The sequence below is a fragment of the Magnolia sinica genome, chromosome 2 (genome assembly GCF_029962835.1).
Source record: "Magnolia sinica isolate HGM2019 chromosome 2, MsV1, whole genome shotgun sequence".
Lineage (NCBI taxonomy): Eukaryota > Viridiplantae > Streptophyta > Magnoliopsida > Magnoliales > Magnoliaceae > Magnolia > Magnolia sinica.
Genome location: NC_080574.1, coordinates 126314172 through 126386260, shown reverse-complemented (window position 1 = coordinate 126386260; position 72089 = coordinate 126314172). Strand labels below are relative to the sequence as shown.

Below are 72089 nucleotides of genomic sequence, written 5' to 3'. Positions count from 1 at the left end.
GTTTAGGTTATAAGCAATATGTTTAGGGAATTGAGAATAGGTTAAGGTTTAGGTTTAGGAAATTGGGTTCGGGTTCGGGATCAGGTTTAGGTTTGGGTTTTCAAGTTTAGGTTTAGGTTTAGGTTAGGGAGTTGAGATTAGGATTAGGTGTAGGTTTAGGTTTAGGGATTTGAGAATACATTAAGGTTTAGGTTTAGGAAATCGGGTTCAGGTTCGGGGTCGGGTTTAGGTTTAAGTTTTCAAGTTTAGGTTTAGGTTTAGGTTAGGGAGTTGAGATTAGGATTAGGTGTAGGTTTAGATTTATGGATTTAAGAATACATTTAGGTTTTAGGTTTATGTTTAGGTTATAGGTTATAGGTTTAGGTTTAGGTTTAGGTTAAGGTATAGGTTTAGGTTTCAGTTTAGGTTATAAGCAATAGGTTTAGGGAATTGAGAATAGGTTAAGGTTTAGGTTTAGGAAATCGGGTTTGGGTTTGGGATCGGGTTTAGGTTTTTGTTTTCAAGTTTAGGTTTAGCTTAGGGAGTTGAGATTAGGATTAGGTGTAGGTTTAGGTTTAGGGATTTGAGAATACATTTAGGTTTTATGTTTAGGTTTAGGTTATAGGTTACAGGTTTAGGATTAGGTGTAGGCTTAGGTTTAGGGATTTGAGAATATATTTATGTTTTAGGTTTAGGTTTAGGTTTAGGTTATAGGTTATAGGTTTAGGTTTAGGTTTCGGTTTAGGTTACAAGCTATAGGTTTAGGGAATTGAGAATAGGTTAAGGTTTAGGTTTAGGAAATCGGGTTCAGGTTCGGGATCGAGTTTAGGTTTGGGTTTTCAAGTTTACGTTTAGGTTTAGGTTAGGGAGTTGAGATTAGGATTAGGTGTAGGTTTAGGTTTAGGGATTTAAGAATACATTTAGGTTTTAGGTTTAGGTTATAAGTTATAGGTTATAGGTTTAGGTTTAGGTTTAGGTTTAGGGTTAGGTTTAGGTTATAAGCTATAGGTTTAGGGAATTGAGAATAGGTTAATGTTTAGGTTTAGGAAATCGGGTTCGGGTTTGGGTTCGGGATCGGGTTTAGGTTTGGGTTTTCAAGTTTACATTTAGGTTTAGGTTAGGGAGTTGAGATTAGGATTAGGTGTAGGTTTAGGTTTAGGGATTTGAGAATACATTAGGTTTTAGGTTAGGTTTAGGTTATAGGTTATAGGTTTAGGTTAAGGTTTAGGTTTTGGTTTAGGTTTAGGTTATAAGCTATAGGTTTAGGGAATTGAGAATAGGTTAATGTTTAGGTTTAGGAAATCGGGTTCGGGTTGGGGATCGGGTTTAGGTTTGGGTTTTCAAATTTACGTTTAGTTTTAGGTTAGGGAGTTGAGATTAGGATTAGGTGTAGGTTTAGGTTTAAGGATTTGAGAATACATTAGGTTTTAGGTTTGGGTTTAGGTTATAGGTTATAGGTTTAGGTTTAGGTTTAGGTTACAAGCTATAGGTTTAGGGAATTGAGAATAAGTTAAGGTTTAGATTTAGGAAATCGGGTTCGGGTTCGGGATCGGGTTTAGGTTTGGGTTTTCAAGTTTACGTTTAGGTTTAGGTTAGGGAGTTGAGATTAGGATTAGGTGTAGGTTTAGGTTTAGGGATTTAAGAATACATTTAGGTTTTAGGTTTAGGTTATAGGTTATAGGTTATAGGTTATAGGTTATAGGTTATAGGTTTAGGTTTAGGTTTAGGTTTAGGGTTAGGTTTCGGTTTAGGTTATAAGCTATAGGTTTAGAGCATTGAGAATAGGTTAAGGTTTAGGTTTAGGAAATCGGGTTCGGGATCGGGTTTAGGTTTGGGTTTTCAAGTTTAGGTTTAGGTTTAGGTTAGGGAGTTGAGATTAGGATTTGGTGTAGGTTTAGGTTTAGGGATTTGAGAATACATTTAGGTTTTATGTTTAGGTTTAGGTTATAGGTTTAGGTTTAGGTTAAGGTTTAGGTTTAGGTTTAGGTTATAAGCTATAGGTTTAGGTAATTGAGAATAGGTTAATGTTTAGGTTTAGAAAATCGGGTTCGGGTTCGGGATCGGGTTTAGGTTTTGGTTTTCAAGTTTAGGTTTTGGTTTAGGTTAGGGAGTTGAGATTAGGATTAGGTGTAGGTTAAGGTTTAGGGATTTGAGAGTACATTTAGGTTTTAGGTTTAGGTTTAGGTTATAGGTTATAGGTTTAGGTTTAGGTTTAGGTTTCGGTTTAGGTTATAAGCAATATGTTTAGGGAATTGAGAGTAGGTTAAGGTTTAGGTTTAGGAAATCGGGCTCGGGTTCGGGATCGGGTTTAGGTTTAGGTTAGGTAGTTGAGATTAGGATTAGGTGTAGGTTTAGGTTTAGGGATTTGAGAATACATTAAGGTTTAGGTTTTGGAAATCGGGTTCGGGTTCGGGATCGGGTTTAGGTTTGAGTTTTCAAGTTTAGGTTTAGGTTAGGGAGTTGAGATTAGGATTAGGTGTAGGTTTAGGTTTAGGGATTGGAGAATACATTTAGGTTTTAGGTTTATGTTTAGGTTATAGGTTATAGGTTTAGGTTTAGGTATTTGAGAATACATTTAGGTTTTAGGTTATAGGTTTAGGTTTAGGTTTAGGTTAAGGTATAGGTTTAGGTTTCGGTTTAAGTTATAAGTAATAGGTTTAGGGAATTGAGAATAGGTTAAGGTTTAGGTTTAGGAAATCGGGTTCGGGTTCGGGATCAGGTTTGGACAAGACTATGCATGTCACCAGGAAAACATGAAACCCAATTAAAGTTTCATAATAATCACCAACTGAGTTTTGCCCTGATTAGATCCAAGCTTTCCATCAGGCCAACAACTCTGATTCTCAAATCCCCAAATCTGTAAGCCCTAAAATCCCTAAAATCTGTAAGCCCTAAAATCTACAAATCTATAAGCCCTAAAATCTCCAAATCTGAAAGCCCTAAAATCCCTAAAATCTGTAAGCCCTAAAATTCCCAAATCTGTAAGCCCTAAAATCCCCAAATCTGTAAGACCTACAATCCCCAAATCGAAAGGGGAAGTGAGATAGATGGAGATGAAGGAAGAGAGATCGAGAGAGAGTACCTTCGATTTGACGGTAACTGTTGTTGATGGGGGTTGGGCGGCAATGCATTGGGACTTGATCCACTGCTACCGCCGATGGGGAAGACTATGGACATCGTTGGTGGATGATGGGTTAGGGTTTGGAATAGAAAGAGGAGGGCGAGAGAGAGAGAGAGGAGAGGGGGATGCAGATAAGCTACTGACAGGTTGAGAGCGGGGGACGCCGTGTAAGACCCGTGTCCTAATCCGTACCATTCTGTTAGCTTCCGCGGTCCTTCCGGTCAAATTTCGGCAACCTTCGCACCGAATTCGGTGTTTGCGCACGATCCTAAGCCAGGTCCCGCGCACCGACGTCGGCTCGATCTGAAACTTATGTCTTGACGATCGCGTCGTCGCCGCGGTTCCAACGCCGTGACTTGCGCACCGAACCGATACCCAGGTAAGAAGATGCCGATCAGCGTTTATTCCGAAGAAACACCGCGCGTTGCGGATTTCGAGGGAATCTCTACGCAATAAGTCCCATCAATCATCATTAAATGCAACCTTATCTCAAGTACAACAACCCATACCTCTTTCTTCACAAAGTCAACTCTCTCTCTCTTCACCCATCCCTCCTTTACTCACTTTTCAAACAAACCCATGCCCCATTAATTACACCCATCACTCCATCACCTCATATCACTCCCATCCTCTCATTTTCTCTCTCATTTTCTCATATCTCTCCAAGCAACCCCAAGCCCCAAACGTCCAAGCCTCCTCTCCCTCTCAAGTGTGGTCCACCTTCCATCATCCATCTACACCCTCCCATCTCTCATCCTCACCATCAAGAGTCCATCATCCTCCATCAAAGTTGAAGCTGAGGGGCATTTGAGTCTAAGAGACCAAGAAGAAGGAAGATAAGGTGGGTGCTTTGTCATTATTTTGAATTTCAGGGCCCACTTGTTGGTGGGACCCATTTGGATGTATGTGATCTAATCAAGAGGGCCCATAGTGGCGGGGTTCCTCTATCTCACCGTATATCTCCCTTTATCTCTCTCTTTCTCTCTCTTTGTAATGGTGTGGATCCCACCAATATGTGCTACGTCTACCCCGTCCATCTACACCAGACGGCGTGGCCCACTCTATCACAGGTGATGATCCACACCATCCACTGTTTGGATGGGCCCAATGCACTTTTTTTGTATATATATACCTATATGTTATATTTTATATAATATATATAATATATATAACTTAATATGTATTATATATATAATATGATATATATATTATATGTATATATATATATACATATATATTTGGTGGGCCACGTCCATGTGGGACCCACCACAAGACATGTGTTTATCCACGCCGTCCAGCGTCACTGGACGCTGGACGAGCAACCCCCTTTGTGTTTCAAAAAAAAAAAAAAAGAGAGTAGGGAGAGGTGGGCCACTCATGCAGGCCCCACTTTGATGTATATGTAAGATCCAAACCGTCCATATTGTTCATCAACTCATTTTAGGCGTTGAGCCGAAAAATGAAGTTGATCCCATTTTCTGGCGGGCCGTACCATAGGAAACAGTGTTCCTACCTTCGGTTTACTCCCTAAGGCTCCTGCATATCAAAAATAGCCCGATATTGGACTCTATGGGCTTGTATCAAGCCATAGGGACCCATGGCTGGAGTGGATTTTGCGGATGTGGGCCGTCTATGAAAATCCGTAAAAAAATCAAATTTTCAAAAAAAAAAAAAGAGGAGGCGGTTCCACTAATCAGGCTGACCACGGACGGCGAGCAGGGCCTCACGGCCCCACTGTGGGCCCCACTTTGATGTTTTTTTGTTGATCAACACCGTCCCATTTGATGGGTCCCCTCACCCCCAAAACACTCCAAAAATCAACCATAAACAAAGCTCAAAGCGGGCCATACCATCAAAAATCATGTGAAGACATTCCTAAACATATAAAAACACTTGGTGGGGCCTACCTGAAATTTGGATGAATCTGAAACTTGGTCTGAACGGTCAGTTAGGTGGGACTCACATATTGGATGGGCTGGATTGTGAATCACATCTCGGTGGGCCCCGAAACAAAAAAAAAATTTAAAAAAAAAAAAAAAATTTAAACAGCAGCAGCAGCGCTGCTGCTGCTGCAGTGACGGGCGGCCAAGAGGCAGGGACCCACGGCTCCATCCGTGGGCCCCACCATGATGTATATTTTGTATCCACACCGTCCATTTGGTGGGTCACTATTTGACATGGACCCCTCTCAAAAATCAGGCCAATCCAGCGCTCGGGCGGCCCACATCACAAGAATCAGTGTGAATTGAACTCTACCATTGAAACCCTTTCTGGGTCCACAGAAGTTTCAGATCAAGCTGAAAATTGTTGTTCCCCTCCTCCCTTGCCCGTGTGACCTTATGAATAAGTTGGATTTCAAATGAACATTTCAGTGGGCCTTACCCAAGGTCCAAGTGACCTTATGAACAGGTTGGATTCAAATAAATATTATGGTGGGCCCTAGGCCCATGTGGTGGAGCCATATTGATGTATTTCTGGCCGTTGGGGAGGCCCACCTTGATATATATATAAGGCCCATGAGGTTAGGCCCATTCGACGTATTGGTGGCCCGATGTCGAGGCCCACTCTGATATATATAAGGGCCATGTTACGAGACCCATTGTGATGTTTTCAAAGGCTCATGGGTTATGGCCCATTGCAATGTACATAAGGCCCACTAATGCGGCCCACTTGACTTATATAAGGCCCATATGAGATGGCCCATTTGATGTATCTCTGAGCACTATGGGTCGAGGCCCAATGAGATGTATATTAGTCCATTGCAATGTGTGATTTCCTATGGTTTGTATAATGGTACTTTATGGCGGGCCATGCCTTGGGAACAATGTTGGTTTGACGTCCACATTGTAAGGACAATGTTGGTTAAATGTCCGCATTGTCACACTCCTTAAGGCCACTGATAGGTTCATACTTATACTATGCAGTCCGACTAGGCCCATTTCTGTGATACGCAGAGCCCATCCCTATATGCATGCTTAGTATAGTTCCATGGTTCATGATCATTCGCATCATATGTATGCCTCGACGTGAGGAGTGACCGATCATAGCATATGCCTTTGGGCGGACTGTTTATGGGCTCCACTGATAGGCGGAGTTGCCCCATATAAGTGCATGGTACATACTGACTGATGAATGATAATGTGACTCATGCACTTGCATCGTGTGATTATAGTTACTATATGCCCTAGCGACATCGGGGCCATAGCCTTCACAAGACACATCGTGGATGGCGGGATTGGAGACCGAAAATATTTGATTCTAGCATACGGGCACCATAGATGTCCCCGGTGAAAATCCCTAAACCCGATGGTACCAGGAGGATGACTCCAACGTCGAGACCGAGTGGATATACGAGCGCATGAGGGCCGAATACCAGAGGCCGCGTCTCCCACCGTGTCGTGGTCGGTTGGAAAGGAGTGTGGCCTTACTCGCCCGAGGGTAGGGGGCAATACTAGGTTGAGTTTGACCGGCTCGCGAATGGGTCCGCTATCGACGTCTCCGGATAGGTATTGGTAGACTATTGGTCAGGCGGATAGTGAGGTTTCTTACGCTCATTTGGACTGTGCGGCTAGGAGAGCGACAGTGCCATTTGGAGTGTATTGAACCCCGGTGATTATCCAGAATGAGAACTGTACTGATACACGTTGAGGATTGGCATGCTTGAATTGCATTTCATATCGCATGGCCGTGTTTTGGCCGATGGCATTCATATCTTGCACCGCATAGCCTTGGTACGGCTGATTGCATTCATGTGCTCATTACCATGTTTCCACATCACTCTGACCTTGCATTTTGAGTACGTTTATATTGCGCACACACTTACACCACCCTCTAAGCTTTCCATAAGCTTATGCACGATTGATGCGTGCAGGTGACGTCAGGACGCAGTCGCAGCCATAGTCTCGCTGTAGTTGGAGCGTGCAGCTGAGCTTCTGGAGTTTGCTTCTTTTGTTACATTGTATTTTCCTTTTCTATCGCATTGTACTCAAAAGTTTTTGATCTTAGTGGATTTTGTGGTGGTGTTCTTGTGGTTATTGTTTGTGGGTTATGCTTTTGTTATGCTCATTATAAATCAGACTGATGACTTGAAATCCTCTTTGTAGTATCCCAGGATCGGAACCTGGTGAATGGGTGCCGGGACCTGAAAATGGGGTTCTACGGAGGCTGTCGGCGCCGGATTCGGCGATCGGGAATTTTGTGAGCCCGGTTTCCGAGTTCGGGGCGTGACACGCCGATTAGCTATTAACAGGTTGAGAGAGAGAGAGAGAGGCAGGAAGGGAGAAGAGGAGGGCGAGAGAGAGAGAGGAGAGGGGGACGAGGATTAGCTATCGACGAGAGAGAGAGAGAGAGGGAGAGAGAGGGAGAGAGAGAGCAGATTGCAGAGAGGGAGAGGGAGGGAGGGAGAGATTTAGGGATTTGGGGTCGTGGGCGCGCACGGGACGGATTGGCTACTCCCCCTGAAACTAGCCCCGTGGCCGGTGTTCGGTGGTCTGTGGGCCCCACCATGATGTATGTGTTTCATTCAATCCGTTCATCCATTTTTAAAGATCATTTTAGGCTTTTATCTTAAAAATAAGAAGATATAAATCTTAGGTGGACCACACCATAGGAAAACAATAGTGATTGGATATCCATCATTTAAATCCTCCTAAGGCCCACTGTACTGTTTATCTGACATCCAATCTGTTGATTTGGTCATAAAGGCCTAGATGAAGGGAAAAAACAAAGATCAGCTTGATCCAATACTATTATGGCTCCCAAAAAGTTTTTAATGGTCGACATTCATTCAACACTTTTTCTTATAATGTGGTTCACTCGAGATTGGGATATAACTCATTTTTTTTGTAATATTATAAAATGATCTATAAAAATAGATGGATGGCATGGATGAAACACATACATCATGGTGGGGCCCACAGACCACCGAACACAAAAGTTGAGAGGGGTTACTTTCCATTAAAACATTCATAATTATTTTTTGGGCTCACATAGATGTGGTTCACAAATCTAGCCCATCCATTATGTGTGTGCCACTTGGATGAGGGGTCATACCAAGTTTCAAATGCATCCAAATTTCAGGTGGGGCCCCACCAAGTGTTTTTATATGTTTTAGGCATGTCTTCACATGATTTTAGATGCTATGGCCCACCAGAGTTCTGTATACGGCTGATTTTTGGGATATCCCATAATTTAAAGGGGACCCATCAAATGCACGGTGTTGATTTACGACACAAGTCATGGTGGGGCCCACACAGCTCAACCTCATGGGAAGTTCCGAAGAGCTCGACGTATAGAACCTTTTCCATATATATATATATATAATATTTTAAAAATATAAAAACTTATGATGTATTTGTTATATCAACACCGTCCGTCCATTTTGAGATATCATTTTAAGTCACGAGCCAAAGAATGAGACAGATAAAACTCTGTAGTGGACCCCACCACAGAAAACAATGGGAGGGTGATTCCCACCATTGAAACTATCCTAAGGCCCATCGTAATGTTTATTTGAAATCCAACTGGTTCAAAAGTAATAAAAAAAGAAAAAATGGTCGTGGGGCCATGCATCATGGTGGGGCCCACACAACACCAACCACCAGCCAATGGATGGTGTAGGGAGTAGCCAATCTGTTCCCCTTATTTGTGGTGTGGTCCATTTAATCTTTGAATATGATTCATTTTTTAGATAATTCTGTAAAATGATCTCGAAAAATGGATGAACGGTGTGTGTTGATCCCAAATTTTCGATAAATCCAAAACTCAAGTGGACCATGCCACACAAAATAGTGTGGAATAATGATTTCCACCGTTGATACCTTCCTTGGGCCCACAGTAATGTTTATTTTCCATCCAACATGTTCATAATATTAAAAAGATATGAATGAAGGGAAAACACAAACATCAGCTTGATCCAAAACTTCTATCAAATGCACAGTGTTGATGTTCGATACACATCATGATGGGCCCCACAAAACTTACTAACATTAATTTTTAAAATCTCAGGGTGTCAATAAGTTGGGTCACAATTTTGACTAGAATATTTAACCCATTTTACAAGTCTGGTCCACTCACTCTATTTTACTGATCATTACTCTCAATTTGACTAGTTACTCGCCCCGATCATGCTACATATAAGAAAGATATTGGGCAAACAAGATTAATCAACAATTTGAGTGAATTTTGATTTAAACATCTGAAGTTATTACTCTTCAATCTAGACTGATCAGATTGTCCAAAAATGGTTAAAGGTTGTTCATAATATCAAAAATATATGAATGAATAAAAAACACAAATATCAGCTTGATCCAAAACTTCTATGGCCTCCAAGAAATTTTAAATGGTAGAGGTTCAATCACACTATTTCCTGTGGTTTAGTCCACTTGAGCTTTGGATATGCTTCCTTTTTGTTCTTTAGACCCCAAATTATTTGTTAACATGGATAAATGGAGTGGATAAAATAAATAAATAACAGTGGACCCCATAGAGTTTACTCTGGTAAGAGTAATGAGTAACTCACCTAAATGTAGTAGAGAAGGGTTTCCTTAAAACATTCATAATCATATATTGGGCCTGCCTAAATGTGATTCAAATATCCAACCCACTCATTATATGTGTCCCACTTGGATGAGGAATCAGACCAAGTTTCAATTGTATCCATGTTTATATTAACTTATAAATAGATTGGATCTCAAATAAACATCGCGACGAGCCCTAAGAAGGTTTCAATAATGGGTGTCACTATCCCACTCTTTTATATGGTGGGTCCACTTGAACTTTGGATCTGCCCCGTTAATCAGATGCACCATTCCATGGTGGGCCACGAGCTTAAAAATAAAGTCAATCCATGACTTGGGCCAGACCACATACTATAGTTGAGAGGGTTACCCTCCCATTAAAACATTCATAATCATTTATTGGGCCCACCTAGATGTTGTTCATAGATCCAACCCATTCATTATGTGTGTCCCACTTGGATGAGGAGTCAGACCAAGTTTCATACACATTCAAAACTCATGTGGGCCCCACCAAATGCTTTTATATGTTTTAGGGATGTCTTCACACAGTTTTAGATGCTATGGCCCACCTGAGTTTCGTATACGACTGTTTTTGGACTTAAAGGGGACACATCAAATGCATGGTGTTGATGTTCTACACACATCATGGTGGGGCGCACACAAATTAACCTCATGGGAAGTTCCCATGAGGTGACCTTATAGTACCATTTCACTATTTAGGTAACTCCTTCATGGGTGTTACTCTAACCGTGTAGGGCCCACCTTGATATATTTTATGTATATCGACACTGTCCATATATTTTTCCATCATATTTTAGGATGTGATTTCAAATCACAAGAACTCAATAATCTCAGGTAGGCCATACCAATCAAAATAATGATGAATAACTATTAAAAACCTTTTGAAGGCAACAAAAGTTTTGGATCAATTTGATCTTTGTAGTTTACCTTCATCTAGATCTTCTTTACATTATCAACAAGTTGGATTGCAAATAAACATTAATAAAACCTTACGATGGGCTCTTTATAATTTTTAATGGCGAGGTACTATATTATCATTCTTTCTAATGGTGTGGTCCACTTAAGATTTAAATCTACACAATTTTTTATACCTGGCCCAAAAATGGGTTGGAGAAACATAGGGGCAACAAGGATATACAACACATCATCAACATCTCACTTTTGTTATCTAACTTTTCAATTTTTCTTGTCAAAATAAAAAATCTAGTTTTCTTTTTTAAAATATATATTTTTTTACAATTTGTCAATTTTTTCATAATTTTTTTTAATTTCTTAAATTTTCTTTTTCAAAATATCATTTTTTAATCTCACTTTTGTTATATAACTTTTCAATTTTTCTTATCAAAATGCAAAATCTAGTTTTCTTTTTTAAAAAATATATTTTTTTTTTCAGTTTGTCAATTTTTTCACAATTTCATTTAATTTTTTAAATTTTCTTTTTCAAAATATCATTTTTTATCGAATTTTTTTTTTCAAAATTATCAACATCATTCAAAGTCCTTAATTTTTTTTTTCCAAATCTAGATTTTTATAAAATTACAGTTTTTTTTTTCAAAATTTAAAATTTTCTTAAACATTGTTAATTATTTTTCTAAGCTTCTCAACTATTTTTTTTTTCGAAATTCACAAGTTTTTTGAGCTTGGTAGTGGATCCAAGCACCGTCTCTAATAGAGAGTCTTTAATAGAGACGGTTTAAGACCTTCTCTAATAGAGATGGTCTTTGACGAGGCTATAAGACGGTTAAGGACCGTCTCTAATAGAGACGATCTTTGACAGTCTCAGATTACAACTAAAAGACGGCTAATGACCGTCTCAGATGACTGCATATAAAACGGTCAAGGACCATCTCTAATGCGGACGGCCAATGACCGTCTCAGATGACCGCATATAAGATGGTCAACGACCGTCTTAAATGATTTTTGGACGTTCAAATTTTTAAGACAATATTAAGGACGGTCAGGGGCCGTCTAAAGTTTTAGAGACGGTTTACGGCTGTCTCTAAAGTGTCTTTAAACTAAGAAATTTTAGCGACGGTCCAGAACCGTCTCGAAATCCGTCTTTTTTTTTTCCCATTTTTCACGTAGTGAGCCTGACTGGCCAACTTAGCTCGATTCAGTCAGCAGCTCGAGCTAGTTCGAGCCGAGTTCAAGTCAAGATCGAGCCGAGTTTGCTTGTACGCGCAGCATTTTCACAAACACATGGACTACACCTTCAAAATCTCACTATATGTAAAACAACAACAGTGGTTTTACAAGTATTTCATCAAACACCTTTTAAGCAATATAAAAATCAAGAAAAAAAAAGGGTATTTGTTTCATATACATACCTTCCTTGCCACCGGCCACACTTCATTGAGTCATTTCATCAAACACTTGTTGAGCAACGTCAATATCAAAGTAATTGAGTCACCAAACTGGTTCGATTCGAGTTGGGTTCAATCCGAGTCAAGTTGAGCTCGGGGCAAGCCCGAACTCGGTTCAAAATTTTTTCAAGCTCAGAAAATCAGCTCGACTCGGCTCGAACTCAGTTTTGAACCGAGTCGAATCGAGCTTTTTCGAGTCGAGTTGAGTGAGCTAACCGAGCTAACTCAGTTCATGTATAGCCCTAAATGTGCCATAGTTAAAAGGGTTTTTCCTTCTGGATGGAAACTTTTATGGCTTGTTTGCTAACAAGAGCCAAGTCTTGTAAATCATATTTTGGTTATGCATGTCCTGGTCTGGTTCGGCCTTATCATGCTATTTTGGTTTGTTTAGGGTTGTAAATGGTTGGGTTTAGCCAAAACTAAACTTGCCCGTTTACTAAATGGGTTTGGGTATAAATTTTAGACCTAGACCCTTTTACTAAATGGGTGGGTCTGAGTCAACCCCATCAGATTCATTTATAAATGGGTCTAGGTCTAGTAGAAGGAGATCCTCATAGAGCTATTTATAAATGCGTTGGGTCTAACAGTCTGGTTAAGGGATATCCAGGCCCTGAACGAGACCCACTTGTGAGTGGGTCTAACAGGTCTAGGTCACCTTAATTTTATATCAAAATTAATCATTGGGATGAAGTAAAAACACAAAAAACTTAGCCTAATATAAAACTTCTATGGCCATACAAACGTTTCAATAGTGGTTGTTCAATGCCCATTGTTTCCTCTCGCATGGCCCACTTAAATTTTTGATCCGCCTCATTTTGTCTCATGTCCTAAACTAAATTGGCAAAATGGATGGATGGGGCATATTTCTCACAAACATTTCGGTGGGCCCCACTCAGAATCCCAGCATAGGAACTTGCTGCAAAAGCCTTTCGCATATAATTTGCGTACATCTTAATTCACTAATCCCACTATCTTCAACATGTCGATTCAGATTCCTTAGTGCCTTGTATTTTCAGCTAGACATGGGATGTATTTCTCGTTTTCTCATGTTACTTGTCAATGTATGCAAGTATTGTTACTAGGTTTAAAATTGGGTCTACGGGTCTAGGTTTGGATGGGTCCCTTGCAACATAGACCAGACCCGCCCATTTCCTAAATGGGTTCGGGTCAGGTTGAGTCGGGCCTAATATAAAGGAAACCAAATCCAAACATATTTAACAACTGGGTATGTTCGTGGACCCAAACTTGTACCATTTAACAAACGGGTCGGGTCTAAATGGGTCAAATCTAGGTATTCGATCAGACCAGCTAACCCATTTACAACCCTAGTCCTGTTGTTCTAATGTTGTTTATCAAGGATTAAGGAACGATAAATTTGTCACATCTTGTGCAACTTTGGAGCTTAAAAATGCATAGTGGCATATATAGAGCACACAAGGTGCTTGAAGATGCATAATGGCACATATATAACTTAAGCAATGGAAGTAGCACTGCCCCAATAACTTGAGTGAAGGTTGCAGAAGTGGGGATAGAGATGATGACAATGGCATAAAGAGTCATAGAAGTAGAAACAACATCAGTTTAAGTATCACTATCAAATTCAGTTGCTAAGATAACAGCATCTTTCTCACTCCCACTAAAGGAGTGAAAAAAGCCAAATTGTAATGCCTCAACAATCATGCTCCAAATTGCAATTACATTACTTTCAAATCAGATGTGAAAGTAGCAAAATTACAATGTTATGGTTAGTTAATCATCAGTTATTGCATTGAGTGTTCGCAATCTAATTCACTTGTACATCCAAACGCAACCCAAGTGTATAGTGCATGACTATAGCAGTTCATGTTAACAAGATAGACATGAAGAGAGGAGCTATACCAAAGTTGAACAGGGGATTGATAGGGTGTGGGGCATTAGGGCTAGACTCTTGTGACACATGGCTAGGGGTGTACACGAACCGAGCTAGCTCGGTTAGCTCGCTCGAATCAACTCGAAAAAGATTGATTTGACTCGGTTCAAAGTGAGTTCGAGTCGAGTCGAGCTGATTTTTTGAGCTCAAAAAAGAGTTCGAGCTGGCCCCAGCTCGACTTCACTCGTATCGAACCTAGCTCGGATCGAACCAGTTCGGTGACTTGGTTACTTTGATATTGATGTTGCTCACCAAGTGTTTGATGAAATGACTCAACGAAGTGTGGCTGATGGCAAGGAAGGTATGTATATGAAACCAATACCTTTTTTTTTCTTGATTTTTTTGTTGCTTAGAAGGTGTTTGATAAAATACCTGTAAAACCATTACTGTTGTCTTACATACAGTGAGATTTTGAAGGTGCAGTCTAAGTGTTTGTGAAAATGCTGCACAGGCGAACTTAAATCGATCTTGGCTCGAACTAGCCCGAGTTGCTGACCGAACCGAGCCGAGTTGGCTAGTCAGGCTCGAGGACCAAGCCGAGCCAAGTTCAAGCTGAGGTCAGCTAGTGGCCGAGCCGAGTCGAGCTGAGGCTAGCTCAACTCGGTTCGACTCGATGTACACCCCTACACATAGCATAATTATGTGGCGATTCGAACAACACAATTTCATGACCCAACTATGGATGACACATAATTCAAAAGGTGTGCCGAATATATAATAATGACCATTTGATTTCCTTTGAAATTTGTACCACTTGCTATTTTAATTTAAACCATCCATTTGATATCCATTGATTATTGTTTGTGAGTGTGACTTTCAAGATATGTTTCATCCACAATGCCACCAAAACTATAGTGTGGGAATGCCTCCCCTACCATACGTGTGACATGTACCTTGAATCCTGTTGATGTCAAAATCTGGACCACCCTCCACTCAATGCTGGAAACCTCCAACGAACCCTGGTCCTGCACAAAGGGGTGAGCAAAGGAGACCCTGGCTCAGCTGGGGGACCCTCCGATGCCTAAGTCAGGCTAGGGAATCTGGGTCTAAGTCAAAAGTAGAGAGAGGGTGCGAGATATTGTGTACTTATGGTAATAGGATCCCCCGGTATTTATACTTGTGAGCAGAGAGGATTGCGTCCGTTAATCTCGGCACGATTTACTCAATCACGCGGATATTGTAATCGTGGAGATGTTATTCACAATCTTTGGGTTGTGTGGCGTATCATGTCTTAAGGTCGCGTATCCTTGGGTAAGATCTTCGATTACGTCTGCATTTAGGTTAGTCTCCAGGCTTGGCACACGGAGTGTCCTCACATGGGCTCGGCCTCAACCTTTCGGATCCAAGGTTAAGCACTAATATTCAGAGTGTTAGACTAGGCTTGACTTAGTCTTGTCTAAGCCTGAGATTGAGCAGTCGGAGTTTACTGTCGAAATGCTCGGGGTCAGAATTCATGAGGTGTCGTCCTCGGATGGGGACGAGGACAAGGATGAGACCTCACCTCGGCCTGCTAGCAGTCGTAACTTAGAGGTCGGCTCACACTTGATGTGATATTCTCCTTCCAAGCCTTAATGTGATATTCTTTTTCCAAGGCTTTAATAACTGACTTGGGTAGCTCAAACTAACCCCAATGATCCTTGTTCAGATTTCCCCATAACAAATCCAAACCACAAAAATAATGGGACCCACTTTAGATATATTAAAAGGGAAAGGTTATACTTAAGGTATTGTACTAACTCCTAGTTGGGGAAGTGGTAGATATCTAAGTTATGGTAAATTAAAAGTGGAAAATTATGTAAATTCAATGAACAAATGTATATTAATGGGATGGTGAAATTATGTAATTAGTTTAATTTTGGGATATGTCCCATCTACAATAGATCCTATTATTTGGATTGTCCAGATTTGACATTGTGCCATTCGTTGCAACAATCGGCTCCGATGAGCGGCTCAACGGCAAATTGATGAAAACCTCTACTACACGGTATCTAGGAATGGGTCTACAAGACCAAACATAATCCTTTAGCAAATCAGATACACTTGTGTTGGAAATTTATGCTAAAAACTCAACTTTTCTTTTAAGAAATCAAAAGCAATCAATTCTATTAGAAAATCATGAGATTATGTATTTATGTACTTTTCTTAACACAAAAGAAATTTTAATAAAATCTTAATCATCTATTTCAAAAAAAATGTATATATATATATATATATATATATATATATATATATATATATATATATATATATATATATATATATATATATATATAAACACTACAACATCTTTGAATCCTATCCCAACCATACATGCTTTCAAAAGATAGACCTTAAACAATATCTAATCATGATACAATCTTAGATTTGTTGAAAAGCTAACTCAACAAATTTTAAAAAGGAATTAACTTAACGCTGTTCTCACATCATTTGATGCCCAAAGTTGGATTGCAATATACACGAAGAAGACATCAAGGGTGTGTGTGTGTGTGTGTGTGTGTATTAAGTATGCTCACCTGCGCAAAACTTGTGAAAATTTTTTCGAAACTCATCACACATGATGTGGGCCCAAAATATGAACCATCCATGTGATGCAGCACCCCATGAAACCACCGAAGCCCGACTTTTACTCTGATCCAAAACTTTGGCGAGCCATGGAAAAAGGAAACAATTTCCTCCCTTAATTTCTCTCTCTCTCTCTCTCTCTCTCTCTCTCTCTCTCTCTCCATGGCCCACCAAAGTTTTGGATAAGGGTAAAGGTTGGGCCAAGAAGTTTCATGGGGTGTTGCATCACATGGACGATTCAGATTTTGGGCCCATATCATGTGTGACGAGTTCTGAAAAAGTCGTGCGCAGGTGAGCATTACCCTGTGTATATAGAGAGAGGAGTTCTACATATGTAACATCCTGAATTTTCATTATTTTAGATTTTTTAAAAAAAATCTTGAAAAATTTTGATATGACTAACCTACGTTGTTACTTATTGACCTTGACATTTGTAGTGAACCTATACGTGAGTGATACCAATAAAGAACCGCACAAATTTGATTAATCAACCGTAGGTAGCCGACGAATTCGCCCGATCATTTAAGCATCGGGTTTAGCCTCATGATTTGTTCACATAGGACCCAAATCTAACCAACCTATCACTAACTAATCAAGATGACTACAACTAAAATAAAGATCTGCCCAAAGTTGAGACAACTAGGGGTCAGATCTTAATTAACGAACTAAAGTAACCTAATTATCCTTTTAGCCTAAGAACCAATGGTTTAGAGTGATTATGACCGAATCGTCATTTTTGCTAATTGCGAATAGGCCACACTATGGACTTAGCTAATCTAGACCTTGATTGTTGTGCGCAAGAAATCTTCCTACCCAATTCATTCCAGAAATGCCCCGGTTATTCGAATAAGCTCTAGACAACTCATTAGTGGTCCATTAAACCTGAGGCTATAGAAAGACGTACATCTTAGTGGGCTTGACATTCATCGCGGGAGGCGAATCAAGATAGTGCTTGAAATGTGCAAATACCCTAGGCTGAAGCCTGAAACTTAAATAACATAGACATTCCATTTGTAAAATTATGGCTTTCTGACCGTTAGATCATAACCAAACTCGATATATGAGTTAAGGATATTTCCTTGCTCATATTCGTATAACCGCGGCCTCGATCGATCACCAACGACCGTCTATCGCAAGTGGGGTCCCTAGGATTTATCGAAGCATCTAATTGCCACCAAATTGTGATGTAACATAGATCCCATGGTGGGACACCTACCCTCTGGTGTGGATGAGCCTGTGGGCCTTTGTTGAGGCCCTAAAAGTTAGAAAATAACCCCTTCAAGGCAAGTCTAAGAGAAAATAGGGTCATGGGGCTATTTGGGAAAACCTCTGGCACTATAAAAGGGGTCTATTACTCACCTCCCTCACTCCCATACGAATTTTTATTTCAAGAAAAGGGAGAGAGAGAAGAGAAGAGAAGGGAGAAGGTGTGAGAGAGGAGTTAGTTTAGAGGATCATCCCTGTCGCCACTAGCCGGCGACATCGCCGCACCACGCCGCATTATCAGAATCTCTCTATCGACAATTAGAGGTAATCAATGAACCCTTCTTAAAAATTGGCCTTGAGGGCCAAATGCATGAACTCTTACAAGCCAACCGTCTTGGTATAGGACGTTGGTGAGCCAACCCCGTGGGACCTTAGCATTAGGAGCAAGCTTGAACTCGACATACCGACCCAAGGTGCGGACCATTACCCTTAGGTTGCCAATTATCGAGCCCATGTCGCAATTAATGATTTATGTAGTGAATGGATGATCGCATGCTAACCAGTGTGTACTCGTTCGATTGATTGCCCTTCATAAATTTCGATTTTTATGTAATGTAGCCTATGATTGCATGCTAGAATATGGTGAAATTGCTGAAATTTTATGTTCATGCTTCGTATTATTCTCCTACATATGTGCCTAATTTTGCCTTATCATATGTAAATTGTGATGATTTGGGTAGTATACCCGCATATTTGATAAAATACCAAAATCAAGTAGAATTTTCCTAAATTGGTATTTTGTAGTCTTTTCTATATTTGCGATAATTAATTCATTAAATATATTGAATGATTGTGGCTATTTAGTTAATTGGGTTAAATGACAAACCATAAATTTATGAGGGCAGCCCTATTTGGGTTGGTTGCCCTAGACTAATCCGATTGATTCATCCCGAATGCGGATAACCAACAGTAGTCGAATTATATGGGATGCTTGCACCTAATGCCGGTTATGTCGAGGTTCGCCGAGTCCACCGAACTAGTCTACTAGCTGACCAACCATGTGTCTCCACCATGTATGATCATGTCTACTTGAATTTGGAGCACCCACATACCCTGGAGAGGCCTACTGATAACCATTAATGATATGATCCCCAAGTCTTAGGAGCCGGGCATAGTGGTATGGGACATTGTGTCCATGTTGTCGGCTTACGCTGAGGTAACGAGCCTCCCCATAGTGACTAATGAGCAATCAAGGAGGTTAAGAGCCTAGTATATCAAACTGAAATGATGTCGTGACCGCTCCACAATTACGTTTGGGTGACAACCTTTACATCATTTATGGGCGCCCTTCACCCGTCAATAGGCAGCTTAACCCTGTGCGTCCAGGCTGTGTTATCTAGGTCCTGAGTGATCGGTTGGGCTAGTTGGTCGAGCCAATGTTAGCCTCACATTAATTGGGGAGTTGTTGTCTGGGTGGTAAATCTTAATATGGATCTAGGATCACAGGTATGGGGCTGCTATGGGCACCCTGAGCCTAGTGATCGGGTTAGGGCTATTGATTTAATGGAGGTATTTCAGCTTCTCCAATCTAGGTAGATGACTAGACTTAACTAAGTACTCAACCAACATAATCACTTATTGCATTGCATTAGTATAGGTTATGGCGACTTGGGAGTTGTGGTCACGTGATGAGGGAGTATTGACATTTGCCAATGAGGGAGTGTTGGATTATGAGGACATGCATCATCTCATAACAACATACACGTGTATTAATAAGAGTATTTATGAACTGGATGTTTAAATTGTTTTATCATTAACTGTACTTGTGGAATTGATAACCTGTGTAACTTATTATTAATAGAACCACTGAGTTGATCACTCACTCCCACTTTAGGATGATGTTTTAAAACACCAACTAGACCCTATCATAGATGCAAGTACCATGGAGTCCGACAAACTGAAGGAGGCGTCCGAGAGTGCTCGGCAGGAGGAGCTCTCGTATTTCTAACTGCTGGGCGAGCTATTATAGGTTGCCTTAGGGCCAGTGATGAGATTTTAGAGTCAACACATTTTTGTATTTTTGGAACTGTAAATTTTTCTCAGTTACAGTTATATACTCTAGATAGACATATTTTACTTGTTAACTGATTTACTTACATTAGAATTTACGTTTATTTCAGGGTACATCGCATAGTCTATTTTAATTCTATGAACTACTCAAATGCTAGGTGAAACAAACTGTAGAATCCCGCTTCTGCAAAGCATAAATGGCATCCGGGATATCGGGAGTCGAGTATTTACTCGGCCCACAAAATCCGAGGCATTATAATATATATAAAGAGAAAGAATAGCTTATTGCTGAGTGCACAGGATATCCAACCCATTTAATAGATTGGCCCCATCATGAGGAATGCCTTATGGAAAAAATAGCCCTATCCATTGATCAAGTGGGCCACACTTGCATTTTGCTATTTATTAATGGTTACATACTATTTTCTATGGTGTGTATCACTTGATGGGGCTGATTTTGTAGTAGGTGATCCTCGTAGTAGGGCCAACATATTGAGAGGATTGGATGTCACAAGCACTTCACACGTTTGAAGCAATCCATTGCAAAATCTCTCTCTCTCTCTCTCTATATATATATATATAGAGAGAGAGAGAGAGGCATGTCCACCTGTGCACGTGTGCACCTTTGCACATGTGTCATGGAACCAAAATCTGAACGGTTTATATGATGCTGCACCCCATTAAATCCCCAGGAATCAAATTTCACCATGATCCAAAACTCTGGTGGGCCATACCAAAGAGAGATGCAAATCAAGGGAGGAAACTATTTTCTTTTGCCATGGCCCACCAAAATTTCAAATCAGGGTAAAAGTTGGGCCTAAAGAGTTTCATGGGGTGTTGTATCATGTGGACCATTCATGTTTTGGGCTCACATCACATGTCATGAGTTTTCAAAAAGTTCTCATGAGAACTAGTGCGCAAGTGAGCATGAATCTCTCTCTCTCTCTATATATATATATATATATGTATATATATAGAGAGAGAGAGAGAGACGAATGCTCACCCGCCTACACGTCATTATGTGTGAACCTTGATGTCAGCCATAAGATCGTATGGTCTAAATGATATGCGAGTTTAAAAGTAGATCACGCACACCTCGCGAAGAGACTCTCCCACTCGCACACCTCATAGCGCAAGTTTCCTACGGAAGCCTTTCGCAGGAAGTTACTGCACTTGGATGCTAGGTGGGGCCCACCATGATGTTTGTGAGAAATTCACCTCGTCCATCCAGCCCGATAAGTAGCTTTTTGTGGCCATATGAATGTTTCAATGGTAGTCACTCAATCCCTATAGTTTCTATTTGTGATTCTACTTCATCCCATTAGAATGACCTTATAAACGGGTTGGATGGCATATAAACATCAAGGTAGAGCCCAGGAAGGGTTCAATGGTAGGAAAGACTATCCTTAGTTTTCCATTTTATATGGCCCACTCGAGTTTTGAATCTGCCCCATTTCTAGTCGTACGTCCTAAGATGATCTCGCAAAACAAATGAACGGGGTGGATTTCTCATGAACATCACGGTGGCCTCCAAGTAGCATCCCAGCGCACGTAACGAGCTTCCGCATGAAAACTGATTTAATTTGGAAACGGATTGACTACTCCTCTGCTACTATTTGGTGCTCTATGGACCCCAACACGGTGTATGTGTCTCATCCATGCCATCCATGCATTTTTCCAAATAATTTTATGGTATGAACCCAAAATTGAGGTAGATCAAAATCTCAAGTGGCCCACACAATGTTGATTGAACTCTCACCATTAAAAATTTCTTGGGGCTGCAAAAGTTTTGGATAAGCTGATATTTTTATTTTTTTTTGCCTTCATCCAAGTATGTATGACCTAGTCTACAAGTTGGATGTCAAATAAATATTACAATGGGACATAGGAGGTTTTTAACGGTAGGCATTCAATCACTATTGTTTTCCCATGGTGTGGCCCATCAAATATTTTGATATGCCCTATTTATGGAATAAATTATTAAAATGATGTTTAAAAATAGATGGATGGTGTGGATAAAACACATAGATCATGGTGGGGCTCACATAGCACTGACCACTAGCCAAACTGCGTTTTTCTTGAGGGTGGGTTTGAGATGGTGTTTTTTTAGGAGAGAGTGTGAGAAAGCGGGGGTTGCGTGTGAGAGAATGTCGAATGCGGATTTCCACATGAAGCTTTTGCACTGGAAACCTTAGTGAGGCCCACCGTAATGTTTGTGAGAAATCCACCCCGTCCATCCATTTTGTGAGGTCATTTTAGGAAAAGGGTTAAAAAGTGAGCCCGATCCAACAGTCAATTGGGCCAAAAACTTGAGGATTGAACTTCCACAATTGAAATATTCGTATGGCCACGGAAGTTTTGAATCAGGCTAATACTTTTTTCTTAGTTCATCCCAATGGAAATGACGTTATGAACGATATGGATGACATGTAAACATTATTGTCGACTCCAGGGAGGTTTCAATGGTATGAATTTCCTTACCCACGTTTTCCCTTAGTGCGGCCAACTTGAGTATTGTATCATGCTTACTTTTGGTCTCAAGTTCTAAAATGAGCTCAAAAAATGGATGAACAAAATAGATTTTTCACAAACATCATAGTGAGCCCACCTAGGTTAACTTCCTACTAAAGTGGAGAGCCATTTCGAGAATAGGAAAGTGGACTGAGGACACGGTTTGGCTAACGATGCTACCACTAGCTAGGTGGCTAGTGGTCAGTGTTATGTGAGCCCCACCATGATCTATGTGTTTTATCTACACGTCCGTCTATTTTTACACATCATTTTAATAATTTATCCCATAAATGACGCTAATCAAAATCTTAGGTGGTCCACACCATGGGAAAATAGTAGTGATTGAATGTCTACCATTAAAAACTTCATATGGTCCACTGTAATGTTTATTTGACATCCAACCTGTAGATCATGTCATACAGACTTGGATGAAGGCAAAAAACAAATATAAGCTTGATCCAAAACTTTTGTAGCCCTAAGAAAGTTTTAATGGTAAGAGTTCAATCAACACTGTGTCGCCCACTTGAGACTTTTATCTACCTCAATTTTGAGTTCATACCATAAATTTATCAAAAAAAATGGATGGACGGCAGGGATAAGACATATACACCATGTTGGGGTCCAGAGCACCGACAAGGTAGTAACCAATCCGTTTTCATTTACACTGATTTCCTGCTTAAGCCTCTCACAGGAATTATGCGTGCCGAGATGTTATTTGAGGCCAACCGTAATGTTTGTGAGAAATCCACCCTGTTCATTTGTTTTGCGAGATCATCTTGGGACATACGACCACAAATAAGGCAGATTCAAAATTCGAGTGGGCCATACAAGATGGAAAATTGGGAAAAGACTTTCCTACCATTGAAACCTTTCTAGGCTCCACCTTGATGTTTATTTGCCATCCAAACCGTTTATAAGTTCATTCATAATAAGATGAAGTAAAATCATAAAAACTTTAGCCTGATAAGTAGCTTTTATGGCCAAATGAACGTTTCAACAGTAATCATTGAATCCCCATTGTTTCCTCCTGTGCAACACACTAGAGTTATGGATCTACTCTTTTTTTGGTCTAATGTACTAAAATGATCTCGCAAAATAGATGGATGGGGTGGATTTCTCACAAACATCATAGTGGGCCCCACCTAACATTCAGCGCAGTAACTTCATGCGAAAGGCTTATGTAGGTAACTCGCATAAGGAGGCGTGGGAGTGGGAGAGCGTCTCTCTCCGCGACGTGCTCGTAACCGAAATTCACTCTTAAACTCACACATTATCTAAACCATACGTTAGATCTAACTGACGTGAGAACCGGTACTCACACACACACACATAGAGAGAGAGAGAGAGAGAGAGAGAGGAATCTTCACCTATGTGTACCTATGCACCTGTTCGCACATCATTATATGCGAACCTTAATATCAACCGTAGGATATAACATATGGTTTAGATAATGTGCGAGTTTGAGAGTAAGTTTCGTACGCACGTCGCGGAGAGATACACTCACCTACTCACATGCCTCCTGATGCGGGTTTCCTACGGAAGCCTTTCGCAACTAAGTGAGGCCCACCATGATGTTTATGAGAAATTCAACCCATTCATCCATTTTGCGAGATCATTTTAGTACATTAGACAAAAAAAGTGGAGTGGATCCAAAACTCTAGTGTACTGAACGAGAGGAAACAATGGGGATTCACTGACTACCGTTGAAACATTCATTCGTCCATAAAACCTACTTATTAGGCTAAGTTGTTTTTTATTTTATTTTATTTTATTTTATTATTATTATATATTTTTTTAATTACTTCAGCCCATTAGGAATGACCTTATAGATGGTTTGGATGGCATATAAACATCAAGGTAGAGCCTAGGAAGGTTTCAATGGTAGTGAAGTTTTTCCCCAGTTTTACATCTTGTATGGCCCACTCAAGTTTTGAATATACCTTATTTTTAATCGTATATCATAGGATGATCTCACAAAACAGATGAACGGGATGAAATTCTCACAAACATCGCAATTGGCCCTAGATAGCATCAAGCAGGCCTACTTCCTGCGACGAACTTCAATAGGAAAGACGGTGCCCAGCCTCTCTCCAAATGATCGGACGTGAGGTGACTACTAGTGCTTTTTGGGCCCCATCATGATGTATATATCCTATCCACGCCTTCCATCTATTTTCTAGACTATTTTATGTCATGAACCCCAAAAATGAGTAAGATCCAAATCTCATATGGACCACACCACAGGAAAGAACGGTGATTGAACACTTATCATTAAAATTTCTTAGGGGCACAAAAGTTTTAAATTAAGATGGTATTTTTATTTTCTCTTCATTCAGATCTGCGTGACTTGATGAATAGGTTGGATGATAAATAAATATTACAGTGAGCTTTAAGAACATTTTAATGATGGGCATTCAACCACCACTATTTTCTTGTGGTGCGGTCCACTCGGGATTTTGATCTCTCTCATTTTCGGTCTATTAATCGATAATAATCCAAAAAACTAGATGGACGACTTCGATAAAAATACATATATAGCATGTGAGGCCAACAAAGCACTCTCAGTAGCCACATTGCTGCATACGCTATCAATATGCGATCCGCTCTAGGATTCTCGCGGATTGCGTCCAACTCCCGGTTTTGATAAAACCTACACATCACGGTCGCAGTCGAACCTGCTGCCCTTTTCCAGCTGGAGACCGGCCGGGTCAGGAAGTGGACGCGGATTGCATACGAAAGCCTTTAGCAGGAAGTTCCTGCGTCGGTGGGGCCCACTGCAATATATGTGAGAAATCCATTCTGTCCATCCGTTTTGAGAGCTCAATTTAAGACGTTCGACCAAAAATGAGTGGATAAAAAACTCAAGTGGGTCACATGAGAGGCAAAATTGGAGAAAGAAATTCCTACCGTTGAAAGCTTCCTAGGCTCCACCTTGATGTTTATATACCATCCAAACAGTTTATAAGGTCATTACTAATGAGGTGAAGCGAAAGCACCAAAAATATAGCCTGATATAAGACTTTTATAGCCATAAGAATGCTTCAACGGTGCTAACTGAATGTCCATCGTTTCCTCTCATGTGACCCACTTGAGTGTTGGATACAATTAATTTCCATTCACATGTCCTAAATTGAGCTCTAAAAACAGATGGACAGAGTGGATTTCTAATGACCATCGAGGTGGGCCCGACCCAGCATTCTTGAGTAACTTACTCCGAAAGGCTTTTTTAGCAGGAAATCCACGTCCCTAGGACGCAATCCGCCTCCAATCTGGTGTCGTACTCAGTGACGATGCCACTAAGCAGGTGGCTAGTTTTCGGTGCTGTGTGGGCCCCACCATGATTTATGTGTTTATTCACACCGTTCATTCATTTTTACACATCATTTTTAATAAATTATCCCATAAATGAGGTAAATAAAAATCTCAGGTGGACCACACCTGAGATTAAACGTCTACCATAAAAAACTTCATATGCCCACTAAAATGTTTATTTGACATCAAACCTATAGATCAGGTCATACAGACCTGGATGAAGCCAAAAAAACAAATATCAGCTTCATCCAAAACTTTTGTAGCCCTATGAAGTTTTTTAATGGTGAGATTTCAATCAACACTATGTGGCCCACTTGATAATTTGATCTACCTCAGTTTTGGGTTCATATCATAAAATTATCTATAAAAATGGATGGACGGCATAGATGAGACACATATAACATGTTAGGGTCCACATAGCACCGTCCATTAGCCATTGCATGGTGGCAGGGGAGATGCCAAGCCGACTCCATTTACGGCGGGTTCTATTCGGAAGGAATTAGGCGTGCATGAATGCTGCATGGGCCAATCGTGATGTTTGTGAGAAATCCAACCCGTTCATATGTTATGTGAGATCATCTGTAGCACTTTGTACTTTTAGTACTTAAGTGTTCCCATTAGAGCAGTACATTGAGCTGAGTTGAGTCGAGGTGGGCCAAGCTCGGCTTGACTTGTCCATGTTATACTTGAGTTTGAGCTTGAGCTCACCCTCGAGCTCAACATTGAAGCTTGGCTTATTTGCCAAAGCTATCGAGTCGAGTTCGAGTCAAGCTAATGGTTCGAGTCGAGCTGAGCTCGAGCTTGTTCATATGTTAACCTATTATAAAATCAAACCAATCCAATATTTTTTCACAATCACATAGATCATTTTAATTTTGTCTTCCATGTGTATATGAAATCCAACCAATCTAATAGTTTTTTCACAATCACATAAATCAGCTTCTAAGCTTCCACAGGTATATAAAATGATTAAAATCCAACCAATGTAGCTATTAAGCTTCCATGTGTATATAAGTTAAGGCCCCCCAACCTGACTCAAACCAGCACCACCCGACCCCCCCTCGACCTAGCACCCAACCCGGCCTAAACCCCAACCCAACCTAGTCCCCCATCTACAATAAATCTACAAGTTAAATAAATTAAAAACAAGTTAAACACTTACCTCAAAGATATTGGGAGAATGAGAGAGAGAGAGAGAGAGAGAGAGAGAGAGAGAGAGAGAGAGAGAGAGATCGGGCTGAGTTGGGATTGGGCGCGGGTTCGCTCGGAGCCTCGAAGATATTGAGAGAATGAGAGAAAGAGAGAGATTGGGCGACCGGCAGGGCCGGGCAGGCAGCGTACTGGACTGTTGGGTGCGGCAGGCCATGCGGGCGTGTGGGCAGCGGCTGGGTGGGGTAGAAAGAAAGAGAGGTACGTTGGGGTAAGGGAAAGGGTAGGGCCGGTCGGGTACTAGGGTTTCTTATATATATATATTTATATATAACTTTAAGTATATATTTTATATATTTAATATAAATATAATATATATAATTTTAAAAATTTTAAAATTATCACTCGAGTCGAGCTTAAGCTTGAGTTCGAGCTTCGAGTTAAGTCGAGTTGAAATGCATTATGCTTGAACTCGGCTCAAACTCAACTTGAGCTTCATAAAATGAGCTTGACTCGACCCGAGTTGGCCTTTCAAGCCGAGTCAATCCAAGTTGACTCGAGCAAAGTCGAGCGAGCTTTTTGACCTAGCTCAACTCCTGTACAACCCTAGTTACCATTGAACCATTAGGCTTTAAAACATCTTAAATCTGAGACCAAATCATTATATCACCGTTCATTAGACATAGATCCCTTTACCTAACAATCCACAACTTGACTTCTCACTCAAAATGGAGCCCAGAACATTTGGACCATTGATGTTCAAATTCGAAATGATCCAACTGCTAAATTGTTGATAGATGTTAACTAGATGCCTTCTAATAGTAATAAGACTCTGAACTAGAAATTTAAGCAGATCTCACCATTAGATTGTCAGTATCAATGATTGATTATCAAAAGTTACACCAAGTAGCCTTTTCAAACATTCAATCCACGAATTATCGGGCAATTACACTCAATTTAATGATCCATCACTCGACTATTGTGATTGGACCCTAAGATCATCAAACCCACTAAAGATTTCCATATAGGAAAGGCTAGAAATACTAGCTAAGAATCACTAGTGAACAAATTAGAAAAAGATTCGACCATCAAATCTCCAATGATCATGGTATATCGTCATTTAGACGCACAAACTCATTATTATGATCCACCTAAGCTTTAGATCTACCTGATCTTGAGTCAAAGGTCCCTATCAAGTTCTCTAAAGTGAATGGATGGTGTGGATTCAGAAAATACATCACAGTGGACCCCACACAAGTGTTGTGTGCACCAAAGACAGTACTCCCACAGCACACCGATCTCATCAACACGGTTTGACTGTGTTGACCTGATGAAAATCCGAAAAAGAGGATTTTCCTCTCCTTTTTTGTTTTGTTTCCCCCCGCTCATGGTTTGAATGGACAATGCCGTTTGGGTTTGATCATGGCCCACCATCACGGGCAGTTGCTCTAATCTGAACCGTCCATCTGATTCATTCAGTGGGCCCAACCAAAACCTAGGATCTTTCTCGGGAAGTTGTGCCATGCATGGACACAAATCCAAACGCAGAAAGCCGTATGCGGTGAGATCTTCCCAAAAAAATGGAAACCCACTTTTCGCTACCAGATGGCGTTCCAAGTGAGTCATCCTCGATCAATCTTAGTCATTTATTAGGGTCAATCTCAGTCATCTAGAATCCCGCGGATTAGGTTTTCTTACCGAAGGAGAGCACCACAGGAACCTTTCGGTTTCTGTTTAGTGGCGCAATCTCGACCGTCATTCGGCTTCTAGAAGCATCTTCGATGAATCTCAGACGTCCAAACTAGGGCGTTAGGAAACCCGTTCAGATATGATAAGGAGATCTCGGGAGAAAACTGATTGCTTGGCTCAAAGTGCAGAGGTTCATAAGTAATATCCTGTGAATACAGGGTCGATCCCACAGGGAGATGAATTGCGAGAAGAAAAAAAATCAAATGCAAAACAAATTAAGTAATAAAAATTAATCTGATGATTTGATTTTGGGATTTTTGAATGGATGTAATTCAACTGAATAAAAAACACCCAAGCTTTAAAGTTCCACACATAGGTTAATGTTCCAAAATCATGATGACTTGGATAACACAACTAGGATCTGAGCACTATGGTCAGCCTAATCGGAAAATAAAACACTTTAAATATTTTAATAAATGATATAAAAGATTAGAAAATAATGGATTTGCATCATTGACATATATTCTCAAGCGCCGGTGATTTTAACTATTCAATATCTATAGGATAATGAATATCAAAGAAATATAACAGGTTGAGAACATCTCCTATCTAGGAAATCTGATTAATCTAGGGTAAGCCTATCCATCAATGTGGATCTCATATGATGGAAACATATGGATCTTACAATAGGATAAAAAATAAAACCTAAATAATAGATAACATGCATACACCATTATTTTCATCATTAAAACAATCAATCATCATAATCATAAAGAAATAATAAACCCATGTGCTTCCCTTCTACCTTAGGGTAGAAGGAACTTAGAAAAACATAATTAAATTGCAGAGATAAAAAGCAACAAGAAAGAAAGAAGGAAAAAATACAAATAGAAAGGATCTAAAATTTAAAAAAAATAACTTATAAAGCTTTAATAAAACTAAAAACTCTTAAAAAAGCTCCAAATATTGCTCTTGAATGCTTTGAATGATGTTTAAGAATGCCCTAGGAGACCCTATTTATAAGTAGGGAACTCCAATTTTCGTACAAAGTTGAAAACCTAGAAAACGCCTCAAATACACGTATTTTTCCAAAATAGACTTCTCGCTGCATAGTTCGTTTAAAACAGACTTCCTACTGCGCAGTTTTCCAAAATAAACTTCACAGCTTCATAATACACTTTTTTAGGACGATTTCAGGATTCTTCACTTCAAATCTTCAATTCTCTTCATTCCTCGCTTGGTTTTCTTGGATCTTTAACATGTGAATTTTTCAATCTTGATCTTCTAAGATCCATCCCTTGCCTTGGTGATTTTTGAGTATCAAATTCTTACTTTTTAACACCCCTTTTCAATCCAAGCTCTTAAATTCACCTTGTAACACATACATGAGTAAAATAAAATATTAAGATGATTTATGTTCATAAAACCAAGATATAAATGGAGAAAATTATGCAATATTTGAGTCTCAACACACCCCCCAACCAGCATTTTGCTAGTCCCGAGCAAAATAAGCGAAGAAAAATAAAAATAAGAATAAAAATTAATTTTAAAAATAAAATTAAAATGAAAAAAATTCTAACTACACCACTTTCACAGGTAATCTCGATTGCATTTAGCATATGCAACAAGCCTTTAAACTCCTAGGTTTCCCCTAGTGGACGAATTATAGTCTCGTGAGGGTTTACAGAAATATTACCCATAAACATTGAAAATATTTCAACACTATAAAATTTATACAATTATGCCTCCATTTATCATATGAATTCTAAAACAAAACAATACTTAACCTAAGTCTGAAGTTAGTTAAAATCTCAATTTTCTAATCCATTACATCCTTGAGTTCAGAGACCTAATTAAAATTTAGAATATTTATAACCCAATATCCTTAGGTGCTTCGTGACACTAGTCTAACTTTGAGAAATATGCATGTTCCCTATCCTAACTCCTTTCAATCATCCCAAGAATATGAAATCTCCAGTTATCTCTTTTTTTATGACATTTCTTCTTTTATCATCATATCCTCATTATTATAGACCATCCTTAGATGAAGATTTCCATCGGGTGTAAGACCCGTGTTCTAGTCCGTACCATTCCGTTGGCTTCTGCGGTCCTTCCGGTCAAATTCCGGCAACCTTCGCACCGTATCCGACATTTGCGCGTGATCCTAAGCCAGGTCTCGCACACTGATGTCGGCTCGATCCAAAACTTATGTCTTGGTGATCACGTCGTCGCCGCGAATCCAACGCCGTGATTTGCGCACCGAACCGATACTCAGGCTAGAAGATGCCGATATACGTTTATTCCGAAGAAACACCGCGCGTTGCAGATTTCGAGGGAATCTCTACAATTAGTTTCATCAATCAACCATTAATGCAAGCCCTACCTCAAGTACAACAACCCATTTCCTCTTTTTTAAAAAGTCTACCCTCTTTCCACCTCACCACTCCTCTTTTTCCAAATTTCAACCATAACCATACCACCTTTACAAAATTTCAACCCAACCCATCACCCATCACACCTCACCCATCCATATCACCTCTCTCTCTCTCTCATTTCTAAAATCTCCAAGCAACTCAAGCCTCTCAAACGTCCAAGCTTTCCTCTCCCTCCCAAGTGTGGTCCACCTTCTCATCTTCCATCTCAACCATCTAAACCCCATCAACCTCCATCAAAGTTGAAGCTAAGGAGCATTGGAGTCTAAGGGACCAAGAAGAAGGAAGATAAGGTGGGTGATCCACCGTTAAATCTTGATCTTTAGGGCCCACTTGTTGTGGGACCCATTTTGATGTATGTGTTGTATCAATGGAGGGCCCATAGTGGCGGGGTCCCTCCTCTCTATCTCACCGTATTTTTCTCTCTCTTTCGTTGTGATGGTGTGGATCCCACCAATATGTGTTACATCTACCCCGTCCATATACATCAGACGGTGTGGTCCACTCTAATACAGGTGATGATCCACACCATCCACTGTTTGGATGGGCCCAATGCATTTTTTTGTATATATATATGTTATATTTTATATAATATATATAACATAATATGTATTATATATATAATATGATATATATATTATATGTATATATTTGGTGGGCCACGTCCATGTGGGACCCACCACAAGGCATGTGTTTATCCACACCGTCCAGCGTCACTGGACGCTGGACGGGCGAGCCCCTTATGGAATGGGTATACTGGCATGGGTGTGTACTTTATAAAAAAAAAAGAGAATGAAGTGGTGGGCCTCTCATGCAGGCCCCACCTTGATGTATATGCATAATCCAAGCCGTCCATTTCGTTCCCCAGATCATTTTAGACGTTGAGCCGAAAGTTGAGATCAATCTGACAATCATACGGGCCATACCATAGGGAATAGTAGTGTATACCATTAAAACTCACCTTGAAGCTTCTATTCACCCAAAACGGGGCGCATATTGGACTCTTTTGGTCGGTCTTGGACCAAGGAATCCAATGGCTGGTGTGGATCTTGCTGATGTGGGCCCCGTCTATGAAAAACCGCAGAGAAACGATATTTTTCAAAAAAAAAAACAACAACTCACAGCAGCACTGCTGCTGCTGCTAATGACAACAGGCGCTGGCAGCGCCTGCTCTAGCCGTTGATGGACGGACGGGCTGGGGCTCACAGCCCTAGCTGTGGGCCCCACCTTGATGTGTTTCAAAGATCAACATCGTGCATTTGATGGGTCCCCACCGACTGGACGTCCACCTCAAAAATTAGCTTTATACGTTACTTAGGTGGGCCACACCATCTAAAATCATGTGAAGACATGTCTAAACAATAAAAACACTTGGTGGGGCCTACCTGAAATTTGGATGCGGTTGAAACTTGGTCTGTACCCTCAGCCAAGTGGGACACACATAATGAACGGGCTGGATTTGTGGACCACATCACGGTGGGCTCCCTATCCACGTGTATAAAAAAAAAAATCATCACGGTGGGCTCCCTGACCGTGTGCGAGATTGGATGTAAGTAAATGGTGGGCCCTACCCACGGTCCGTGTGACCTTATGAATAGTTTGGGTGGAAAATAAACATTCCAGTGGGCCCAGTCCAGTGGGCCCTACCTTGGTTCAGATGGCTTCATGAACAGTTGGGTGGAAAATAAACATTATGTTGGGCCTTAAGTTGGGTGGAAAATAAACATTATATTGGATCTTAGGCTGGGTGGAAAATAAGCATTTAGTGGGCCCCACTTATGTAAGTATTGTAAACTACACCCTCCATTAGTGTGGGCTCCATCAGGATGCATGTATTTCATTCGACTGTCCAACCGTCTGGAGATAATTTAAGGCCCATTGTGGAGGCCCACCTTCATTTATTGGTGGGCCTTGTTAAGGCCCACCTTGATTTGTATTAGGCCGATATTATGAAGCCCATTTGTGGCACTGGAGGCCCATGGGTCAAGGCCCAATAGGACGTACATAAGGCCCAATGTAGTGTAATTCTACCATGGTATATGTATTGATTTCGTAACGGGCCACGCCTTGGGAGCAATGCTGGTTTGACGTCCACATTGAATGGATAATGTTGGTTAAATGTCCGCATTATAACTCTTCCTAAGGCCCACTGATAGGCCCATACTTGTGGTAAGTAGGCCGTCTAGGCCTATCTCCGTTATACACAGAGCCCATCTCTTTATATATGTTTAGTATAGATCCATGATTCATGATCATTCACATCATATATATGCCTGATGTGAGGAGTGACCGATCATAGCATATGCCTTCGGGCGGACTATTTATGGGCTCCCTGATAGGCGGAGTTGCCTCATATAAATGCATGGTACACACAGGACTGTTGCATGACTGATAGTATGATTCATGCACTTGCATTTGTGTGATTGTGTTACTATATGCCCTAGCGACATCAGGGCCATAGCCTTCACATACACATCGTGGATGGCTGCGTTGGATACCGAAAATGTTTGGTTCTAGCATACGGGCGCCATAGATGTCCCTGGGTGAAAATTTCTAAACCCGATGGTACCAAAGGATGACTCCAACGTCGAGACCGAGTAGATATATGAGCGCATGAGGGCCGAATACCAGGAGGCCACGTCTCTCACTGTGTCGTGGTCGGTTGGAAAGGCGTGTGGCCTTACTCACCCGAGGGTAGGGGGCAATACTAGGCTGAGTTTGACCAGTTCGCGAATGGGTCCGCTATCGACGTGCTAGATAGGTATTGGTAGACTATTGGCCAGGCAGATAATGAGGTTTCTTACGCTTACTTGGACTGTGCGGCTAGGAGAGCGACAGTGCCATTTGGAGTATATTGAACCCCGGTGATTATCCAGAATGAGAACTGTACTGATACATGATGAGGATTGGCATGCTTGAGTTGCATCTCGCATCGCACGGCCATGTTATGGCCGATAGCATTCATATCTTGCACTGCATAGCCTTGGTACGACTGATTGCATTCATGTGCTCATCACCATGATTCCGCATTACTCTGACCTTGCATTTTGAGTACGCTTATATTGCGCACATACTTACACCACCCTCTAAGCTTTCTATAAGCTTATGCATGATTGATGCGTGCAGGAGACGCCAGGACGCAGTCGCAGCCATAGTCTCACCGTAGTTGGAGCGTGCAGCCGAGCTTCTGGAGTTTTGTTTCTTCTGTTACAATGTATTTTCCCTTTCAGACGCATTGTACTCAAAAGTTTTTTATCATAGTGGATTTTGTGGTAGTGTTCTTGTGGTTATTATTTGTGAGTTATGCTTTTGTTATGCTAATTATGAATCAGACTGATGATTTGAAATCCTCCTTGTAGTATCCCAGGATCGGAACTTGGTGAATGGGTGTCGGGATCTGAAAATGGGGTTCTACGAAGGCTGTGGGCGCCGGATTCGGCGATCGGAAATTTTGTGAGCCTGGTTTCCGAGTTCGGGGCGTGACATCGGGTTTGCTTCATAACCTAAGGTATCGTACTTGTAATGGTAACAGTAATGGATACTTAGGTTTTCTTACTCCGGATTACTGACACGATTGTTATGGTCATTGCATTCATGCTCTATAATAAAAATTTCTTTTTTCTATCACTCTTCTTTTTTTTTCAATATTCTTTCTTTTAAACATATATCAATGGTACTGGTTCATTCAACCTTGTTTGAATCAAAAGTCGTTATTCTAGTTCACATATCATATTCCTCACTTAGTTAGTTAGGGTGTATTATGAATTCACTACATCAAATTACAACTCACTTTAAATTAGTGATTAGATAATTGAACTTAAGTTTATAATTTTCAGTTGTTAGATTTCTGACTACTTTCAACCTAGACTAAGTATTAAATTTGCCTTTAGAATTCGCAAAATATCATGTTCACATTCTTGTATATAAAAATATTATTTTGAAAATGTTGAAATTTTTTTTTCATAAACCTAAAAAAAAATAAACTTAAACCTAATTGAAACCTAAAAATAATAAAAATAATAATAAAATAAACTGAAACCCCCCCAAAAAAAAAACTTTCACATGGATGACTATCCACACCCCCAACCTGAAATCTACATTGTCCCCAATGTAATGATAATGTAATGTAGAGAACAATAAAAATAAAAGAAAGGGTGGATAGTACCTGCCATGAAAAACTCACCTGCTATGTGACACTAAAAAAAATTGAATATGATACAAATCCTACACAAATGCTCCGTCAGACCAGGAGCATCATTCTGAATATTCTGGCTCATGAAGAGGGACGGACTCCTCTCCCAAATGAAAGTTTTCCACATAAGGCTTCAATCTCTGACCATTAACCTTGTACACTTGCCATTACGTGGATTCTCAATTTCAATAGCCCCATGAGTATAAACATTCTTCATAATGAAGGGGCCTGTCCATCTTGATCTTAACTTTCCTGGAAAGAACTGGAGACGGGAATTGTATAATAGGACCTTTTGCTGAGGTTCAAAATTCTTCCTCAGGATATTTTTGTCATAAAAAGTTTTGGTCCTCTCTTTGTAGATTTTAGAATTTTCATAGGAGTCTTGATGAGGGTCAAATATTACATATCAGACCCCAATCATTACCTGATTTTACGTATATGATAATGCTTAACGGAGTATTTTAATTATATTTTTGTTGCAGGATGAAATCAGGAGCGTTGATGGAAAAAGAGTACTACAAGCATGGATTTGACACTCCGAAGTCACCAGAGCAAGAGACGCACTCCAGAGAACTAAGACTGAAGAATTTACATGCCAGGGATCCGAGGAAATCAAGCCGTTTACATTAAAAAGGCCCAAAAATGGTCCAGAATGCAAGATCACATGGTTTCCACCATCCGATTGACTCGAAACTTCATACATGGGATGGGGGGCATAAATAAACCGTACACATAAAATTTCAACCATTTCATATCTCGGGAAGTGGCCCAACGGCCAAATCAGCCCTTTAATTCCTTAAGTGGGGCCCACCTGGTCTCTGAATATGCATCAAATTTGGTCTCAACCCATTATATGAGGAGACAAAACAGATGGTCGGATTAGATTTTGAAAGAAACATTGTAGTGGACCCCACCTTGTGTGACATGGGCATAGTGCACATGTGCACTGCCCGTGCACCGAATGAACCAAGTCGGTCAGCAGCGCTGACCCAACTTCCTTCCTAAGATGGCAGTTGCCGTTTCTGGCGCTGCGTAACGGATGGAAAGTCCATTTTTACGGACCTTTGTGGGCCCCACCCATGGCACGTACGTTTAATCCAAACCATTCATCGTGTAGAAGGATTCAAGAACTACAAAACCATGTTTACAGTTTGTGCCCATACGTGCACACGTGTGCACTATAGAGGTCACAAGCGGACTGCCCTGTGACGTTTAAAAAAATCTCAGCATGATTGCTCCTCTGGGCCATGTCAATGGATGTTCAAAACCATCCATAACTGACCGAAATTTCGTCCTGAATCAAATGGATGGGGTGGATATTCCTGAAAACGCTTATGTGGGGCCCACTGAGTATCGCAGCGCTGGACGTGCGAAGGCTTATGCACGTCCGCGAAAAGTGAAATTCCGAACAGTTGTGGCCCACCATATTTGATCAGATGGAAGATCTGATCCGTCCATCATGTAGAGAACTCAAAAAAGTCCTAAGGGACGGTATTTATTTGGAAACCAGGTGAGGAAAGAGGGGCTATTTTGCGTCTGGACTTGGCTGCGAAAAGGAGTACGCGGCTGTTGCTACAACAGCCTCTCCATCGACTCCAGCCTTTCCACCGCCCTTCCAGCACCTATAAGAGAGTTTTGGATGTGGAGAGAGAGGGAGAGAGTGGCTAGGAGATTCAAGGAAGCAGAGGACGGGGAAGAAAGAGAGAAGGGAGAGATTGGAAAGGGATGTATTTTTATCAAGTATGTTTTTCCTTCTTTCCAGTTGAATCTATGAGTTTCTAAGTTCTTAACTAGGGCTGAGATGAAGCCCCTAATTTGAATAACCCTTGTTATGTATTGATTTCATTTTGATTTAATTGATTTGTTTCTTTCTCTAGTGTGCTTAATTGAAAGTTTTGTACTTCTCCATTCTAAGAGCTCAACCAAAGTCTAGTTATGGATGTTGTTTGGAATATTATTCTAGGTGCTTGTGTCTAACCATGAACAGGTTCCTATAGAGGAAGAAACAGGAATCTACATCTCTCCATGCCTGACCATGGATGGAAAGATGTGATCCATATGCTTTAAGGAATTATACATTCTGTGTGCCCGACCAAGGACATAGAGTGCGCTTTATTTATTTTGATATCAATCTGAATTAGGGTGAATCAACAGGTAGAACAAGGTTTATGATAATTAGAGGTGGAATCGAAAGTCCTAGTCTTCTCCTTGATTGAATTTTTCTCATCATTATTCTCGGTTATTTTTCCATTGATTTTTGTTTAGTTTACTCAATTACTAGCTCAAATATTTGTTGGATTAGTTAAGAAGAGTCTTTAATTTTGAATTGTGACAACTAGTCCTTGTGGGAACGATCTCGTAATACGTACCATATCTACATTTGATTCGTATACTTGCGAGTTTAAAATCATTTAAATCAGGTTAGTTTAAATAAAACATCAAGTTTTTGGCGCCGTTGCCGGGGACTGTTTTGGTCCAATTAGATTTAGGATTCTCTCTTATCATAATTCATAGTCTTAGGTTCTTACTAACTTTAGGTTAAATTTTTTTTTTTAGAAACTAACCTATTTCCTGTTTTGTAGGGTCCTGACATAAACTACTAATTTGGTAATCTCTTTCCAAATTCTCTATTTTTTCTAATTTCTATTTTTTAGAATTAAGATTTTATTTTTTATTTTATTTTTTATTTTATTTTATTTATTTATTTTTAGAAATTTTCTATTTCTAGGCTAATTTCCTATTTTCTAATTCTAGATTTTGATTCTTCTTTCAAGTAACTTTCTATTTTCTATTTTTAGAAATTTTTTCCTTTTTTAGAAACTAACTTAGCTTTTTATTTTTATGATTGGAAACTTTCTTTTTTAGAAATTAAACGTTGCTTAGGATTCTTCTAGCATTATTTTAGGAAATTCAATTTATTTTTGTTATGTCTACAGGAATTGAGGAAGGAAGCTGCTAAATAAGATTGTCTTCAAAAGGAGGAGCTCTCAAATCTTCAGACATTCATCATCGCCTTTTCCGGGTTCTTCCTTCCAATTCTCGTTTACATAGCTTTCTCTTATTTTTAGGAATTCATAACTTTTATTTTTAATTTTATTCATCTTAGGTTGCATCTTAGTTTAGTTTTCTTTCTTATATTGGTAACATAGTTTATGCTAGGACGTAGATCTCTGAACATAGAACTAGCACCTTTCGATCCTGAAATAGAAAGAACCTTTCGTAGAAGATTTAGAAACATCCTATTTGAAATGGCGGAAGAGAATGGAACTAAAGCTCTTAGAGATTATGCAGCTCCTGTCCAATTCAATGCGCCTTCATGTATAGTGTTGCCTGCCACCACGATAGCATACTTTGAACTTAAACCTGGGGTCATACAATTGTTGCCCTCCTTTTATGGTTCAGATAAGGAGGATCCATATCATCATGTGAAAGAATTCTTAGACATTTGCTCCACCTTTAAGTTCTAAAACTTTTCAGACGATTCGATCCGTTTGCTCCTTTTTCCTTTTTCTTTGAAGGATAAGGCAAAAGCATGGTTGAATTCTCTAGGAGTTGGGTCTATCACTACATGGGACCAATTGTCTAAGAAGTTCTTAAACAAGTTCTTCCCGGTTCACAAAACTAATGCTCTCCGTAGAGAAATTACGAATTTCATACAAAAAGAGGGTGAGCACTTTCATGAATGTTGGGAAAGATGGAAGAATTTACTTCTTAAATGTCCACACCATGGTTTTGAAAAGTGGCAATAGGTTCAATACTTCTATGACGGTCTGACACCCCAGAACCGTTGCATGGTTGACGCCACCAGTGGAGGGTCATTCATGACCAAAAGTGATGTCGAAGCTTAGAATTTCTTTGAAACCTTGTGTGAAAACTCCCAGCAATGGGACTATTCAAATAAAGGTGAAAGAAGCCTTCAACCACTGAGGAAAGGGGGTATATATGAGGTAGGAGTCACGCCAGATCTTTATGCAAAAATTGATAGCCTGATAAAGAAGGTGGATGCTTTAATATTAAACAATGAACCTCCATAAACAACTCAGGTCGAGTCATGTGCCATATGTTCTAGTCTCGCCCATCCAACGCAGTTTTGTCCATCTAGTTCAGCATTTTCAGAATTTCTCTCTGAACAAGTGAACGCTATGAACACCTTTAGGAGAACTGAGAATGATCCTTACTCAAACACCTACAACCCAGGGTGGGCTAGACATCCAAATTTCTCTTGGGCAAAAGGACCACAACAAGGAGGACCATCTGGAAATCCTCCTATGCAACCTTACTCCCAAGTTGGCAGTCAACAACCTCAGCAGTTCTCACAGTATCAACAAGTTCCTCCACAATCTAGGAAACCATCTCTTGAGGATACACTCAATCTTTTTATGCAGAGTTCACTTCAATTTCAAAAAGACAGCCAACATACTTTACTAGCTAACCAGCAGAGTTTACATGCAAATGCACAATCCATTGCCAAGCTGGAAGTACAGTTGGATCAACTTGCTGCCACATTGAGTGAGAGAGAGAAGGGCAAGTTTCCTAGTCAACCTGTGGTAAATCCAAAAGGACAGTATGAGATTGGCTCTAATTCAAACCAAGGACAATATCATGAGCAAGCCAAATCAATCATTACCCTTAGGTCCGGTAAACAGATCGAGAACAAAGTAGAGATGCTTAGGGAAGAATCAAATTCCAAATCAGAAGATCAAAATGAAGCGGAGAGACATACTAATGCATCGAAAGCCCAAAAGCACTTTGACTTTCCAGAAACCACTCATGTGCGATCTTGTGTGCCTAAAGCACCTTTTCCTCAACGTCTGGCACCGGTTAAGAAAGGAAACAACTTTAATGAGATATTGGACATGTTTAAGCAAGTGCAAATCAACATTCCGTTGCTTGATGCTATCAAGCAAGTTCCTGCTTACGCTAAGTTTCTTAAAGATTTATGCACTCAAAAGCATAAGATGAATGTTCATAAGAAGGTCTTCCTTGCGGAGCAACTCAGCTCCATGATTCAACACAACACCCCTCCTAAATTTAGGGATCCAGGAGCTCCTACCATTTCTTGTGTCATAGGAAAGCATAAGGTTCAGAAAGCGTTGCTTGATTTAGGGGCCAGTGTTAATTTGTTACCATATTCGGTCTATGAGCAGCTAGGACTTGGTGAGCTGAAACCAACTAAAATAACATTACAACTAGCTGATAGATCTATCAAGGTGCCCCGTGGTATTATTGAAGATGTGCTAATCTAGGTTGATAAGTTTTATTTTCCAGTGGATTTCATTATTCTAGATACTCAGCCTGTCTAAAATCCTACAAGTCAAATCCTGGTTATTTTAGGACGTCCATTCTTGGCCACATCCAATGCTATCATAAATTGTAGGAATGGAGTTATGAAGCTATCTTTTGGTAACATGAAGATTAAACTCAATGTTTTCAATGCTGGACAACAAATGTCAGACTCGGATGATATATTTGAAGTGAACATGATTGAGAGTCTAGTGCATGACTCTTTTCTTGAATCTTCCGATGACGCTCTTGAGACTTGTTTAACACATTTTGGCATAGATTTTGACATAGAAAGTTCCATCTAAGAAGTCAATGCATTGCTTGACTCTAATCCAGAAATGAATACAACAAAATGGAAAGCTAGAGTGGAACCTCTTCCACCTTCTGAGTCTAAACTGGTCCCATCTACTGAGAAACCACCTGAAGTCGACCTTAAACAATTACCTGAAACTCTCAAGTATGCATTTTTAGGACCTTCTGAAACACTGCCTGTCATCATAGTTGCTAACCTTGATAAAGAACAGGAGGGTAAGTTGCTTAATGCTCTTCGCGAACATTAGGCAGCTATTGGGTGGACAATAGCGGACATAAAGGGAATAAGCCCCACAGTGTGTATGCATCGTATTCATCTTAAAGAAAATGCAAAAACATCGCGAGAAATGCAAAGGAAGCTTAACCCTAACATAAAAAAGGTCGTTCAGGCTGAGGCGCTAAAATTGCTAGATGTTGGTATCATTTACCCCATTTCGGATAGCACATGGGTCAGCCCAGTTCAAGTTGTTCTCAAAAAGTCTGGGATTACGGTGAAAAGGAATGAGAATAATGAGTTAGTGCCAACTTGCATGACTACGGGTTGGCGAGTTTGTATTGATTACCGTAAACTGAACCTAGTCACAAGGAAGGATCACTTTCCTCTTCCTTTCATAGACCAGATGCTTGAGAGATTGGCAGGGCACAACTATTATTGTTTCCTGGATGGATATTCCGGGTATAATCAGATTCCCATTGCTTCCGAGGATCAAGAGAAAACCACATTTACATGTCCTTTTGGTACATATGCCTATCGGCGTATGCCATTTGGATTGTGTAATGCGCCTGCGACCTTCCAATGATGCATGATGAGTATTTTTTCAGACAAGGTTGAGCGTTTTCTTGAGATTTTCATGGATGATTTTTCAATTTTTGGCTCTTCATTTGATGAATGTTTATACCATCTATCTCTTGTCTTGGAAAGATGTGAAAAAATGAACCTGGTATTGAATTGGGAAAAGTGTCATTTTATGGTTCAAAAAGGGATCGTACTCGGGCATGTTATTTTAAGTAAAGGCATTGAAGTTGATAAAGCCAAGATTGATTTAATTTCTAGTCTTCCTCCACCTAGAACGGTTAAGGAGATTAGATCATTCTTAGGGCATGCAGGATTCTACAGGAGATTCATTAAGGATTTTAGCAAAATTTCTCGACCCTTATGCAATTTACTAGCTAAAGATGTTGCTTTTGTCCTTAGTGATGAGTGTCGGCAAGCTTTTGATAAGTTGAAGCATTTACTGACTTCTGCTCCAATCATTCAACCACCTGATTGGAGTTTACCTTTTGAGCTTATGTGTGATGATTCAGATTATGCGTTGGAGCCGTCCTAGGACAAAGATTGAACAAAATGCCTCATGTCATTTATTATGCTAGTAGGACTCTAAATGATGCATAACTCAACTACTCTACCACTGAAAAAGAATTGTTGGCAGTCGTATTTGCTCTAGACAAATTCAGGTCATATCTCATAGGGTTAAAGGTTATAGTGTTCTCAGATCATGCAACATTGAAATATCTTCTTTCTAAAAAAGACGCTAAACCTCGATTGATTCGGTGGATTCTCTTGCTATAAGAATTCGATATTGAAATTCGGGATAAAAAGGGTTCCGAAAATGTAGTAGCCGACCATTTGTCTAGACTTGTCTTGGAGTCCACAATGGACCATTTGCCAATGAACGAGTCTTTCCTTGATGAACAACTTCTAACTATTTCTCAATTACCTTGGTATGCGGATATTGTAAACTATCTTGTTACAGGTCAACTTCCTTCTCATTAGACTAAACAAGATAAATCCAAATTTCTTGCTGAGTTAAACATTTCTTTTGAGATGACCCATACTTATTTAAAATTTGTCCTGATCAGATTATTAGGAGATGTGTGCCTGAGAGTGAGTTTCATAGTGTAATCTCCTTTTGTCATGATCATGCATGTGGTGGTCATTTTGGTTCAAAGAAAATAGCTGCGAAAGTCTTACAAAGTGGATTTTATTGGCCTACACTGTTTCGAGACACCCATGCCTTTTGCTCAACATGTGATAAATGCCAACGTACGGGTAATATTTCCCACAAGAACATGATGCCACTTACCAATATTCTCATTGTTGAAATCTTTGATGTTTGGGGTATTGACTTCATGAGCCCATTTCCCCCGTCATTCGGTTATGTGTATATCCTTGTGGCCGTCGACTATGTCTCTAAATGGATTGAAGCAGTGCCATGTAAACGAATGATCACAAAGTTGTGGTCCATTTTTTAAAAGAGAATATCTTTTCTCGTTTTGGCACTCCTCGAGTAATTATAAGTGATGGGGGTACTCATTTTTGCAATAAACCGTTTGAATCTTTAATGAAGAAATATTCCATCACTCATAAAGTTGCAACGCCATATCATCCACAAACAAGTGGTCAAGTTGAGGTGTCAAATCGGGAGATTAAACAAATTTTAGAGAAAACGGTTTGCCCCGATCATAAGGATTGGTCGTAACGTTTGAATGATGCTCTTTGGGCATATCGAACGACTTTCAAAACCCCGATTGGAATGTCTCCGTACAGCTTGTCTTTGGGAAAGCCTGTCACATACCTGTGGAATTAGAACATCATGCTTATTAGGCCATCAAAACTTTTAATTTTGATTTAAGCAAGGTTGGATCACACCGTAAACTTCAACTCAATGAGTTAGAGGAAATTCGAAATGAGGCATATGAGAATGCAAAAATTTATAAAGAGTAGACAAAAATCTTCCATGACAAATCAATTCTTCGTAAGACATTTGAACCGAACCAGAAAGTATTATTGTACAATTCCAGGCTACGCCTCTTTCCTGGAAAACTACGTTCGCAATGGTATGGTCCGTATCGAGTAGTAAAAGTATTTCCTCATGGAGCAGTTGAGATTCAAAATCTAACAGACGGGAATATCTTCAAAGCAAATGGTCAACGGCTAAAACCATATTTAGATGATTTGGTGAACAAAGATGTTGAGGAAATTTATTTGGCGGACCTAGGTTATCAAGATTGATTAATTCATGGTCCATTCTTGTCTGGCTGAAGACGTTAAACTTAGCACTCCTGGGAGGCAACCCAGTTTTTCATTCCATTTCACTTTTCTCATTCATGAGTTCAATGTTTGTGGGTAGCATTGCTGCAAACCCTCACATGACTACAACTCGTCCACTAGGGGTAACCTAGGGGTTTAAAGGCTTGTTGCATACGCTAAATGCAATCGAGAGCACCTGCGAAAGTGGTATAGGTAGGATTTTCTTTTTGCATTTTTATCATTTTGCTTTTGTTGATTTCTCTCTTATGCTGACTCGCTCTTACATGGATATTTTTTTTTGGAAAGCCTCTAGATTCTTTCATACAGGTACTATTTGTCCATTACTCCTCTTTTACTTTTGTTGTCTCATGAGCATTGCATGTTTATTTTTTTTACATTAAGGACAATGTAAATTTTAGGTTGGGGGTGGGAGATTAGGTTACCTCATCAGTATTTTCTTGGTCTTGAGCACAAATTGTGAAAATTTTTAAATTTTTCTGGAATTTCTTGTGCATTTGAAGTGATTTTGAAGGATAAGTGTGATTTTAACATTGCAAGGTACAGAATGTTGGTAATTTATAACTCTTGGATTCAGCCATCTGTTAGATTTCACAGTTAAGATTGAATTGTTAACCCATGATTAGAACTTTTAAACATTGATTGAGTCATGATCTCACATATCACATCTCGGTTGCACATTAAGGTTCCGTTTCAACATTGAATGATTAACTTGGTAATCACTAAGCATGAAAGGAACCAGCCTAAAATTTTTAGCTTCGGTCTATAACTAAGAATTGAGAGAAAGCGTAAGTCATATAATCTTCACCATAGGTTTGCTCCCTAAAGATGAGGATTCGATTCCCCATGGTTGACATGAGAAAAGGGTTAGGTGTATAATCTTTACCATAGGTTTGCTCCCTATAGGTGAGGATTTGATTCCTTTCCTTGGCGTTACTATTCATGAAAAAATCAAAGGCTGATAGAATGAAAAGTTAATCTATAAGGCAAGTGTTAGTTTCAGTTGTCATGCATTCTGTTGTTAATTAGTAATGATATCATGAAATTAACAATTGGATCTCTTAATGATAATAAGCCGAGATTACACTATACACTCATGGAACTTAATGTTTAGAATATTCTAATTAATGGATTAATATTTTGAAATTGATTATGAAGTTTATCGTGAGCTTGATTCCAGAAAGAAAAAAATTCTGTGCACCATTCATGAATCTTAGAATTCTCACGCTTCGACGATTTGTTCACAAGTCACTCAGGTTTACAGAAATTGTTGTGTATTTCTAAAATTATTTTTCGCATGTTTTGCTCGGGACTAGCAAAATGCTGGTTGGGGGTTGTGATAAGGGTCGAATATTACATATCAGACCCCAATCATTACCTGATTTTACGTATATGATAATGCTTAACGGAGTATTTTAATTATATTTTTGTTGTAGGATGAAATCAGGAGCGTTGATGGAAAAAGAGTACTACAAGCATGGATTTGACACTCCGAAGTCACCAGAGTAAGAGACGCACTCCAGAGAACTAAGACTGAAGAATTTACATGCCAGGGATCTGAGGAAATCAAGCCGTTTACATTAAAAAGGCCCAAAAATGGTCCAGAATGCAAGATCACATGGTTTCCACCATCCGATGACTCGAAACTTCATACATGGGATGGGGGACATAAATAAACCGTACACATAAAATTTTAACCATTTCATATCTCAGAAAGTGGCCCAACGGCCAAATCAGCCCTTTAATTCTTTAAGTGGGGCCCACCTGGTCACTGGATATGCATCAAATTTGGTCTCAACCCATTATATGAGGAGACAAAACAGATGGTCGGATTAGATTTTGAAAGAAACATTGTAGTGGACCCTACCTTGTGTGACATGTGCATAGTGCACATGTGCACTGCCCGTGCACCGAATGAACCAAGTCGGTCAGCAGCACTGACCCGACTTCCAAACCAAGTCCATGCCATGGGTCAGCAGTTGCCATTTCTAGCGCTGTGTAACGGACGGAAAGTCTGTTTTTACGGACCTCTGTGGGCCCCACCCATGGCACGTACGTTTAATCCAAACCATTCATCGTGTAGAAGGATTCAAGAACTACAAAACCATATTTACAGTTTGTGCCCATACGTGCACACGTGTGCGCTATAGAGGTTACAAGCGGACTGCCCTGTGACGTTCAAAAAGATCTCAGCATGATTACTCCTCTGGGCCATGTCAATGGATGTTCAAAACTATCTATACCTGACCGAAATTTCATCCTGAATCAAATGGACGGGGTGGATTTTCCTGAAAACGCTTATATGGGGCCCACCGAGCATCGCAACGCTGGACGTGCGAAGGCTTACGCACGTCCGCGAAAAGTGAAATTCTAAACGGTTGTGGCCCACCATATTTGATCAGATGGAAGATCTGATCCGTCCATCATGTAGAGAACTCAAAAAAGTCCTAAAGGACGGTATTTATTTGGAAACCAAGTGAGGAAAGAGGGGCTGTTTTGCGTCTGGACTTGGCTGTGAAAAGGAGTACGTGGCTGTTGCTGCGATAGCCTCTCCATCGACTCTAGCCTTTCCACCGCCCTTCCAGCACCTATAAGAGAGTTTTGGACGTGGAGAGAGAGGGAGAGAGTGGCTGGGAGATTCAAGGAAGCAGAGGACGGGGAAGAAAGAGAGAAGGGAGAGATTGGAAAGGGATGTATTTTTATCAAGTATGTTTTTCCTTCTTTCCAGTTGAATCTATGAGTTTCTAAGTTCTTAGCTAGGGCTGAGATGAAGCCGCTAATTTGAATAACCCTTGTTATGTGTTGATTTCATTTTGATTTAATTGATTTGTTTCTTACTCTAGTGTGCTTAATTGAAAGTTTTGTACTTCTCCATTCTAAGAGCTCAACCAAAGTCTAGTTATGGATGTTGTTTGGAATATTATTCTGGGTGCTTGTGTCTGACCATGAACAGGTTCCTATAGAGGAAGAAACAGGAATCTACATCTCTTCATGCCTGACCATGGATGGAAAGATGTGATCCATATGCTTTAAGGAATTATACATTCTGTGTGCCCGACCAAGGACATAGAGTGCGCTTTATTTATTTTGATATCAATCTGAATTAGGGTGAATCAATAGGTAGAACAAGGTTTATGATAATTAGAGGTGGAATCGAAAGTCCTAGTCTTCTCCTTGATTGAATTTTTCTCATCATTATTCTCGGTTATTTTTCCATTGATTTTTGTTTAGTTTACTCAATTACTAGCTCAAATATTTGTTGGATTAGTTAAGAAGAGTCTTTAATTTTGAATTGTGACAACCAGTCCTCGTGGGAATGATCCCGTAATACGTACCATATCTACATCTGATTCGTATACTTGCGAGTTTAAAATCATTTAAATCAGGTTGGTTTAAATAAAACATCAAGTCTCTCATCAACTCCTCTAATTCATTTAACTCTAATTTTCTTTGTCCACTTGCTTGATCCATATCAAAGTTTAATTTCTTTATTGCCCAGTAGGCTTAATGTTTCAATTCCACAGGCAAGTGACAAGCCTTCCCATACACCAATCTGTATAGAGACATTCCAATCGGAGTCTTATAAGCAGTCCTATAAGCCCATAAAGCATCGGATAGTCTGAGGGACCAATCCTTCCTATCTGGCCTTATAGTTTTCTCTAAAATATGTTTGATTTCCCGATTAGAAATCTCAGTTTGCCCACTCATTTGTGGGTGGTATGGGGTGCTCACTTTATGCTTGATGCCATATTTCTTCATCAAAGCCTCAAATGTTCTATTGCAAAAGTGAGACCCGCCATCACTAATGATGGCCTTTGGAGTTCCAAATCTAGCAAAAATATTTTCCTTGAGGAATCGTATGACCACTTTGTTGTCATTGGTCCTACTTGGAACTGCCTCAATCCACTTTGAAATATAGTCCACACCAACCAATATATAAAGAAATCCAAAAGAAGATGGAAATGGACCCATAAAATCAATACCCCAACAATCAAAAATCTCCAATGGTAAAATTAGGGATAAAGGCATCATGTTGCGCCAAGACACTCTTCCCAACCTTTAACATCTATCACAAGCAACACAGAAAGCATGGGTGTCTTTAAACATGGTGGGCCAGTAAAAACCACACTACAGGATTTTTACGGTGGTTTTCTTAGCAGAAAAATGGCCACCACATGCTTCCATGTGACAAAAAGAAATAACACTTCGAACTTCATCCTTTGGGACAACATCTAAAAATTTGATCAGTCCCATATTTATATAAATACGGGTCATCTCAGAAGAAGTTCATAACCTCGGTTTCAAAACGCTTCCTATCTTGTGACTTCCAATGATATGGCATTTTTTCCGTTACAAGATAGTTCACTATATCCGCATACCAAGGCAATTTGGAGATCGTAAATAATTGTTCATCAGGGAAAGTGTCCTGGATATGCATTTCCTCAGTGGAATCATCTAACACCAATCTAGAAAGGTGATCGGCCACTACGTTTTCTACTCATTTCTTATCTTTTATCTCTAATTCAAATTCTTGGAGTAGGAGGATCCATCTCAAAAGTCTTGGCTTTGCATCCTTCTTAGATAACAAATATTTCAAAGCCGATTGGTCCGTGAAAATGACTACTTTGGATCCCAGTAAGTAGGACATAAACTTATCCAAAATAAAAACTACTGTAAGTAATTCTTTTTCAGTTGTTGAGTAGTTCACTTGGGCCGAGTTTAGAGTTCTACTCGCATAGTGAATAACGTAGGGCCGTTTATCTTTCCTTTGGCCCAAAACAGCCCCTATGGCATAATCACTTGCATCGCACATTAGTTCAAAAGGAAGTGTCTAATCTGGTGGACGCATGATAGGTGCAGTGGTAAGGGATGATTTAATTTTATTAAAGGTACTTGCACACTCATTTGTCAACTTAAATGGAACATCCTTTTGAAGAAGATTAGTCAAGGGTCTATTAATGGCACTAAAGTCCTTGATGAATCTTCTATAAAAACCAGCATGCCCTATAAGTGATCTAATATCTCTAACAGTTCGGGGGATAGATAGATTAGCTATAATGTCGAGTTTTAAGCGATCTACCTCGATTCCATTTTTGGAGATAACATGGCCCAAAACAATTCCCTTTTGAACCATGAAATGACATTTCTCCTAATTTAAGATAAGGTGTTTCTCTTCACACCTAGACAAGACAAGAGATAAATTGTTGAGGCATTTCTCAAAACTACTCCCAAATACAGAGAAGTCGTCCATGAAAACCTCAAGAAACTTCCCAACCATATTTGAAAAAATACTTAACATACATCGTTGGAAAGTTGCTGGGGCGTTACACAATCCAAATGGCATCTGTTTGAAAGCAAACGTGCCAAATGGACAAGTGAACGTGGTTTTCTCTTGGTCTTCCAGGGTTATCTCTATTTGGTTATATCCAGAATATCCATCAAAAAACTATAAAAGGAGTGACCTGCTACCCTCTCTAAAACTTGATCAATGAATGGTAGAGGGAAATGGTCATTCTTTGTGACTTGGTTCAATTTTTTATAGTCAATGCAAACACGCCAACCAGTGGTGACACGTGTTGGTATGAGTTCATTATTAGAATTCTGCACAATAGTTATTCTAGATTTCTTTGGGACTACTTGAGTTGGACTCACCCAAACACTATCGGATATTAGGTAGATGATTTCCACATCCAATAATTTAATCACCTCATTTTTTATAACTTCTATCATGTTTGGATTGAGACGCCTTTGAGGTTGTCTAATTGGTTTGGCGTCATCATCGAGGTGGATCCGATGGGTGCATATGGAAGGGCTTATACCTTTGATGTCAGAAATGGTCCAGCCCAGGCTCCTTTGTGGTCCCTTAGAACTTTCAACAATTTAATCTCTTGATCCTTCTCTAAAATTGAAGAGATCACTACAGGATAAGTTTTATTTTCACCTAAATATACATACTTAAGCTCATTTGGTAGTGGTTTTAAATCAAGTATTGGATCATTGGTTGGTGATGGCAGAGGTCGTAAGTCCTCGATAGATAGAATTTGAGTGCGCGGTCTCCATTGGTACATGCCAATGTCCTGGGGGGTAGTGCTCTCATTATCATCAGAAATTTCGGCAAGCACTTTTTCTAAATCAGAATTTTTCAAGTCTCTAATGACTTGAATCAATTCCTCAATCAGACTAGGTTCTAATTCCTCTTCTTCTATCAAGCAGTCCATGAAATTCAACTCATGGATCTCATTGTTATCAATGGGCTGCTTACATAGATTGAAAATATTTAGCTCTAGAGTCATGTTACCAAAAGACAACTTCATCATTCCATTCCTGTAATTTATGATTGCATTTGAAGTTGCTAGGAATGGGCGGCCTAAAATGATGGGAACTTGAGCGCTAGCATTTACACATGATTCAGTGTCTAGTACAATAAAATCCACGGGGAAGTAGAATTTCTCCACTTGGACTAGCACGTCCTCTAAAATTTTCCTTGGTACCTTAATAGAGCGGTCAGCGAGTTGGAGTGTAATCGTGGTTAGTTTAAGCTCGCCTAACCCCATTTGTTTGTAAACCGAATAAGGTACTAAGTTGACACTTGCACCCAAATCTAGCAAAGCATGCTCAATTTGAAAATTCCCAATAATACAAGGAATAGTGGGACTTCCCGGGTCTTTGTATTTGGGTACAACCCTTTGTTGAATGATATCACTCACTTTCTCAGTAAGGAAGGCCTTTTTGTGCACATTTAATTTCCTCTTTACAGTGCACAAGTCCTTGAAATATTTAGCGTATGATGGAATTTGTCTAATGGCATCAAGCAGAGGAATATTGACAGAAACCTTTTGGAGCACATCCAACACCTCTTGATATTTCATGGGGACAGTTGGATTCCGAAGTCTAGATGGGAACGGAACTGGAGGCTCATATGACTTAGTTTCTTTATCCTTTTGCTGTTGCGACTCTTAAACCATAGCCGGTTCATCATTTTCTTGAGACAATGGCTCATCCTCCGACATTTCTACCAGTTGCATTTTCTTGTTATCGACATCTTTTCCACTTCTCAAGGTAATGATGGCCTTAGCTTGTTCATGTTGTAGTTTACTTGGATTTGAGTCTCCAATGAAATGTATGTTTCTAGGGTTTGGCACAGGTTGAGAAGGAAGGGTGCCTTTTTCCCTAGCATTTAGTTGAGTCTCAATCCTAGCCACAGCTATCTTTAATTCCTGATTTGATTGGATTAGAGACTGATTCATTTGAGCTTGAGAGTTCATGAATGTGGTCAATGCATCCTCCACAAATGATCGCTTTGGCGGGGGCACATATGGTGCATTGTTAGGTGCCCCAAAGAAGTTATTTTGTGGAGGCATTTGAGGTGCATTGGGCACATTAATTTGTGGTCCATTTCTCCAACTAAGATTAGGATGGTTACGCCAATTTGGATTGTACGTGTTTCCCAATGGTTGCATAACTTACCTTTGGTAATTATTTATAGCATTTGCTTGATCATGCTCATGCGTGATATTTTGTACAATTGAGATTATTGGACAATCCTTTGTGTCATGGTCTGTACCACCACAAATGCTACAAAAATTACCTAAGGAAGTGTTTGCTTTAACCATATCAATCTTCCTAATTTCCAAAGCTTCGACCTTTCTAGCCAATGCAGCGAATTTTGCATTAAGGTCGTCTTCCTCTCTTAGGACATACATTCCCGCTTTCTCTCTAGGAATGGGTCTAGTTTGGTCTGATTTAGCAGAGACATCCCATGTCTGCTTATTTTCTGCTAACATATCTAAAAAATCCCAAGCCTCATTATGATCTTTGTCAAGAAAGGTTCCACCACACATCATCTCTATGAACTGACGGGTATCCATGGTGAGCCCCTTTCGGAAAGCATCAATCACGTGCCATGGTTCATAACCATGATGTGGACAAGTAATTAGAATGTCTTTAAAGCGCTCCCAAGCTTGAAAAAATAGTTCATTCCCCTTTTGAGAGAATGACATGATTTCTTATTTTAGTGCATTTGTTTTGTGCTCGGGAAAGAACTTTTTCAAAAACTCTCTACTTAAGGCTTGCCATGAAGTGATGGTATTAGGTCTTAGAGAGTTGAGCCATGCTTTGGCCCGATCCTTTAGAGAAAATGAGAATAACTTAAGCTTAAGTACATCCCTATTGTCATTGTTTACTTGTAACGTTGCAATTACTTCCTCAAAGTCCTTGAGGTGCAAGTAGGGGCTTTCAGAATCTAAGCCATGAAATTTAGAAATTAATTGAATCACACCTGGTTTAAAATCAATGTTCTCTGTGTGAGCAGGGAACACTATGTAAGATGGTAAAGTTGATCTCTCAGGGTGTAAATGTTCACGTAAAGTCCGTGGTTGGTTTAACACATTCCTATGAACTTCATTTTCATCCTCAAGAGGAGGATTATTTTGATTTATAGTTAGATCTGGTAGATTTGGATTTGGATTATCAACTAGGTCTGCCATGGAATCCAAGTGATGTTGAGTGCCTCTTCTAAGTGAATGATCAAGTCCTGGAACTAGTCCCCCTTCAGAGGAAAGTCGATTGTTTTGATCCCTACTCCAACGGGACATAAACCATCCACACCATACAACAAATACCACTAATTCAAATAGCAAGTATGATACTTAAAATAAAAAGCAAAATAAATCAACAACCCAGGTGGCAGAGTCGACCATGAGGGTTCAGTCCACAAAGCAAAATAAATCAATAACCCTGGTGGCAGAGCCGACCATGAGGGTTCAGTCTACAAAGCAAAATAAATCAACAACCCAGGTGGCAGAGCCGACCATGAGGGTTCAATCCACAAAGCAAAATAAATCAACAACCAAGGTGGCAGAGCCAACCATGAGGGTTCAGTCCACAAAGCAAAATAAATCAACAACCCAGGTGCAGAGCCGACCATGAGGGTTCAGTCCACAAAGCAAAATAAATCAACAACCCAGGTGGCAGGGCCGACCATAAGGGTTCAGTCAATAAAAAATAAATAAATAAATAAAAGTAAAACTAATGCAGAAATTAAATTATGCTAATCTGGAAAATAGATTCAGCGGATGATCTTTGTGATCAAACAGCAACTATAGGACAACTATAGCACTTGGGTGATAAAATCCCAAGCAGGGCAACCTTATGTCATAGTTAGTGCTTGAAAGACCCAACTAAATTTATTTTCAAAGAAAAAGAAAAGAAGAAAGATAAAAAAATAAAAATAAAAAATAAAAAATAAAAATCTACAGAAAATCTGGAGGGTTTAGAAGAAAACTTACCTTAGCTATCTTGCACAGATCTGATCTATCTTAGTCTCTCCCCGGCAACGGCGCCAAAAACTTGATTGCTTGCCTCCAAGTGCAGAGGTTCATAAGTAATATCCTATGAATACAGGGTCAATCCCACAGGGAGATGAATTGCGAGAAGAAAAAAAAATCAAATGCAAAACAAATTAAGTAATAAAAATTAATCTGATGATTTGATTTTGGGATTTTTGAATGGATGTAATTCAACTGAATAAAAAACACCCAAGCTTTAAAGTTCCACACATAGGTTAATGTTCCAAAATCATGATGACTTGGATAACACAACTAGGATTTGAGCACTATGGTCAGCCTAATCGGAAAATAAAACACTTTAAATATTTTAATAATTGATATAAAAGATTAGAAAATAATGGATTTGCACCATTGACATATATTCTCAAGCGCCAGTGATTTTAAGTATTCAATACCTATAGGATAATGAATATCAAAGAAATATAACAGGTTGAGAACATCTCCTATCTAGGAAATCTGATTAATCTAGGGTAAGCCTATCCATCAATGTGGATCTCATATGATGGAAACATATGGATCTTACAAGAGGATAAAAAACAAAACCTAAATAATAGATAACATGCATACACCATTATTTTCATCATTAAAACAATCAATCATCATAATCTTAAAGAAATAATAAACCCATGTGCTTCCCTTCTAGCTTGGGCTAGAAGGAACTTAGAAAAACATAATTAAATTGCAGAAATAAAAAGCAATAAGAAAGAAAGAAGAAAAAAATACAAATAAAAATGATCTAAAATTTAAAAAAACAACTTATAAAGCTTTAATAAAACTAAAAACTCTTAAAAAAAACTCTAAATATTGCTCTTGAATGCTTTGAATGATGTTTAAGAATGCCCTAGGAGGCCCTATTTATAAGTAGGGAACTCCAATTTTCGTACAAAGTTGAAAACCCTAGAAAACGCTTCAAATACACGTATTTTTTCAAAATAGACTTCTCACTGCATAGTTCGTTTAAAACAGACTTCCTGCTGCGCAGTTTTCCAAAATAAACTTCACAGGTTCATAATACACTTTTTTAGGACAATTTCGGGATTCTTCACTTTCAATCTTTAATTCTCTTCATTCCTCACTTGGTTTTCTTGGATCTTTAACATGTGAATTCTTCAATCTTGATCTTCTAAGATCCATCCCTTGCCTTGGTGATTTTTTAGCATCAAATTCTTACTTTTTAACACCCCTTTTCAATCCAAGCTCTTAAATTCACCTTGCAACACATACATGAGTAAAATAGAATATTAAGATGATTTATGTTCATAAAACCAAGATATAAATGGAGAAAATTATGCAATATTTGAGTCTCAACAAAAACTCGTTGGCCTGAGAAAATAGCGCGCGGCGTGAGCAAATCTCGTGTACCATCACAGTACCCATCTGTTCATCCAAAAAATGGGCCCACAGTGACTAGGGGTCTGATATTAGCCTTTCAAATGCACTAGAGCATGATATTAACCATTCGTTGACAATCCACCATGATCGGTGGACCATCTTCCTCAAATGACGGGAAAGACCCATCTTCTCTAAGTGGGTCCCATCTCTTGATCTAAAACATCCATTTAATGACCTATGATGCCTAGAACCCATCTATAACATCATATTTTCACAATTCGATCAATGGCCAAGATTATCGTCTTAAAACACTTGCGAGCGAAAACATTAAAAGTTCGTAGCTAGTCCGTGAGAACTGGTTCGCAGTTGAGCGTTCCGCATATATATATATATATATATATATATATATATATATATATATATATGGGAAAAGGTACTATGCGCTTGACCTCACGAGTCCGTCCCATGAGGTCCAGCTGTGTGGGCCCCACCGTGATGCGTTTCGAACATCTACCCCATCAGTCAAATGCACCATTCCATCGTGGGCCTAGATCTCAAAAATCAAGTCAATCCGTGACTTGTGTGGGCCACACCACATACAGAAGTGGAGAGAGGCCGTGCACCATTAAAACATTCATAAGCATTTTTTAGGCCCACCGAGATGTGGTTTGCAAATCCAGCCCATCCATTATGTGTGTCCCACTTGCATGAGGGTTCAGACCAAGTTTCAGATGCATGAAAATTTCAGGTGGGCCCCACCAAGTGCTTTTGTATGTTTTAATGGTGTCTTCACATGATTTTAGATGGTATGAACCACCTGAGTTCCATATACGGCTGATTTTTGGGATATCCCATAATTTAAAGGGGACCCATCAAATGCACGGTGATGATGGTCGACAGGCATCACGGTGGGGCCCACACAGCTCGACCTCGCGGGAGCAAATCATGAGGTCGAGCGCCTAGTACCTTTTTCATATATATATATAGTGGGGATCCTTTGCCTCCCGGAGGCAAGAACTCCCTGCCCCCAGCGTTTTCATTGGTCAACATCACTATAAGTGCCATGTCATTAGATTTTTTTAATATATTAAAAAAGGTACATTTAATGAGAAGTATAACGGAGACGTTAAACGGAAGCGGTTTGCGTGCTGAATAAATCAGTATGGTAAGCGTACTGAGTAAAGTCTGTGGAGCCCACCGTCATTCGTGCATTGTGTCAATTCCATCCATCTCTTTTATCATCTAATTTTAGGGTTTTACAACAAAAAATAATCATATCCAAAGATCAAGTGGACCACACCACCTGAAACAGTGTGAATTGAATTCTACCATTGAAAAGTTATTGAGAGCCCATAGAAGTTTTATATCAAGATGATATTTGTTTTTTCTATTCATCCATGTCTTTGTGATCTTATGAATAGTTTGGATGAAAAATAAACATCATTGGGGGCTTAGAAACATTTCAATGGTAAAAATCAATACTTCCACTATTTCCTTTGGTATGGTCTACTTCAGTTTTGGGCTCAACCCCTAAAATGATCTGAAAAAATGGATGGACGGCGAAGATAAATCACATGAATTCACAGTGGGCCCAACAAAGTTTACTCAGTACGATAAGACTTGGTACGCAGTCCAATTTCACGTGTCTAACGGGGACGCAGATTTCCTGCCAAAGCCTTTTGCAGTAAGATCCCGCGCAAGGATTCCAGATGGGCCCATTGCGACGTTTGTGATAAATCCAACCCGTTCATCCATTTTTAGATATCATTTTAGGACATAATACCAAAACTAAGGTGTATACAAAACTAAAATGGGCCACATGAGAGGAAACAGTGGGGATTTAGTGTCCACCGTTGAAATATTTATATGGCCACAAAAGTTTTACAGCGGTCTAATATTTTGGTGTTTTCACTTCACCCTAGTATAAAAATGACCTTATAAACAGTTTGGATGGCATAGAAACATCAAGACGCCTAGGAAGGTTTCAACTGTAGGAATTTCTTTCTCCACTGTTTCATCTTGTATGGCCCAGTTGAGTTTTTGATCATCTTAATTTTTGATTACATGTCTTAAAATGAGATATAAAACTGGATGAATGGATTGGAATTCTTATAAACATCATGGTGGACCCCATTATACATCCTAGCACTGAAACTTCATGCAAAAGGCTTTCCTCGGTGAATTTGCGTCCACAGTTTCCGTTAGAAATGGACTGGCTACTCCCATGCCACTCGGTGCTATGTGGGCCCACCATGATGTATATGTTTCATCCATGCCGTCCATTTATTTTTCTAGATCATTTTATGGTCTGAGACCAAAAATGAGGTACTACCCAATCTCTAATGGACCACATTACATGAAACAGTGTTGAATGAACGTTGACCATTAAAAACTTTTTGGGGGCCATAAAACTTTGGATCAAGCTGATCTTTGTTTTTTCCCTTCATCTGGGTTTTTATGACCAAAACAACAGATTGGATGTCAAATAAACAGTACGGTGGGCACGAGGAGGACTTTAATGATGGATATCCAATCACCATTGTTTTCCTGTGGTGTGGTCCATATGAGATTTATATCCCTCTCATTTTTGGGATCAACCCCTAAAATTATATGTAAAAATAGATTAACGGAATGGATGAAACAAATACATCATGGTGGGGCCCACAGAGTATCGACCACCACCACCATCGATCTGGTGGTGGGGGAGTAGTCAATCTGCTTTCATTTCCATTTAGGATTTAGTGCCACATTGAGCAGTGAGACTCACTACCGAAGTGATGTCACCTATTTATATGGATCCCACTATGATGTATGTTTTGTATCCACACCGTCCATCCATTAGGAGAGATCATTTTAGGGCATGAGCCAAAGAATGAATCAGATCCAAAACTCGAGCGGACCCTACCACAGAAAATAGTGGAGAGAGTCACGCCTACCATTTATTACGACTGAATCCAATCCAAACCTCATCACTTTGTCTACTAAACCCCGTCACTTTGTACTACAACCTCATTACTTTATCTACTGAACCCTGTTACTTTGTACTGCAACCACGTCACTTTGTCTAGTGAACCCCGTTACTTTGTACTACAACCCCATCACTTGGTCTACTGAACCTCGTCATTTTGTACTGTAACCCCGTCACTTTGTCTACTGAACTCCGTCACTTTGCACTGCAACATCATCACTTTGTCTACTGTACCTCGTCACTTTGTGCTGCAACCCCGTCACTTTGTCTACTGTACCTTGTCACTTTGTGCTGCAACCTCATCACTTTGTCTACTGTACCCCGTCACTTTGTACTGCAACCTCATCACTTTGTCTACTGAACCCCATCACTTTGTACTGCAACTTCGTCACTTTGACGGTGGACACTCAAAAAGTGATGGGGTTCAGTAGACAAAGTGACGGGGTTGTAGTACAAAGTGACGAGGTTCAGTAGACAAAGGGACGGAGTTGCAGTACAAAGTGACAGGGTTCACTAGACAAAGTGACGAGGTTGCAGTACAAAGTGACAGGGTTCAGTAGATGAAGTGATGGGGATGCAGTAAAAAGTGACGAGGTTCAGTAGACAAAGTGACAAGGTTTGAATTGGATTCAGTCGTAATAAATGGTGGGTGTGACTCTCTCTACTATTTTCTGTGGTGGGGTCCACTCGAGTTTTGGATCTGATTCATTCTTTGGCTTATGCCCTAAAATGATCTCTCCAAATGGATGGACAGTGGATACAAAACATATATCATATTGGGACCCATATAAATGGTGACATCACTTTAGTAGCGAGTCTCACTGCTCAATGTGGCACTGAATCCCAATTGGAAATGAAAGCGGATTGGCTACTCCCCCCACCAGGTGGTGGTCGGTACTCTGTGGGCCCCACCATGATGTATGTGTTTCATCCATTCCACTAATATATTTTTACATATAATTTTAGTAGACAAAGTGATGATGTTGCCGTACAAAGTGACGGGGTTTAGCAGACAAAGTGATGGTGTTGCAGTAAAAAGTGACAAGGCTCAGTAGACAAAGTGATAGGGTTGTAGTACAAAGTGACGAGGTACAATAGACAAAGTAACGGGATTACAATACAAAGTGACAGGGTTCAGTAGACAAAGTGACGGGGTTGTAGTACAAAGTGACGGGGTTCACTAGACAAAGTGATGGGGTTGCAGCACAAAGTGATGGGGTACAGTAGATAAAGTGACGATGTTGTAGCACAAGGTGAAGGGGTACAGTAGACAAAGTGATGATGTTGCAGTACAAAGTGACGGAGTTCAGTAGACAAAGTAACGGGGTTGTAGTACAAAGTGAGGGGGTTTAGTAGACAAAGTGGCAGGGTCGCAGTACAAAGTGATGGGGTTCACTAGACAAAGTAATGAGGTTGCAACACAAAGTGATAGGGTTCAGTAGATAAAGTGACGGGGTTGCAGTACAAAATGACGGGGTTTAGTAGACAAAGTGACAAGGTTTGGATTTGATTCAGTCGTAATAAATGGTGGGCGTGACTCTCTCCACTATTTTCTATGGTGGGGTCCACTCGAGTTTTAGATCTGATTCATTCTTTCGCTCATGCCCTAAAATGATCTCTCCAAATGGATGGACGGTGTGGATACAAAACATACATCATAGTGGGACCCATATAAATAGGTGACATCACTTCAGTAGCGAGTCTCACTGCTCAATGTAGCACTGAATCCCAAATAGAAACGAAATCCGATTGGCTACTCCCCCCACCACCAGCCCAGTGGTGGTGGTGGTCGGTACTCTGTGGGCCCCACCATGATGTGTGTGTTTCATCCATTCCGTTAATCTATTTTTACATATAATTTTAGGGGTTGATCCCAAAAATGAGAGGGATATAAATCTCATATGGACCACACCACAGGAAAACAATGGTGATTGGATATCCATCATTAAAGTCCTCCTAAGGCCCACCGTACTGTTTATTTGACATTCAATCTTTTGGTTTTGTCATAAAAACCCAGATGAAGGGAAAAACAAAGATCAGCTTGATCCAAAACTTTTATGGCCCCCAAAAAGTTTTTTATGGTCAACGTTCATTCAACACTGTTTCATGTAATGTGGTCCACTTGAGATTGGGTTATACCTTAGTTTTGTTCTCAGACCATAAAATGATCTAGAAAAATAAATGGACGGCATGGATGAAACACATACATCTTGGTGGGCCCACGTAGCACTGAGTGGCAGGGGAGTAGCCAGTCCATTTCCAATGGAAACCGTGGACGCGGATTCACCAAAGAAAGCCGTTTGCATGAAGTTCCAGCATTGGGATGTATGATGGGGTCCACCATGATGTTTATAAGAATTCTAATCCATTCATCCATTTTTAGAGCTCATTTTAAGACATATAACCAAAAATTAGGATGATCAAAAACTCAACTGGGCCATACAAGATGAAACAGTGGAGAAAGAAATTCCTACAGTTGAAACCTTCATAGGCGTCTTGATGTTTATATGTCATCCAAACTGTTTATAAGGTCATTTTTACTAGGATGAAGTAAAAACACCAAAATATTAGACCGATGCAAAACTTTTGTGGCCATATAAATATTTCAACGGTGGACACTAAATCCCCATTGTTTCCTCTCGTGTGGCCCATTTGAGTTTTGTATACACCTTAGTTTTGGTATTATGTCCTAAAATGATATCTAAAAATGGATGAACAGGTTGGATTTATCACAAACATCGTAGTGGGCCCATCTGGAATCCTTGCGCAGGATCTTACTACAAAAGGCTTTGGCAGGAAATCCACGTCCCTGTTAGACACATGAAATCGGATTGCATACCGAGTCTTATCGTTCTGAGTAAACTCTGTTGAGCCCACTGTGAATTCATGTGGTTTATCCATGCCGTCCATCTGTGTTTTCAGATCATTTTAGGGGTTGAGCCCAAAACTGAAATATATCAAAAGCTCAAGTAGACCATACCAAATGAAACAGTGGCAGGTATTGATTTTCACCATTGAAATGTTTCTAAGCCCCCAATGATGTTTATTTTTCATCCAAACTGTTCATAAGATCACAAATACTGTTCATAAGATCACAAATACATGGATGAATGGAAAAAAACAAATATCATCTTGATATAGAACTTCCGTGGGCTCCCAACAACTTTTCAACGGTAGAATTCAATTCACACTATTTCAGGTGGTGTGGTCCACTTGATCTTTGGATATGATTAATTTTTGTTGTGAAACTCCAAAATTAGATGATAAAAGAGATGGATGGAGTTGATACAATGCACGAATGACTGTGGGCTCCACAGACTTTACTAAGTACGCTTACCATACTGATTTACTCAGCACGCAAACCGCCTCCGTTTAACGCCTCCGTTATACTTCTTATTAAATGTAGTTTTTTAATATATTTAAAACATCGGATGATGTGGCACTTACAGTGACGTTGACCAATGAAAACGCTAGAGGCAGGGAGTTCCCGCCTCCGGGAGGCAGAGGATCCGCACTCATATATATATATATATATACACACCCGGGAAACGCTCACCTGCGAACCAGTTCGTACATACTACCTATGAACTTTTTTGAGAACCCATCTTATGTGATATGGATCCAAAATCTGAACTGTTCATGTGAAGCAGCACCTCGTGAAACCCCCGAGCCTAAGTTTTACTTTGATATAAAACTTTGATGGCCAATGAAAAATGAAAAAAAATTTCTCCTCATCACATGGACCGTTCAGATTAGACACCCATGACACGTGTGCAAAGATGAGCAAGTGCATAGGTGCGCAAGGGAGCATGACTTTTATATATATATATATATATGATGACTCAAATAAGCAAATACGATCCCAAAAAAAATCTGGACCATTAAGAGTAATGATCATAGGTTATTCAGAGCGATGGAGAACAATTTGGGTTGAGGTAGGTACCCCGGGCCTACCCACCATCGTTATAGTACAACCCCAACAACCCATCATTCCATAACTGACCAGACCATGGCAGGTGACAACCGTACGTTGGTCCACTCTACACGTGGCACACATGTACATCATTTCAAACTGGGCCTCAATCTGTATTTTTGGCATTTTCTCAGAATTTACATTGACAGAGACTGTGGCTACCAAAATTGGGTCTGACTAAGGTTAGGGTTTGGTCCAGATTGGGGTCAGCCCAAACCCAACGCATTTACTAAACGGGTCCTAAGGTACCCACAACCTGTTAATCATGACCCAACCGTTGAACGGTTACGATCACTCGATGTGATTTTTCCTGTATTCCACATCCAGTGGGGCCGACAATTTAAACGGCCTGGATCAAAATAGTATGGCATGATTCTAGGCTAAGGTCAAACTTTGTGAAATGGTTTGACTATGAGACCAAGATTGACTACCATGATCCAATGGTCAGCTTTTCTCCAAACCTGTAAATGGCAATGGCCCAACCATCAATTTTATATCTTTGATCCTTTAGTCAAAAAAAGTAGGCTTGATTGTCAAAAGCTGGAATAGTTGCATTTTCTCAACCTTACCTAGGGGTGCACATCGAATCGGTGGAACCATGGAACCGGACCGAAACTGTTGGATCGGTCCGGTTCTAGACAGCACTGGCTCCGGTTTCAAAATTTCAAGAACCGTTGGATACGGATCGGTTCCGGTTTAGGGCCCTGTAGAACCGAAACCGAACCGTTGATCTGAACCGTGGATCCGAACCGTTGATTCGAACCGTGGGCGGAGCCATGGATCCAAACCGGTTTAGCGCCCTCTTACCTGATTTCAACGAGACCCAATTCCTCTTTTCTTTTGATTTCCCCCTTTTTTTTTTTTTTTTTCAATTGATGATGATGGGATATGGGTTTTTTTTTTTTTTTTTTTTTAAATTATTATTTATGGATGTAAGAACTAGTCAAGATTCTAAGGTGGAGTATACTGAGGACGAGGGGACTCTCATTGAAAGGATGTTTAATCTTCTTGGAGAGAGGTTTCATTCCGTCTTCTTTGGAATTTGATTAGGGACAGGTATTTTACACCCCGTTTTGATGCATTTACCCCTTTCCCATTTATGAAGTGGGTGTTTGTCAAAACGAAATTTATGTTTGAAAATAGATCCAGTAGCCCACATGACTATTCCTAGGGCCTCATCATACATGAACCCAACGTCAACTGAACAGACCAATGATCTTGTGGGCCTTTTAGTAGATGACCCACCTGCCTCACCTGAAAAGCCTAGAACCGTGCAACCGATCTGAAATCGAACCATTTTCCACGGTCCGTTCCGGTTCGGTTCTAGGATGCTAACGGTCTGATTCCGGTTCCAAAAATCTTGGAACCGCTAGGTACGGTTAGGTTCTGGTTTCACCCCAAAACTGGACGGACCCATGTGCACCCCTAGGCCCTTACCATCTACAAATTTCATGCAACTTGCAAAGCAATTGGGTGTAATACTTTACTAGAATAAATCAAGTATAAGGGTCCTCACGTTCCATTAACTGAAAGTGCAGCCCTGGCTACGTGATCCAAACCGTTGATTTGATTAGTCTCATTGTAGATTGAGAATGCTTAAAAAATAATCCATGTTGGAAGATTCTAATTCCTAACGCTTTAATCAGTGGCGTAGAAATGGATTGTTAAGGGACAATACTTCAACGGTCCAGAAAAAGGCCAGATATTGGATGTCCAGGATCTTTAAGATTGAAATTTTCTTGGGTTTCATCTGTCCGTGTTTACCCATCAGTTTGATGGTGCTGATGGCTAAACAGGTGTACCACTTGTACGAAATGGACGCATCTGAACCCTACAATGATGGTCTAGTATTTTAGGAAGTTGACTAAAGGGAAGCTGCCAGGCAGCTTCTCTTAAAGAATCATATACGCAATTGAAAGTAAGCTTTCCATTTTTGGTGAAGTAAAATGAGGATCTCACCGTGGACCCTTGTTATAAGGAGGAAAAAAAAAAAAGAAAAAAGGAAAGGAGGCGTAGTGGACGGCCAAGATTAATAACCAGGGTGGCCCTCTTTACTTGAGTCTTTTCCATGCTTGTGATAGTGGAGGGTTTTGCTACAAAATTAATGAAGATTTCTGATTTTACAAAACAAGCGACTTATTTGAAGTCCAAAGGGTGCCTTTGGATTGAAAGTACATGAGCTTTTTTAGACTTTATGTAGCTTGATTTGGCTTCTAATTATTTAATAGATAAGTTTGTTTGGTTTCTAACGGACGTAAGTACTCATTCCTTAAGTTTGTTTGTTCTAATCCTTAATATCCACCGTCCATATGTAGGGTTAACCTTTGATGTGGACTGTTCATTTTGTTGGGCTCACCTTGAACTTTTTTTAATGTGAATTGTCCATTATGTGGTGCCTACCTTCAATTTAGACCATCCACCTTAGAAGGCCCATCTTTGATGTGTACTATACTTCATGCGCGTCCAACCTTGAATGTGGGCGTTTGTCATGCCAAACATTGGATGTTGATTATTCATCATGCGAGTTCAACCTTTACTACGGACCTTCCATCATGTAGGCCCAACTTCAAAGCAAATACGGGGCCCACCTTAGATGTGGGCTATTAATCATTAGGAGGCAACCTTTGATGTGGATCGCCCATTGTGTGGGCCCCACCTTCAACGGGGCCATCCATCATGTAGGGCTACTTTTGGTATGGGTGGTCCAGGAGGGACAAAGTAAAAATGTTAAAAGATAAAAAGATTTCCTTTTTCCCGTGACCATAAGTAATATAAAGTGTTAAGTTACTTCTAAAAATATGGTTAGTAAATTTAAAGTGTTAAGTTACTTTTTAAAAGATGCTTAGTAAAGTAACTGAACTTAAAAAGATAATCTAGTTACTATTGTAAGTTTTTTTAAAAAAAGTAATTTATGGGGTGACATCTAAACCAGCAGAAACTATGCTTCTTTAGGTGTAAAATACGTAAAATGCCTATGTCATCGTAACTTTCATTATCAAAACCTTATCTCAATTAATAGGAGTGAATTATATTAATTAATGTTGTGCTACTAATTGACCCTCAATTCATCTGTCATATAAGTTTGACTGTAGCTACCAACCTAACACAAACTCCTACCAGATAGTGAAAGCATCTAACTCCTACAATCCAATCCATTAATCCAGGCTGTTCATTAGGTCCAGGAAACATTCAATGGTTTACCATGCAAACACCACAATATCTGACAAATACACTCATTTGAACTTATCCAATACAAATGTTTTCGCTACATTATCTATCTAGTGTGAATGTTTTCATTGCAATGGTTCGTTCTAGCAAGAACTCACTGTCATGTGTTAATGAATCCCAACAATCAGATGGACCCCCTTGTTTGGACCAGCACCGAAAAATCAGGTCAATCAACTGTTCTTGCTAGATTTGAGCATTGTGTGATGCACATGGGGGTGGAAATTATCTATTGCAAATGGTTTGTTGTGGGCCCCACCTTCATGTGTTGATGAATCTGACCATCAAACACAGCCCTGATCAATCAGGTCAATCAAATGTTCTTGTTGGACCTGAGCATTTGTGTGACGTGACCATTTGGAATTTTCAAAAGGCAAGGCCTTTTCTTGATAAAATCAGATTCCTTGATACACAACCCTTTCATTCAGTTTACATTTCAAAAGGCTTTATGGTTAGGTGACTTGCCAAAAGAGAATGATATTGTTAGACTCGTCTTGCTGAAAAAAGGGAGGACCCCACTTCTAGCTGGTGTCCTAAGTCCTCCTTTACGGCCGGTAGGGTGTTCAAACCATAGTTTTTGTAGTCATTGACTAGTCCTGACTCATTAGGTTAGAGTTGAATCGTGACTCACTCGAGCCGGCGGTGAATCAGGATGATTTGTTGATAGGAAAGAGTGTGAAATAATAATGTGAAAAATCATCATATACTCTCAAGGACAAGTGATGTACACATGGTATAAATGACATGTCATGTATGTAATGTATAGATGGCACGTGATGTATGCGTGGTGTAAGGATTTGATGTTATTGGAATAAGTTAGCAAAACTTTGAATTAACAAGATAGTTCTTTAATCCAAGAGAAATAATAAAAGAGAAAATTCAAATATTATATTGCATAATAATATTTTAGTTTGCAGAATTACAGCACTTATATGGAATATTTAAAATCTTAATTTGAAAATTATTCAAATTAACAAAAAATCTCCCTAAAAAATAAAAATTTCAAAAATAGAAACGCTCAATTTATTATAGCATTCTGGCATTGTTATAAGCAACTTCTTAAAAAAGACAAAAAAACTAAAACTACAAAATTACGAATATATTATGAAAATAAAAATTATATATATAAATTTTGAACCTAAGGATAAGCATTTCTCATGAAATGGACTCCTGCAACTTCATATGAAGGTTGGTTGAACTTGGAGGATTAATAAGGCGTGCATTTTGTGATGATGCTTGAATCAAAAGTTATAATCATTTTATATTCAAGACTCCAAACAGTAATTTTTCCATATCTAAAATGAATCTCTTCGAATAAGATATATATTAACTCAGTTATATCATGCCCTACAGATGATTGGACTCAGTTATGATGGACTACTTCAGCTTTTTTTTAGACTTCTTTTGATCCAGTTATACTAATAATGCATCCGTAAGCATGATCTACTTCACTTATGGTACCAACTTTTACTAGTCTTGACTAAGTCTTAGTGACTCTGATGAGTCAGGTACAGCTCAGACAAGTCTACATTCAAATGGACCTAGTGGCCCTCAGGCCTAAGCATCGTAAAGTCCATCCCATGAGCCCATTCCAGCTTGAATTGGATTCAGCTGGTTGGGCTTACCATTCAAATACTCAGCCCACCAATATTGAATACAACCAACCAAGATGGGCTCACTTCTCAGGCTTAGGAGGTGCATGCCCAAGTCGAGTGGAATTTCTTATATTGGGCCTAAAAATCAAGACCAGGTCCAATTCATGGATTCAGGCCGTGTCCAGCCCACTTCATTTGCAGTGCCTTACGGTGGGCTCGTTTGGGTGTATCCCTACATTCTGATTTGGAATTTGAAAGATAGCCATTTGCACAGTGCACATTTTTTGTGAATTTGAAACCGAAATCCCTAGTGGATACATTTTAAGTTTAAACAAGAAATGACGCCGCTTGTGGTTTGGGCCACGAACGGCCTCTGTTCTGATCCTTCCATCCAAACATCCCACATGGAATCCCATCATTTTCATCCGCCATTGAAGGGAAGAGGAAAGAATCGCCCAAGCATTGACAAACAGCACACGCGAACCATCGTGCCATCAATAGACCTCAAACCACATTCCACACAAGTGTGGCCCACACATTAAATGACCTATATTTTCACTAAGCTGACTGAATAAAAATACAATATAATCAGCTTCCTTGAAGCATCATAACAATGAAGAAATTTCTAATTTTCCACTAATTTCTACTTAATTAGAGGTTGCTTTAATGTCATAAATGTACTTAAAAACCGGGTCGTGTAAGTCCATATCAAGGAAAAGATAAACAAAGATCTGGCCAGATATTGTTTTGATTTCTAGGGCTTTGGTTTTTATTGTCAAATGAACAGTTGGCCAGTTGCCTATGACTGTCCATTCAGTTGATTAATACCACTCAATCTATTTTATGGCCTTGAATTTCTACGTACTTTTGAAAACTTCCAGAGCAATTTATGGTATCTTTGGTCAATGAAATTCCTTCTAGAATTTAAAACTATGGATTGTGACTTGAAAGAAAATTATGTTTTGGTAACTTATAGATTAGGTATACCATGAGTTGACGGTCGCGTTTGGATGCACCATTTATCGTCAATGCAATCCATTGTTATTGCATTTTGAGTTTATGGGCACGTTTGGCAGTCCTTGGTTTGCAGTTGGATTAGTATAATCTTGAGATGAAGGTTATTCGGTTTTCCGACATCCATTCGAAGGCCACTGATCACATGGCTAGTTAATGTAGAGCGGGTCATGGACACTTTCACATCCAAGATGGACTAGAGAAGGCCCGATCAGATGCGAAAGTGATCCGGACCGGAACCCTAAAACATGCATATCTTGTAAATCGGAATGAGTTATTGACGTACCATATATGATTTTGGGGTATAAGAAGATACTTTAGCCAACCACCCGCTATACCAGGTTGTCGACGCTGACTTTGTGAGATTCCATCATATCGATGGTCAAAAATTCTTTTTAATTTCAATTTTACCATTTATTTTAAGTTTTAGTTCAATCATAACTCTTGATCCTTTGAGATTTGGGAGTCGTGCCTAACATTAAAAAGTTTTGGAAAATTTAGGAGAGTAATGTGGTTACAAGTTAGGCCAAATTGGACACTTGTTATTTTTGGCTGGAAACCATGAAGTCTAGTAGAATTTGTGATTGTCTATAAACAGTTAGTTTAGTATTTATGGTAAGTCACAATTTTAGGGAGTTTGAGTGGGAGTTTGATTCTGAAATTTCTTACTAGGTTTAAATTACTATTTAAAGGAGCATAATTTTGTTTTTATCATCAATCAATATTTTTTCAAATTTATTAGATTTTTTTTTTCCTTGTGGATTTGAGGAATTTTTGTGAAGAGTCTAGAGAAGCTCCATAGATTCGGAGTAGTTATCCTCAAGAAAGATGATGATCAACCTCATCACATTTATCCCCGTCTCACTAAAATCATCCAATATGTTCCAATTGTGTGGTCCATCCAAAGATGGGCCCACCTAATACCTAATATTAAGAATATATGGACCTCTAAAATCAGTGGGAAATGTAAGGCATCAATTGAACCAGCAACCCATATTGCATTTCAATGAAAGGGAATGCCTGTCATTGCTGTGTCCATTGACCGGTACACATCGCGCGGAGTAGAGCTTTCTCAAGGAGAAATGCTAACATTCGAGTTGAGTGAATTTATGATAAAGAAAGGCACGGTGGGACCCGCTTGTGTGAAATCAGGTCCATTCGTAAGGTGGGGCCCACTTTGAATAACCCTTGGCCCAAAAATGACTATCAATTGTGTACATTGAATGCAGGCTACCTTTGGTCTTTCTTTCTTTCTTTTCTTGTTTCCAACTGCACATTTTCTATTATAAGTGTGTGACCCACCTGCTGAATGAACAGAGAATTTTGGGCCATGGAATTTTCACAATGGACTCAACCTGTTGAATGGTCCACATATAACACACGTGTGTCAAGTATCATTGTGCCATGAATCACCTCTTCAATCTGGACTAGTGTGAATGGCCATGTTATTTTTCCTTGCTTGACTGAAAAATATCTGTAGACTTTGAAGCAATGGACAGGATTGAAATGGGGCAGCTTGGGAAAGTAGCTGCTACATGGCCACTAAATCAGCCATATGTTGGAAATCGGATTGTGTACTGAGTTACTCAGTACGCTCTTATCGTACTGAGTAAACTCAGTTGGGCTCACCGCGAAAGCATGTGGTTTATCCACGCCGTCCATTCGTTTTTCCAGATCATTTTATGTGTTCAACCCAAAATTGATGCATATACAAAGCTCAAGTGGGCCATACCACTGGAAAAAGTGGAACTATTGATTTCAACCATTGAAAATTTTCTAAGGCCCGCAGTGATGTTTATTTGTCATCCAACCTGTTCATAAGATCAGAAGAACATGGATGAAGGGAAAACAAAAATATAAGCTTGATCTAAAACCTCTGTTGTCCCCAAGAATTTTTCAACGGTCGATGTTCAATTCACACAGTTCATGATGGTGTGGTCCATTTGAGGGTTATATATACTCCATTTTTGGGATTAAGGACTAAAATTATGTGATAAAAGAGATGGACGGAGTGGATATAATACATGAATGACAAAGGGGCCCACGAGTTTACTCAGTACGCTTACCGTACTGAGTTACTCAGTACGCAATCCGCTTCCCCACATGTTGATGATGGTGATCCAATGGTCCAACCTATGACCTGATTCCTGCTTTTAATGGGAAGAAAAAAATCTCTCTAATAAATGAGGAACGATCACATACAACCATTGCATGCAATGCTTACCATGCTTCCCTGTTTTTTCTTCCAACATGGGCATGTGGAGAACATCTGAGCCATGCAAAAGGTGGACCCCATCATCAAGTTCGCCTGGCATGAAAATCAAATCAATCCATTCACCAGGTGTACCTCAACTGTACCTTCGGTCTGATCGTTAGGTGCCGATTGTTCTAATGGTGTGGCCCATATGATCAATGGTTTGGCCTGGTTTCATGCCAGTCGATCATTGACGATGGTTCCCACCTTTTTCATGGCTAAGATTCCCTACAAATGTGATAAATCCGTGGGGAAAAGGAGCCAGCATGGTTAGCATGCTATGATCGTGTGCATGTGATCATTCCTCGTATCACCTGTAATGAAGAACGGATGGTAATGGAGAGTGGGGCCATTCATAGACTGTAATAAAGTCAATCCAATTCTAACAAATGGTGGGGCCGATTTAGAAGGCTTTTTTACATTGATTTAATTCCTAATTGGTTGATGGTGGATATTTAACAGAGGGTTCATGTGAAATCAAGTTGTTTTTTAAACAATCAATGGCCTGAATTCAAGAAAGAAATGTTTCAAAACAAGAGGTTTCGAGTAGTTAAATCAATTTGTTTTTTAAATTGATTAACTATTCAAACCTAAATAAAATGGGTTTTTGATTGATTTAACTATTGACCATAATAAAATGGGTCCATGACTTTGGACAGCTTGATTGTGTTAAAATATGTAAAGTGTGTTTATAATTGTCTTGGCGCGTCCATGTAGATCAATGAGATACCATCACATGTTGGCACTACCTACTAAATGGTGGATCAAATCCTACATGTGGATCCATGTTATCTTTTGGCCATATCCTTCAATGGCATATCACTTGCTAAAGCAGAACGGTTTAAAGTCATTCACACATGTATAGATAAGACATTGCGGCTGGTGACATGTGGCCCTCACACGAGTAATAGATTTGGTCAAGATAGTGTGCTTGACAAGTTTATAAAGAATTGTCAAGATAAGGATCCTATATATCGCAATTTAGATACGCTCAACAAAGCTATTTCACATAACCTTGCTAAAATGGGAGATCTTTGATCAAGGCTTTCACGGTGATTACAAAGGTTCAAGAAGTAAATTCTTTCCAAAATGGAAGGAAATAGAAGGAAGCCATGATGGATCTAAGTCGAGTAAGATTGATCATGTAACGTCCATGGATCTCTATAATTATGCTGGCAAGGAGTTCTAAAAAATGATTTTAAACCGCAACCTTAGAAGATCTCTTTCACCAGGCCGAGAAAATCAGAAAAGTGATTTCATAATATCGTAATATATAAGGACACCATAATTGTTGAGGGTCAAATATTACATATTAGACCCCATTTATTACTTGGATTTACGGGTATGATACTGTTTAACGCCCGGTTTTAATTGTGTTTTGTTGCAGGATGCAATCAGGAGCTTAAACTGAAATTGGGTATTAAAAGCGTGGATTCGGCACTCTGATGTCACAAAAGCAGGGGACGGACTCCTGGGGATTGGGATCGACGATTTTACACAGCCGAGATCCGAAAAAATCGAGAAACTGAAGCTCAAGTGGCCCGAAAGTCAGCCAGAATGCAAGATCATAGGTTTCTCACCATCCGTTTGTCCCGAAATTTCATACACGGCCTGAAGAACATAAATTAACCGTACATGTAGAATTTCGGCCGTTGTATCCTGGTGGAAGTGGCCTAATGGATAGATCATCCCTCGGAATCATGATTCTGGGCCCACCTGCTGTTTGGATATGCTTCATCTCCGGTCTCCACGGTCTAAATGATGTGACAGAATGGATGGACGGAGCGGATTTCATATATACATCATGATGGACCCCACAAGGAGCATGCGAGTGCATAGACGGTGCACTCCTGTGGTGCACCGAATTCCTACAAAGGGTCAGCCACCGCTGACCCGCGTCCTCTTCAAAAACGCAACAGCGTTTACACGGCCGACTCCGGTTTTTTACTGTGGGACCCATCCATCATATATGCTGAAAATCTGGACCGTCCAAGGTGATAAAAGGGGGGTAATTACCCTCGCCTAGGTGTCAGAAACTCAGAAGAAAGTGAGAATTGCAATCCAACTGTCCAAACGGAAGATGGACGGCAGTGAGAAAAGATCAGTGGACCGCATCAACGGACAACCAAAACCGTCCATCTCCAACCAGAATTCCGAGGAGAATCCAACTGACGGAGTGGATTTCCTCTCCAGCATCGTTCATGGCCTCCACCAACATCCCAGCGCAAGCCCTGTTGCGCGCAGCCGGGACTTCCGGGCCGTTCCCTGATCAAGACAGTGATCGGATCAGCAATCCAAACCGTTCATTCTCATCAACAGGGAGCCATGACCACCACCAAGAAGGCCGATTTTGATTTTGGACGATCAGTCGTCCAAAATCTCAAGCCAAACGCGGGTTGATCACGAGTCCTCCGCCTGTCGCTGCGAAAACCGTTTCAGTCCGACTCCAACACGGTCTCTGGTGCGTAAGACTTCCGCATGGAGGACGGAAATTGGGCTCGGACGACAGTTCTGTATAAGAGGACAGAAGAAAGAAGAGAAGAGGGTGCTCGGTTTGGTTTTGAACGGGAGAAAAACAGAGGTCGGCTGGAGTTGGGGTCGGTCGTGGGTTTTCTGCTGGAGTTGGGCTCGGTCGTGGGTTTTCTGCTGTAACAGAGAGAGAGCTGCCGGAGCGTCAGGGCTGAAAACGAGAGAGAGGAAAGA

At 39.9% G+C, this 72089-nt stretch overlaps 2 non-coding genes across 2 annotated transcripts; one reads left to right on the top strand and one right to left on the bottom strand.

Moving 5' to 3' along the window:
* Positions 1-38660: 38660 nt before the first annotated feature.
* Positions 38661-38767, bottom strand: LOC131238156 (small nucleolar RNA R71). Its single transcript, XR_009167566.1, has one exon. It is a non-coding gene; the product is annotated as a small nucleolar RNA R71 (small nucleolar RNA).
* Positions 38768-51589: 12822 nt separating this feature from the next.
* Positions 51590-51696, top strand: LOC131238299 (small nucleolar RNA R71). The gene has a single exon (XR_009167703.1). It is a non-coding gene; the product is annotated as a small nucleolar RNA R71 (small nucleolar RNA).
* Positions 51697-72089: the final 20393 nt, after the last annotated feature.